We start from the raw sequence: 72,089 nt of genomic DNA, 5'->3' as shown, positions 1-72,089 counted from the left end.
TGGTTAGAGAGAAAAACTGCAATGGGGATGGCACCCACAACTTTACTACTGCAGTAATCAAGATTTCTTGGTTAGAGCTACATGTTTAGTCATTTCTGATAGCTTACCCTGTTAAGAGTATAAAGATCTTTAGATCTACCTTTCTAAAGTATTTTACAAACACTTCTACAAAATGTTGTACTTGGTTAAAGGCTTTACAATTTATAGACTTTATTAGAGTCTTTTACCCTGTTAAAGGTTTCTATTACAACTTAAAATTTCAGTCAAAAATCTTTACAAAATATCTGCAACTTCACATTTGAAATATTATAGAAGACTCTATGTGCTCAATATAAAATTACATTGCTCATAGCATTCCTCAGTAATTGATAAATCAACTCGGTAACCACTTATGTATACTCTGTCCTCATAAACTGTTCTTTGAAACCTTCTCGGTAACTTGTGATTACCTCTGTCAATCTTCTTTCTTCATACTGAACTATGTCATTCCTTTTTGTCTCTTTTCTTGATTGACTTTACATATCATATCATCTCATATACTCAAATCATTATGTTTATATAGATCTCTGAGATGATGATTTGTTCATGTTTCGATCATACAAACATGTTTTATTGAATGAATAAACGTAGAAATTATTTCATTGGATATTCTTCCTCAAAATCATACAAAATCTTTAAATGCAATTTCCTATGTAGTAACAGTTTCATCTTCTCGAATTATGTAACACGTTTCACATGTGTGTCCAGGTTCATTGAATCTGGTAACACGTTTTCACTCGGTTCTCGGTATTCCTTCTTTGATGCTCGGTAAACATATAAACCTTACTCGATAGACATTCTGCATATGTCTCGGTTCACAACTTGGTGCATATCATCTCAATGACTTGTCTTTCTTCTGTAACCGACACCGATGACCTTGGTGTTTATCAACTAGACTTTTCAGTAGTATTAACCGACTAGAGTATATAGAATGAATTTGGGCATAAAACTAATGACAACTTAGTAAATAGCAACAATCTCCCCTTTTGACATTAGTTTGGTATGTTTGACAAAACTCCTTTCAAAGTCATAATAAAAAATCTATATACTTGCAAAATAAACTAAAATGCAAGTATATACAATGTTCAAATACATACTCAAATACATACTCCCCTTATCAATATTTTGTACATAACTTGATGTTCCATGCTCTGCATTTCCATGCTCTTGATGTTACATGCTCCTGATGTTCCATGCTCCCCCTGACAATTTCAACTGTACACTTGGATACTCTGTATACTCAGATATTCATGCTCGGTCATGTGTTCGGTACACTCCCCCTTTTTGACAAACATCAAAACTAGTTACCATTTGGTGGGGGCAACTTATCAAAAATAGATTTATACTTTGTACGAGCTTATGTAAGAGTGTTCTTAAGTGTATCCTTGATACTTTCCATTATTGTAATCTGAGTTGTAATATCAGTTGACAGTGTGATCAAACCATCTAAAGTGCTTCCCTCAACTTGAGTTGACAATTGGGTAGCTCGGTTGATCTGCTCTTGAATTGATGACAAATGGGGAACAAATAATGTTTGAATTGTCATGATATCCATCCTTATTTTATGATCTTCATTCTGAAGTTCTAACTGTTGAGCCATAAGTGTTTGTAGCCTTGAATAAAAATTTTGAAGAGAATTTGGCTCGATAGTCAATTTATTTGAGAGATCAGTGATCTCCTTTTCAATGACTTCAGTCTTATTCTTGATATCTTTGATGAAGAGTGAAAATGTACATAACTTCTGAAATAAATAAATAATATGCTTGAGTTGAGGGGACAACTCAGCAATGAATTCAATAAGCTTTATTTTACCTATAGCAATTGCTTTCTGCACTTCTTCAATCATCTTGGCAGTTAGCTCTTTTTCCTTCAATTTGCTAAGGTATTCTGATGCTTCTACTCCAGATTCCTCCAATTGAGTGAGTAGTTCATCCAGTTGCACATGGATGATAGCATCTTTATTGATGGTAGCTTCAGGTATCATTTCTCTCAATAATGTTTTGACCTTCTGAAGTACTCGGTTCTTCTGTTGAATAGCTATTTGTCTTTCTTGCTCTACTTTGGCTTTACAAAGCTCACCGAATTCTATCAGTGCTTGCCCCTTCAATTTTGTTAGGTCAACATTCGGTAGCACAATAGGTTTTGACATATCTACCTTAAAACTATGGCATTTTTCTTTCTTCTCCTTTGATGATGATGCCTTTGCCGATTGAATGGGTACAATGGCTTTGGAGACTTGTCCTTCCTTGGTATGTTGCTCAGTAGAGGAAACACTTTTGTTGGTTCCTGTAGCCTTTGTTGTATCCTTTGGTGTTTCCTTGATTGGAATTTCAATGGCAATTGTCTTGGTGCTTGAAGGAACTTGTGAAGTTTTCTCGTCGATGGCCTAAGAGGTAGGTTCATCTTGTTTATCCTTTGGAGCCTCTGTGCCTTCATCTGTGTCCTGAGGTTTCTCGGCTGAGACTTGTTGGGAGATTAGAGGATAAGGCTTAATCTATTCCAAAACTGATTCACTGGACACTAGTTTGGCATAGTGCTTCCTTCTATCATCTCTCCTTCCTGTGCTTCAGTGTCTATAACATCCTCATCTATCTGAATAGTGGAAGCAGGATCTTGCTCGGTGATGTCAACTATTTCTTCTTCACCTTTTGGCTCTTCAGTCTGAATCTTGAATATCTTCTTCCATTTCTCTTTGGTTTCATTTTCAACTTCAAGATATAGTCCATTCATCATTTTTAAGGCCCTTTGTTTTACTTGTAAATTTATCTGGTAGTTTTTCAAGTGATCTCTTATTTCATCTACCGACATATCTGGAAAGAGATGTACCAAAACTCTTTCTCTTATTTGCTTCTCCGAGTCCATAGCATATTTCCATCTATTATCAATATGTGAGTATAATGCTTTTGGAAGAAAATCAGTCACTTCCAATGGAACTACTCGGAACTTGAGAAGTGTACTAATTACAGTCTCTTCTATTTGCCTCTTCTCTTCATCTGTTCTAGTATCATGTTTTACCTATCTAAATGACCCAAATCCACCATATGCCTTCAATTTTGCACAAAAATTGTCGACGCTATGTACATCTTCCTTTGTGCTTTTTACAATCTGAAGTTTATTTACATCTTCTGACTCTGTGTCACTTTCCTCTTTATCCAAAATTAGTCTTTTGTTCTTCTTTCTATAAGTTTTTGTAACCCTAGGCATTTCTACATTCTTTTTCTTCTTACTGGGTGACACAACAAATGATCTAGTGTTTAGTCGCTTCACTGGTGGGGTTGATGATACCTTGGTTGCATCTTGTTTCTTTATTTTCAAAATTTTGCCCTTTGGCAACTCGGTGCTCAGTGTAATTGCTGCTTCTTGAGCTTTAGATTCTTCCTCGATTGAAAGTTGATCACTCTTAGTAGGAGTGGAGGTAGAACCTTCTCCAAACTTTTCAGTTAAATCATTGATAATTCTGGTGGCTTTTCTAGCAGCCTTTGGAACAATAATGCTCATTTTTACTTTCTCTTTCACCTCTTTATAGGTGCCATATATTTTCTCGGTAGCATGCCATGGAAGTGCTAAAAAGGCATCTATCTGTTTTTGAGCAATGTCGAAATCTATCTCATAACCCATAGGCGGTAATGATTGAGTCCTTGGTTCTACTGCATTGACATAACAGTAGTCTGTATCCTTGTATTTTTCCACTAGCTGAGGTGGAATCCTGTACCTGCTATGCATCTTTTCCTGGAATTTGTTGAAGTAGTCATCCATTATCATACTAAAATTATCACCTAGCTAATTGATGAAATCATTTATTTGATGGGTGATAGGTCGGTGTAATTCCCAAACAACGTTACCGACCGATGGAAAGAATTTCTTAAAATAGAAGAACATACACACTAAAGTGACCCAAACTTTTAGTGTGTTAGCAGTATTATTCTTCTTCGGTTTCCTTATTGTATTTAGATTTTGAAAAAGATTCTTCAACAACACTTCACATAAATCAATTTGCATACCCTTTTTAACAATTTTATAGGCCAAATCTACATCTACACATGACACACTGTTTTCTCTTGCCGACTGGAAGAAACAATAACCAATAACTCTAATAGAAAAATTAAGTTCTGCATCTGTTAGATTGTTCAACTTAAGACCTCTGCTATCAGACTCAACACCTATTAATGTTATCAATTCCTTGTGTGAAATCATCTTTTGTGCTCGGGCATGGTCAAATATAGGGTATCCAATTATCATGTGAATAATATCCTTGGTGATCTTGAAAGGTTGATCCTCTAGCCACATAAAATCGTCATGTACTCAGCTCAAGATAAATTTGACCCATTGGGGTTTGAAGACTCAAGGATAGGTTAGGGCTTCGGTTAATCTCTTGACTTTGATATGCTCAAACTTGCTATCCAGATTTCCATCGGTGCATAATTTATCATACATATCCTTAATCTCATTATGGCCTAGCTCATCAACTCTGCACTTGGTATAAAATCTAACATCTTCAATCAACAGAACCCTATCCAGAATAAGAGAAAATGCAGTTTTCTCATCGGGTTCGAAAGCCACTTTGGGAGGTAAGGTGTATTTCAGTGTAGTCTTCTCAATGGTTTCTACTACAATGGGTTTCTGAACTTTGGGGGCCATTTCAAACTGAAATTCTACTTACGAAGTAGCTTAGGGTTTCAAATAACCAGAAAACGCTTCCAACTTAGTAAATACTTCACAAATATTCACAACTTGACTTGATCGGTTAACTGCTAAAAATATGACTTTAGATTTTCTAAATACCTTGAATTCGCTCTTGGAAATGTTTGAGAATGCAGTCCCTCCATACCTTTATTGGCTAATTTGAAGTAGATGCACCTAAATCGGTAGGTAAGGTGCTTCCTTCATTAGTTGACACATTTTCCTTCTTTTTCCAAAATTTCCGCAATTTGCTTCTTATCTCCTCAGTATCTCCTCTCGATTGGTCTCTGCAGTCTTTAGCTATGTGTCAAACTTTGTGACAATAAAAACATGCCATTCCTGGATTTCTCCATGATCTCCGGTTGTTCATTCCAAACCTTATCATACAGTTTGCACTTATATGTCCATATCTTCCACAACATTCACACCAAATTCTTGTATTGTAATCCCATGGTACTAAATTATATTGTCAATTGAGATTTGTGTGAGTTCGGTAGCTTCTAGTGTTTGCTCGGTGTGGAGTCCACATATAGTTTTTCTGCTTAAACCAACATTTCTCGGTATTGTGTCCATATCTATTGCAATTTTTGCAAAACACTTTGTATTTTGCCTTCTGATAATTGTTGACAGACTTTGTTCTACATTGCTTGGATGTGTGACCATACTTATTGCAATTGTAACAATAACCATAAAACCTAGAAACATTCGGTTGCTTACCTTTTCTGATCCAGCAAACGTTGGCAGTATATCCTTGTTTTCCATAGTAGTTGCAAATAGGCTTCTTGTCCTTGATGTACTCTTTGTTTCCAGCTTGCTTTGATGATTCTCCTTTCTCGATAGTGTTGATCCCTTTCTCGGTAGAGTTGTTTCCTTTGTAACCGAGTCCTGCATTTTTGTTGGATTTTCTCATATTCAGTTGCCCATCCAACATTCTTGATGCTTCATGGCTTTTCCTCAATGTTTCTTTTGACTTCTTTTCTGCTTCTAGTTCATCGGTCAATCTTGATATTTCAAGTTTCAATGCTTGGTTCTCATTTTCTTTTAGTGTAGCTTCATGATGTGCATAGTCCAATTGATCAGACAGATTATGTTGAACTACAATCATCCTTGATATTTATTCATTCTTTGCAGACACCATTGCTTCTAGTTGTTGTTTTTCTCCTTCTATAATTCGCTTATTATCTTCAGTTGTTCTCAATGCATCAAGATTTTCAGTAATCTATGTGCTAAAATACTCATGTTCCCTTCTCATTGATTTTAGTTGTTCATTAAGTGCTTTGTTCTTTTCTTTTAGTTTTGCAATCATTTCTTCAGATTCTTCTGATATGCTGTTCTTAGATGATGTCTCAATTTGTTCCACCAACTCTTGTGAGTCCTGTAAATCATTAGACAACCTTCTTCTAACTTTCAGTGATCTCTGCATATCTACAATCATTTGATTAGCATGATCCAATTCTTCTTGAAGATTCACAATCCTGCGAGATTGTTTATAGCCTTCCATTGATAGGATCTTTCTCTTTAGGCTATTAGACCCTTTACCAATAATATGGCTCTGATACCAATTGTTAGGTCTTACTTGGAAGGCTAATGTACTGAGAGGGGAGGGGTGAATCAGTACTTCAAAACTTTTCTTGAAAAACAATTTTACTGATAAACACAAACTATGTATTGTTGATCTCAAAGATATGTAATACTGAAACATAATCATATTAATAACATACATCAAAATATCACTCCATAATACAAAGATTTTTGGTCACGCAGAAACTCTTGGTTAGAGAGAAAAAATGCAGTGGGGATGGCACCCACAACTTCACTACTGCAGTAATCAAGATTGCTCGGTTAGAGCTACATGTTTAGCCATTTCTGATAGCTTACCCTGTTGGGAGTATAAAGATCTTTAGATCTACCTTGCTAAAGGATTTTAAAAACACTTCTACAAAATGTTGTACCTAGTTAAAGGCTTTACAATTTATAGACTCTATTAGAGTCTTTTACCCTGTTAAAGGTTTCTATTACAACTTAAAATTTCAGTCAAAAATCTTTACAAAATATTTGCAACTTCACATCTGAAATGTTATAGCAGAGTCTATGTGCTTAATATAAAATTACCTTGCTCATAGCATTCCTCGGCAATTGATAAATCAACTCGGTAACCACTTCTGTATACTTTGTCCTCTTAAAATGTTCTCTGAAACCTTCTCAGTAACTTGTGATTATCTCTGTCAATCTTCTTTCTTCATACTAAACTATGTCATTTCTTTTTGTCTCTTTTCTTGATTGAATTTACATATCATATTATCTCATATACTCAAATCATTCTATTTATATAGATCTCTGAGATGATTATCTATTCATGCTTCGATCATACAAACATGTTTCATTGAATGAATAAACGTAGAAATTATTTCATTGGATATTCTTCCTCAAAACCATACAAAATCTTTAAATGCAATTTCCTATGTAGTAACGGTTTCATCTTCTCAAATTATGTAACACATTTCACATTGTGTCCAGGTTCATTGAATCTGGTAACACATTTTCACTCGGTTCAGATTAACTCGGTATTCCTTCTTTGCTACTCGGTAAACATATAAACCTTACTCAGTCGACATTCTGCATATGTCTCGGTTCACAGCTTGGTGTGTGTCATCTCGGTGACTTGTCTTTCTTCTATAACCGACACTGGTGACCTTGGTGTTTACCGACTAGACTTTTCAGTAGTATTAACCAACTAGAGTATATAGAATGACTTTGGGCATAAAACTAATGACAACTTAGTAAATAGCAACAATCATTGCTTTATATCTTGCATTACATTCACATTTTTCTAAACTTGAGTCAAAAGGTCACTTGCTTGTCCTCATCTTACTTTGTCAACACAATACATACAACAACATTTTTCTATGTGGTCCCTCATCAAGGTCTATCACCTTTGGTTCTCATTTGGTCTTACTTAGAGTCAAGGTCAACTTACCTCATCAAGAGAATGTATCATCTCTTTGGAAGCCACACCTACTCTACCACATACATACTTGGTCTTACACTTTGGACATTGCAAGTACACCTTAGATTCATCTACATTCCATTCAACTCTTGGTCTTCCATACTCTTTTCATTTTCATCTAGTCTCACACATCTTGATCAAGACCTAGTTCATGGTTGAAACCCATTCCCAAAAATATAGGAGAGAAGCTAAAGAGGCTCAAGAGTCTGCAAACATGAGTGGCTACGAGTACGACAATGATATATTTTTTAATTCTGATCATACCACATTACCTGACATGGACATCTATAGAAACACTCAAAATATTGAGAACCTGGATAATACAAACAACAATGATACACACAATGACAATATGGACAACATTTCAGTATATTCAGCAAAAGTGGAAGACTATTATTGATCCCCATTTTAATAGATTAGTTGAGGAAATCATGAGAAGAGAGACAATATTTCTTACAAGTGATGGCACAAAGTGGAGCTAAGATACCTCATGATTTTGACATGTCCCAAATAGTGGAAAATCAACCTATGCAAGAAACTCAACTCAACATGGATCAAAGGAGACCTAATAGTGGAGGTATTAGAGGACCATGGTTCATCCCTGAGTCACCATCATCTTTGTTTCAAAAACCTAAGGTCCCAAATACACATGGTCAAGCTTATGATACTCATGAAAGAGCATCTCATGAAAAACTCTGTCTACGCAGACCATTATGGAAGTCTTATGCAAAAAAATACACTCAATCGCATACCAATGTTAAGGACCAACCTCCAAAGTAATTGGATATCTAGAGGCATGCTCAAAATTTGGACACAAGAAAACCCCATGTCGAATTTGGGGGCACTACACAAGAACAAACTCATGACATGCCTATAGAATATGATATGCATGGACAAAGCAGATATTCCATTCCTCATTATGACTCTATACCAAGTGGTCCCTATATGCAGTATCATTATAGAGCTCCTCTATATGAACATGTTTATGATCAATACCATCCATATATGCAGTATCCTCCTCCTCCACATGGTGACTCAGGCATGGGATATGGTCCAAGAAGTCGATCTCCACCCAAGAACAATTTGGAACAACAAATAAAGGACTTACAAAAGAAAATGGAGGACATTAATTAACCAAAGCCAACTTACACAATGAGAGACATATGTCCCTATCCATTTGACAAAAGCATTCCAATGCCTCCTTTTCCTAATTTCATGACACCTAAGTTTGATAAGTACAGAGGCAAAGGAGACCCTAAGGCACATATCAGATAGTTTTTCACTGCTTGCATTGAGGTAGCAGCAGAAGAAACATACTTGATGAGATTGTTCCCACAAAGCTTAGGTGATCAAGCTATGGAATGGTTCTCCCAATTTCTACCTAGAATTAAGTCATGGGGAGATCTATTAGAAGCTTTTATCCAAAATTTCTCATACAACATAAAGACAGATATATTAGTTACCACTTTGTGCAACACCAAGCAAAAGGATGGGGAGTCATTTTCATCATTTGTACAAAGATGGAGGAATTTAGCCAACAGATGCTCTTGTGAAATTCCACAAAAATAAATGGTAGAGATGTTCACACAGAATGTCAACAGATAAATTGGTTATGACTTGAGAAAAGCTTGTTTGTTCACTTTCAAGGACATCATTGAGAAAGGATTAGCAATAGAGAAGGTCTTAATTGAGCAAGGAGTCATTAAGATATTCAAAGAAAACAAAGAGGACTTTAAAGGAAAAGACAAACCATGATTTTGGAATAAGAACAAGAACACAGTAAATGATGGTGTTGTCGATCCTAACACAATGAGACCCAAAATCATTCTTTCTAGATCAAGTTCTACAAACAACCATGTGAATACTCAAGCAACTTTAAAACCATGAAGGAAATACACCCCATTGGGAGAACCACTTGAATCCTCTTTCAAGAAGCTAGTGGAAAACAAGATAATAACAATACCAGACAATCCTCCATATGAGCCAAAAGTCAAACCAAATTGGTGGAATGATGATGAGTATTGTGAATATCACAAGAGAAAGGGATATAAAACAGGAAATTATCATCAATTGAAGAACATTATACAAGATCTTATTGATAGAGGCGACATTAAGATCGAAGGACATTCATCCAATCAAGAACATGAGATGTTTAAGGAACCATTCCCTAAACATGACAAGGGAAAATCCAAAGCCACAAATGAGAAATTCAACTATACAAAAGCATCCTATAACTATGATTCAACTATTAATCACATTTTGATGGACAGTTATGTCTCTACCACTATCATACAGGACAAAATGCCTAAAAATTCTACCCAAAGACCCAAAGTTGTCCTAAAAGGCATTGGACCTTCTTCTGAATCTACCTCTAAATGTAATGTCACAACTCATCGAGGTAAAGTCACCCTGCAAGGTGCTCCAACTAAAACCACCGCTTCCTCAGCAACCAAACCTAAGTACGATCTAGTAGAACAGTTAGGGGGGACACCCACGCTTATCTCCATCCTTGAACTTTTACGCATATCCCCCGCACATAAAGCCATCCTTGATAAAACTTTGAGACAAACTTATGTCCCCATTGATCTGAACATGGACCAGTTTCAAGCCATGGTGGGATACCTTTCCATTCCACATTCTCTTACATTCATAGATGCTAACGATACCTTCGTAATCCAACCGCATAATGCACCGTTACACATTGAAGCCTTCCTACATAAACATCAAATAAAACAAGTCCTGATAGATGGAGGAGTTGGTCTAAATATATGTACTTTGAACATAATAATACAATTGGGATATTCAGATAAAGTTGTGAATGCCACAAACAAAATTGCCATCAAGGCATATGATGATGAAGAGCGTTCATTCAAAGGCACTGTCACTTTACCTCTCAGAGTAGGGCTAGTTACAAAGGATGTGGTTTGTCAAGTCCTGGACCTTGATCTCACATACAACATATTGCTAGGACGTCCATGGATTCATGAGATGAGAGCAGTCCCATCTACATACCATCAGTGCATTAAGTTTCCTCATAATGGAGTTGAAGTAACAGTTAATGGTGATCCTAATCCCTTTATATACTGCAATAATGTGAGGCCAAAAGCTGAGACAATAATTCCAATTAATGGAGAAGCTATCCCATCTTCTATATATATTGACCCTGAATCATTAAAACCTTCAACATAAAATCAAGGTGAGCTTAAAGGGAAATATCAGGACAAAGGCATGGGTGAATATACTCTAAATCAAACCATGTGCTTGCGGCAAGTTATGAGTTCACCTAAAGAATATGGATGACCACATCCTTCTAAACGGATATCTATCATTACACTAAAATGGGATCCTACTATATTCCAAAAGTGGGGTGAAATGGAAGAAGAAGACTTATACAAAATGATTTACAAAGACCCTGAAGATGGTACACAAGATCACATCAAGATACCGTGTGAAAAATATGGCAAGGGATTCAAGATGCTACAAAAGTTTGGGTGCAATGGTAAAAGTCCTCTTGGCTTAAGAAAAGAATGTATCACTCAACCTTTGCAACCAGAATTGACATTTAAAAATCAGTGCTCAAAAGGGCTTGGTTTCATATCTTCCAGGGTATACACTCGCAAATCAGAAGAAGCATTGCAAATCATTTTTTCCAATGATCAACAAGAGAACCGCTATTCCACCGACTCTAATAAATGGGAATGGGGTTTGGAAAAATCCTCCAATGATTATGAACTCACCGAGACATTCAGAGAATTAGGTGAACCCATAGAAGAGGAGGAATTTTATAGAAAATTCAGAGTTGGTCAAGAAACAACCCCTGAGGATCCCACACAGTCTTTGTTTCTAGGTTCTAGGTCGAAATCACGAAGAATGAGGACACCCGTTTTGGAATGCACTTTTAGTGATGACAATGCGGACTCGTTCACAATCGAGATAGACGAGGAGAGTGCCAGTGATGACCTCGACAAATACCTTGGCATACCTGAATATAACTATATCTTCACCCTTAGTCCCACTGACTTTAAAAATATTGAAGGCCTTCCCCTTGTTCATCACCAACTTATTGACTAGGACCATGAAGGACCTTTACAATCTGACACATTCCAAAATGATGAGGCCTTTATTGACTATTTAGGCATACGAGATGATCTTCCACTTGGGGACCATAAGGCGGGATACACTATAGAACTCAACAACCTTGCATATTTTGGTGAGGGTGTTGGGCCTTCTAGTCGCAAAAATGTAAAAATAAAAACAAATCATGGGCTTTACGGTGAAAACCACATTGTGGCACTATCTGACCCCAAAAAAGTAAGAAGAAAGGATGTATCTAAGGGTGAAAACCTCTCTGAGGCACCTGAAGATGGAAGGCTCGACATTCTCCTGACATCATATGAAGAAAAATCATCCATGTTAGTGGAGGAGACCATCAAAACAAACATCGGTATAGAAGAGATCCCACATAACATATTCCTGGCACAATCTCTAACAGAGAGAGAAAGACCAAAGTTCATAAGTTTCTTCACACAATGACAAATCAATTTTACATGGTCATATGCCAATATGCATGGAATGGATCCAGATTTAGTAATGCATCATTCAACGGTTAAACCAAGGGTGAATTCACAAAGTTGGTTCCCACTTTTGTGAACGAAGGAATTTGGCGAAAGTGGGAACTTCGATTTTCTAGGTGTTCGAGCGAAATAGTGGTATTCGCTCGAACTACCCTTGGGAGTTCGAGTGAACCACGCTGTAGACCTGGGTTCGCTCGAACCGCGGGTGACTTTGTACGGGCCGAAATCAAGCCTATTGGTTCGAGCGAATGGGGGTTCGCTCGAACCATAATGGATTCGAGTGAACCCCATTCGCTCAAAGTATTGTTCATTCGAACCCTCTAATTTGAGGTTTCTCTCAAAAAAATTTAGAATTCTGAAGAATTAATGACTTTAGAGCTCTGGTTCAAAGCACGAATGAAATAATCTTGATAACCCAAAAATATTAGATTGTAGTACTCGGAGCAAGCTTTCCAATGAGTATAATTTTGTTATATTTTGAATTTATTATGTTCTTGTTTTTTTAATTTTATGGAAAATTGGTTTTTCATCGAACATGAACTTCTCTGTTCAACGCATTGGGAAAAATAAGAAGCTAATTCAAAAAAATTCTGAAAAATACATATGCCCCTGGTATTGATGTCTTCTTTCTAACAAGAAAAAAAAAAATGAATTTCGATTTATATAGAACAAGTTATGTGTTCAAACGTAAACCTATGTCTAAATTATGACTAGTCGGACTTCAAAACTTTATAAAATGAAAAATATTGAACATATCACTATAAAACCAAATGCAAGCCCTGGATATTGATGTTACAAACCAAAATTCGAAAGAATTGAGTTTTTATCATTTATAGAAAAAAATTTATACGTTTCGGGAGGCACCTCACTCTTAAAAAATGTAGTTTGTTGTAAAAAACTACTTTTCGAGGGAGATGGAAAATTTTTTAAAAAATCCATCAAAAAAATTTGAAAAAAATGTATATAGAATCTTCAAACAAAATGCTAGAAATCACTAATTTACATCATCTTCAAATTTTTAATAGTTTAAAAGTTATAGTTCTCGGAAGTTGAAGATTATTTTAAAAATGTACATCTCAGTGTCAAAAGTGGCAAAAAAGTGGGAACCATTATTGTGAGTTCACCCCCAAGAGCAAAGCCAGTGAACTAAAATTAAGAAAAATGCATCCACAAATGGCATTATTAGTCAAGGCGGAGCTTGAAAAATTGTTGGATGTCGGATTCATATGACCAATTGATTAACCTAAATGGATCTCCAACTTAGTACCAGTCAGTAAGCCAAATTGCAGCATTAGAATATGTATAGATTTCAAAGACATCAACAAAGCTTGTCCTAAGGATGACTTTCCATTGCCAAACATCAACCTGATCATAGATCTCACAACAAGTCATGCAATGTTATCTTTGATGGATGGATTCTTTGCCTACAATCAAATAAAAAATTGCATCTGAGGACCAACACAAAACAACATTTACTTGTCCTTGGGAAACTTTCTGCTAGAATGTCATGCCCTTTGGGCTAAAAAATGCAAGCGCTACATACCAATGAGCCATGACTACTATCTTTCATGATCTTATGCATGTAACTATAGAAGATTATGTTGATGACCTCTTGGGAAAATCGTTAGACAGAGACACACATTTGGACATCCTTTCAGTCATTTTTGATCAGTTGGAAAAATACAAAGTGAGACTAAATCCCAAGAAATGTGTCTTTGGAGTAACCTCCGAGAAGTTCCTTGGATACATTGTTTCAAAAAGAGGAATTGAAGCCGATCCAATAAAAGTCAAAGCGATCTTAGAAATTCCACCACCAATAAATATCAATCAACTTTGATCTTTATAAGGAAGACTCCAGTCCATACGAATATTCATAGCACAACTTGCGGACAAATGTCATCCTTTTCAGCACTTGCTACCAATAGTATCCATGTCATTGGTCCTAATTCCTAGTTATACAGTTCCATTTTCACATACCTTTGTAACAACACCCTTCCTCCTGACTTATCCAACAACCAATGTCGCACTTTCATTCGCCAATCTTCCTGATATGTCATTTTAGCCGATATCCTATACCATCAAGGTCTAGATGACACTCTCCTTAGATGTTTAGAAAGGGAAGAAGCTCAGATTGTGTTATGCAAAGTTCATGAAGGTATATGTGGTCCACATTCTAGTGGTCCTGCCTTAGCCAAGAAACTCATCAGGACTAGATATTACTGGTCCAATATGGAAAAATATTCATATCAGTTTGTCAAGAAATATAAGCAATGTCAAATTCATGGAGACCTTATTCATGCACCAGCACAAGAACTTCAACCGATTGCCAATGGCCACAAATTCATTATCACTGCCACAAAGTATTTCACAAAATGTATTGAATTCGTGCCTCTTACACAAGTCACTGGAAAACAAATTGCTACATTCATTCTTACCTATATCATTTGTCGGTACGGTATTCCTCTTTCCATTATCACCAAAAACGGAAGTCCCTTGCCTTAATTAAACACCAACAAAATGGGTTTGTTCCTGGAAGACAAATTCTTGATTCCATTATTCCAGTTCATGAGAACATTCACTCTCTTGTTAGAGCTAAGAAGCAGGGTCTCATCCTTAAGCTTGACCTCTCCAAAGCCTATGACAGGGTCGACTGGTCTCTTCTCCATAAAGCTCTCACTTCTTTTGGGTTTGCCCCTAGAGTTGTGGATCTTTTCTCCCAGCTTACTACTTCTGCGTCTTTTGTTGTTCTTGTCAATGGTTCTCCTTCAACTTTTTTCCAAGCCTCGAGAGGCCTTAGGCAAGGAGATCCTATCTCCCCCATCCTTTTCATTATTTTGGCAGAATGCTTTGGTCAAACCATGGAAAATTTGGTGCAGCAAGGGTCCTTTAAGGGCCTCCAACCTTCTTCTGTTGACCTTATTTGTTCACACCAGCAATTTGTTGATGATACAATAATTGTGGGGGAATCAAGTATCTCGGAAGCTAAAGTACTGAAGAGTACCCTGTGTAAATTTGCCTCTGCTACGGGGCAGCTTATTAACTAGGCCAAAAGTGATGTCTTTTTCATTAATACTCCTAAGAGAAGACAACAGAGGATCAGCAGAATTTTGGAGTGTAAGATTGATGACCTTCCTGCTACCTACCTTGGACTCCCCATGGGGATTTCCCCTTCTGACTCCTTCTGGAGTTCTCTAGTTGACAAATTCCACAAAAAACTTGCAGGTTGGAAAGGGGCCCTCTTAAGTCAAGCTGGTAAGCTCCTTCTCCTTAAGGCTACTCTTCAAAGTATTCCTATTTATGCTCTTAGTCTCTTTAGAATTCCAGTCAAGTATGTTGAAGCTATTGAGAAAATTCAAAGAAGAATCCTATGGTTTGGGGTTGAGGAAAAGCAAAGAATGTCCTTGGTGGCATGGGATCAGGTTTGTAGGCCGAAAAGCAAAGGTGGTCTAGGTCTCAGGAGGATTCGTACTTTAAATGAAGCTCTCTTGTCAAAACAAGCTTGGAGATGGTTTCATTCTGATTCTGAATGGTGCAAAATTTGGAGAAGTAAGTATTCTCTCCTGTCTTTTTCTCTCTTCTTTTCTTAATTCGGATTTCAGCATAAATGGATCCCATATTTGGAACCATGTTTCTAAATGTAAAGATGTGATTGCTAAAGGAGTGATATGGAAATTTGGAAATGGCAGAAAAGTTAGATTCTGGGAGGATCCCTAGCTTTTTGATAAACCCCTAATGGACTCCCATGAATGGGCCTCCCATGCCCCTTTCTGTATTGGCTCTTTTGGCTCCTTAGTGGCAAATTACTGGGATGGGAACAATTGGCAGAACATTGATAGTATCCACCCTAGCCTTTCTAAGCTCAAGACCCATTTGTCTGCTATTTGGCTGAATAATGAAGAGGACTCCCTGATTTGGAAGCATGATCCCAAAGGTATTTTAAATTGTGTCTTCGATGTATTGTGTCTTATCCCCCCCCCCCTCTTGTAAATCCTTTCTGGTCTAAAGCTTGGATAAAAGGTCTCACTCCCAAAATCAATTTTTTCTTCTGGACTATTCTCCAAAATAAGATCCTTACTGTTGACAACCTAAAAGCTAGAGGTTTTTCCATTCCAAACAGGTGTGTGTTGTGCTTTCAAGAGGAAGAGTCTATGGACCACCTTGCCCTCCACTGTTCCTTCTCAACCTCTATTTGGCAAAGTTTCCTCAAGAGCTTTAGTTTAGCCTGGGTGTTTCCTAGTAACATCAGAGATTTGTTCTCCTCCTGGCAAATTCAATGGACTAACTCTTTTCTGAGATGTATGTGGTATCTCTCTCTTCCTCACATTTTGTGGGGTCTTTGGAAAGAAAGAAACAACCGAATCTTCAAGGATGTTTCCCTAAATCATGATATTGTTTTCCAAAAAATTCAAAGGGCTATCCAAGAAAATATGGGAATCATGGAGGGGTCTTGTTACTCAAACAACTCCTTGGAGTCAAATATCTTAAGGTCTTGGAATATGAAGATCACTGATGGTCCTAATCTCAGCTATAATAAAAGGCTTGAAGCTAAATGGCAAACCCCTCCCCAAGGCTGGCTCAAAATCAATTTTGATGGTTCAGCCAAAGGGAACCCAAGTCCTTCAGGCTATGGAGCTATTCTTAGAGATCATAGAGGCATTTGCAAAGAGATGATTGCTGTCCCTATTGGTACACAAACCAATCATAAAGCAGAAGCTATGGCAGCTCTTCAAGGCATTATCCTAACCAAAAAATGGAATTGCCCCTATCTTTGGATAGAGGGGGACTCAAATAATATAATAAAGTACCTCAATGGGACTTCAAAACCCTCATGGTCGATTCACAACATAATCATTTCTGCTATTGACATCATTAGAACCTTTAAAAAATGTCATATATCCCATATCTATCGAGAGGCCAACTGTTCTACTGATTGGGCTGCAAATGTGGCGGTTAAGAATGAGACAATTACCATGTGGATGGGTGAGAGCGGAATCCCCGAAGATGTCAAACAAATCATAAGTGATGAACGATATCAAAGTACCCCAAAGACTCTTGATTGACAGGGTAATTATGAAAAGTACTGATGTAAGCACTTCGAGTTATTTCTATAATGAGAAAATCACTCATTATAACATCAATGCCATCAAAACTTGTTTTATAATCAATCATATCATTAAGGCCAACAACTCACACACTTTTTGGGTATTTGTTTTAGCTCTGAAAAGCTCTTTGTTTTACTAGCTCTGCAATTTTCAAAATTTGGCTATGAGAAGCGACACCATGGGCGGAAATAGGAGACGATATGAGCCAAGTAGTTGCAAGGAGTGGAAACAGAAGGATGAGGTGTGGGGTATTTTGCAGAAGGGTGGTCTATTGAACTTCATAGAGAGACTACACGGCCGTGATGGAATGGTAACTAGCCTCTTTTGCAAAAATTGGAAGAAGGGCATGCTAAAAATGGGTGATCAAATGGTGGAAATTGATGAAGATTTAATTGCTAAAGCTACGGGTCTCAACAGGGAAGGCTGCAACTTCTATAGAGATAGGAAGGTCAGCAAGGAAGCCATTGAAAGGTACCCGGTTACTGAGAAAGAGAAAAAAAGACTGGTAAAGTTGAGCAAAACCTATTACCTGCCTAGGGCTTTTGCCAAACCCTGGCGGGAAATTCTCTTTGTATTAATGCAGTATATAACTCTAGATGGTAGGTTTACGAAAGTCTATGGGTATCATTTTGTTCTGTTAAACCATTTTAGGCATAATGATAAGGTGAATTTTCCTTTTTTCTTGCTTTGCTCAATGAATGCCTCCCTAAAAGCCTACAAAGAGAATCCTCTGGGAGATACTGCAATGCACCAAGGTCTTATGGTTCTCATTTATGACCATTTAAAGGCCAATCAAATTAACCGGATGCAGCTCTATGTGGACTCTGAGGAAGATATGTCTGATTCTAGTTTTTTGGAGGAGGAGGAATCCGACAATGACTCCTCGTCTGATAATGAGGATAGCTCTGATGACTTAGAGTATGAGAGTAGTAAGAAGAGGAAATCAAGACCCTCATCTTCTAAGGGCAAAAAACATCAAAGCAAACCCTTGATCAACATTTCTTCGGAAGAAGAGGATTCAGATTATGCTGAGGAGAAGAAGAACCCTAAGGGGTTGCTGAAGAAGAAAAGTAAAAACCAAGCCCAGACCCAGAAGAAGCATAAGAAAAAAGAGGAGACTGGTAAGGAACCAAAAGCTAACAAGCAAGCTAGGACCCTAGAAGCTAAGCACAGCCTGGATAAGGAGACAATAGAAGAGACTCTCAGGGCTGCCGACACTATCTCCACCCTCCATATCCCTAAAGATGAATAGGTAACCCCTAGAAAAGTGACTCCCTCTTCTGGCCCTCCTCTTGAGGCCTTGAATGGTTTTATGAAAACTATTGAATGGCTCATTGATGGTTACAAGAAAGTTGTGGATGAGAATAAAAAACTATGCAACAGAGTCCTGATTCTGGAGACCATTAATATTGGAGAGGGGAATACAATGGCTAACTATATCGAGGACCTAAAAAACACTATTGCTAAAGTGGAAGACATCAGAGATGCTTTTAACCCCAGGTTTGAGAAGATTGAAAAGGAAATGCTGGACAGAAAAAGCCTTGCAGAAACTAGTGAAAAAACACTCTCGGATACAATCACCAAAGTGGAAAAAATTGAGAAGTGCCTTAAGAATATTGCGGAGCAAAGCCTTAGTATTCTAAAAATCTTGGCCAATAATACTCATACCCTCATCAGTAAGCTTGATGACGACAAGGAAATCTAGTAAATTGATCTGGACGCTGAAGGAACAGGGGAAGCTCAAGGCCCCAAAACCCACACCAGAGGCAAGAGGAAGGAAAAGAAAATGAATAAGGATTTGGAAGAGCTGAAAGCTATCAGGGTGACCTATGATGAGTTGGTGATAAAGGCAGAGGATCTGCTAAAGAAAATTGCTATATAGTGTCTCCTCGATTTCTTTGTTGTGTTTTGTTGTTTTGTTGTTCTTTTTGTTCGCTGGTCTTTTGGCTAGTTGCTTTGTATGCGGTCTTTAATTCCTTTTGCTGCTCTTTTTCTTTCTATGATGTAATGGTTTCGGGTCCTTAAAACCTGTTTTTTAATCAATCAGAACAACGGAAGTCCCTTCAAAAATCAAGATGTTCGTGAACTTTGTGATCGCTTCCATATTACCCATCGTTTCTCCACTTCCTATTACCCTCAAGGTAATGGTCAAGTTGAGGTGTCTAATAAAACTATTCTTAAAATCCTAAAAAAGACAGTTGATGACACTGGCCGAAATTGGCTATCCAACTTAATCCCGCACTTTAGGCTTATCGCACAAGTGTTCACACACCTATAGGAGCCACATCTTATTCACTTGTGTATGGCGCAAAATCTATCCTGCCTATTGAGGTTGAGTTACCATCTTTACGAGTCTCTTTGCACAACATTATCAGTGATGAAGACTACAGGGTCTCTTGCTTACAAGAACTAGAACTATTGGATGAACGAAGACAAACTGCTTTTAATCATCTCAAGACTTATCAACAATGAATGAGTCGCAGTTACAATCACAAGGTAAAGCCTCATACATTTGATGTGGATGACCTGGTTCTCAAAGAAAATCCTAAAAATCAGCAAGACAAAGAGAAGAAGGGAAAGTTCGAACCAAATTGGCTTGGTCCTTACATCATTACAACAGTCTATGGATCTGTTGCATATCATCTCTGAACCCCAGAGGGAGAACCTTTGGAGGATCCAATCAATAGCATGCACCTTCGCAGGTCTTACACATAGCTCTTCAGCATATCCTAATTTAAAATTACAAAAAAAATTTAAAAAAATCATAAAAATAAAAAAATCGTTACTTGGTGAAAACCTGGCAAACAGGCACCTTGTGACACAACAAAAAAATTAAAAAATCCAAAAAAAAAGAAGACAAATAAATTCGTCCAATGGTGAAAACCACTTTGGTGGCACCCTGGACAAGTACCATGGTGAAATCAAGGTTATCGGCGCCATGTGTAGAGACATTGCTCCTCCCTCCTTTAGGATTCAATCTCATCCCTTCACTTTGCACACACTCACATCCTATCCATCCATAATAACCTTACTAATTCTCAACATGTCTTGTTATTGATCTACCCAAGATTGGTTAGCCATTCGTAATAATCCTTCCTTTTCACCCCTTTCCATCCATAATAAATCAGCTCCTATTTGTGGCTAAGGCAAATCCTAAGTCTAGTGATGGGTGTGGAACTAAGAGCATCACACATTCTGAGGAGTACAATTTCTTCCAATTTTCTTTAGTCTATACGTGCACAATCAACAATAAAGCAACACTTGCATCGCCAACCCGCAATAAAATTCTGTCTTCTCCACAATAAAGTATCAGTTTCATGGATTCGGTCAGTTTCAGATGAGACACAAACAACAATGGGTTTCAACAAATCAAATATTTCAACAGAATCAGATAACATTATGGTTCAGTGTTATCTCTCCTTTTGTGAATGAAAACATTGTGACCACAATCAAATAGACTTATACAAGTGACAAGAGACACTAAAATTGAGGACTACAATGGATTTTGGTGTCGAGTCTTGGTTTTATTTTGATTTTATCTTTTTGGTGGCATGTCTTTTAGCTTTTCTGAGATGTCTCTGACTAGAGATTTTATCTTTAGGATGTCTTTGACTAGAAAGGTGAGGATGGGGTATCATCACCTATTTTTTCTTTGTTGTATGTGGATTATCTCTTAGTAATGATATGACTTGTCCAAGGATATGAGGACATTGCACATCTAGTGTGAACTGGGGCATTCCTTGTTTACGATTGTCCAATCTCCATGCAAATGGGTACAATGACTTTCTGGGTCGAACATATATCTGGATTGTCATAACTTATTTGCCATAATAAAGCTCGATAATGATAATAGCACAATAATATCTTTCACTTCCATATCTTCTATCTTTCATCCCCCTTTCTTGATTGACCTCCATCATCCTTCCTGAGTCCGTGTAGTATGCTATCACATGACTGAGTATAATGACACACAAAAATATTTGCATTACCACATATTAGCATTTCATATACATATAGATATCAAAATTACACCATATCCTACACACAACACATGTTCTCACATTTTACATTCTCATCATGTAAATGGTTATTTGCATTACCATATTCATCTGCATTTCATACATTTACATTCACATTTGCATAACATATAAAACATAAAAGAACAAAAATATTGCATTTCATCATGTACATATTTGCATCTATATCATAAGCATCACATAGAAGCAACATCACATAGGTACACATGCATATAGTTGCCGCAAAGATGAATCATCTCATATATATATATATATATATATATATATATATATATATATATATATATATATATATATATATATATATATATATATATCTCAAAAATCATAAGTGTCATGATACAATGATGTCAAAATACATATGGCTACAAAATCACCCGAAGGTGTCTACATTTTGCCCCATCACAGAATTGTCAATCCTAGCCCTATCTATTATCCTAGTCATCCCTAGAGGACTGTTTGAGTGTATCCTCTTAGAAGCTTATCCAATCGACAGCGTATGTTTATCACAAAACTGTTGATTCGACCTTGAAGACATAAACGTGCATTCATGACACAAACGTGCTTACATAATTCACAAACATGCCTCTTTCCTTCACAGATGCACTTGCCCTGCATAAATGCATCTGCATTTCACAGACACGCTCACATTTGATATAGACACTTTTAGACTCATAGACGCATTTCTAATTGACACAGGCGTGCCTAACCTACCCAGACGCACCTGACACCAACATAGACACTCCTTCTCATCTTTTGACCCACTTGACAATTGCTAAGACATACCTAATATGCATTTATTGACCTACCTAACATGCATTTATGACAACAATTAATGCAACAAGGTACAAGGAGGTTTTGTGGTACTCACTGGCTCTCCTGCATCTGCTAGCCTTTGATATCGATGAACGCAATCGAATCTGTCCACCAATGCCATCACTTCTGACTTCTCTCTGCTCTCTTTGCACTCTGATCTCTTAGGTGTGTGGATGACAATAAGGATATTTTCCCTCGTAGTCTATCTTATAGACTACCCTAGCCCTAGTCTCCCAAGTCAACCTTCTTTATCTTGTGACTCTATCACTCTATCCTATCTTGTTAGTCCTTTCTAACCTTTCTTTCTTATCGAGAGATTATCTACAATCTTTTCAAGACATTTTCATCCAATCTATCAAGGGGGCATATCATTCCCATCTTGGGGCAACTTTGTATCAATTCATCTTATCTTATTTGAGCCAATGCGACAAGCTGCATTGTCTCAAAGAGGGGCAAAATGTAGACACCTAAAATTGTCCTATCTAATTAAATAAATGTTTTTATTTATTTAATTATTTTAAGCCTAATTATTTTATTAATTGAATAAATCTTTATTTATTTTATTTATTTATTTATCCTCTTCTAGCCTTATTTCTCATTTAAATAAATACATTTATTTATTTAAATTGTCTTTTTCCTAAATTAAATAAATATTTTATTTATTTAATGACCCCACTTCTTCTATTAATTAAATAAATATTTATTTATTTAATTAAATCATTAGTCTTTTATACTTATGACACATGTTGTTCATCTCTTAATTCCTACACTACCTACCCTCTCATTATTTTCTTATTTCCTCTACCTACCCTCTAATCTTAGCCGACCATCTATCTTTTACACCTCTTAACCTTATCCCTCCATTTTCTTACAGTGTCTTCTATATAAGAGGATGCTTCCTTCATTATCAATCCTCCTACACATTCTAATCTCCTAAGAACTCCCAATCATTCTAATCAATCTTATGCAATCAAGCCTTTTTGCGATCAAGCTATCAACCATATTTCTATTCTTTGTTAAGCTCTTGTGCACACATAAAAATCTGAGAGTAAATATATCAAGCTAGATCAATGGAGATAGGAAGAATGGAGATTCAAACCCTAGTAGACATGTTATGGTATAATCTTTGTGATTTTGTTGATTTGCATTGGCTTAGGTAATCTTCATATGTTATGGTGGATCTTTTTCATTGTTAGGCTAGGGTATTGTGGTTGAATTCATTTAGTATTTCAATATTATTGTTTCATTATCCACTTTTCACCATAAATAGTTGAAGAAGAATACATTGATGTTGTCACATGCTTCTCTTGGGTGCTTTGGATGAATAAGACCCTCAAGGACATACAGGTGGACATCTTTGATCCTATTCCCATCCGGTGTGACAACTCAAGTGCCATGAACATATCAAAGAACCTAGTGATGCATTCAAGGACAAAACATATAGCCATCAAGTATCATTTTCTTAGAGAGAAGGTTGAAGGACAAGAAGTCATGATGGGATATGTCCCTATAGGAGAATAAGTGGCAAACATCTTCACCAAACCATTACCGGTAAGCACTTTTGAGTACTTGAGACACAAGTTGGGAGTTGTGTCACCTGCCTCATGCACTTAAGTTTGTAAGGAGATATATGGTTCAGGGGGAGTTCATAGCAGTATCTATATCTCTTGAACCACATGCTAATCACAGGGAGAGTTCAAGATTTTATGTCTCGGTACTGGTTGTAATCACAAAGAGGAGATTTGACTAAGGGGGAGTACTGGTTCAGTTGATTCAAAGGGGGAGAATAAACCAGATAATCAAATACCTTGACCCTTTGTCATTAGGGAGAAATATATTGGTGTGGAGACTTGCAGGTGTGTTGACATCAATGCCAAGGGGGAGATTGTTTGTATTAGGATGTCATTGATGTTAATTGATATGGCATGGTCACTGGTGAATAAGTAGTGGTGACCGGTATGGGTTAAGTAAGTAGTAATATCAACTGGTATGAAGGATGGAGTGTGTAAGTAGACAAAAAAGGTATGTTACTGGTACACATAAAGTGCAACATCTACTAGTAAGCAGGACCATCGATAAGCAAGTAAAGGATAACAGGGATGTGATCACCGGTATATAAAGAGAAGTATAATGCAACTGGTAAATGGAATTAGTAGATGGACTAGTATGTTTGATGGCAGATCAACTTGATCCACCGATAGAGAAGAGGTTAGAAAGTATGAAGGTCCACTGGCAAGGATAGGTTATACCGGAAAGGTGAGTTGATCTGGTACAGTGTCTTGGTTGGCAAATGATGCCAAACCAACATAGCAGTCTGAAGATGATGTCAAACCAACATAGCAAACCCAACAGAGGTGGATGTCAACAAGGATGATAGGTGGACACCAGGTGGTGAGCACGCAGAGGTCGATGAAGTTCTCATCGACATGGTACTTGACGAGTAGGTCGGAATTAATGGAGAGCCCAAAAATCATGGGACAATGGAAGGATGTTGCGGCTCGAGGGAGATAGAGTGGCAAGGTCATTGAACTGATCTTGCAGGATGATCTGATCCTTGTGCTCATTGGCTGAAGGAAATAGTTGAGCCATTGACGGTGTTTGATAGAGAAACACCGAAAAGCATGTTGCAGATGTCTAAAAATAGAAAACGCGCATTGAAAGGTGAGGAGATGGCAGTGCTGATTGATGTGATGCAGATCATCATTCCAAAAAAGAAGATCTGATCAGATTTGATGTAGATTGAATTGGTGGAAGAAAACCCTAGAACACCATTGTTTGAATGTTACCTTTGGTGGGAACATTCAGATATAAATATGTGAACTAAATACTAAAGTGATTGATGTTGAATTCTAATTGTGAGAAGAGTGAGTATCTGAGCTAGCAGAGAGAAGTCAGTTTGAGAAATATCTCCCTAAAAATCAGAGTGTCTAAGTGTTAGCAAGATGAACCGATGAGAGGTTCTAACCAACAGAGACGGAGTAACTGGTGAACTGTTATAGTCTTAATAGTCTAGTGTACCGGTAGGGATTGAAAGGTTAGGAAGGAATCCAAGTGGGCAACGTCTATGCAACACCCATATTGTACCATTGACCATATTTAATAATTAATTAAAAAAATAAACATTTATTATATTTTAACTATTAATTAATTAAAAGACATGATCAATGATACAATATGGGTGTTGGGTAGACAAAGGTATCCAAGTTTGGTACTATGCAGGGTGAGGTTCAGAGAAGGAGAAGAAAGGCAAAGAGTAACTTGTAAGTGATCAAATAGAGCAATTTGATAACCGACAGTGAAAGAACTAGTGAAACAGAGGAGGTTGGTAACCGATAGACATCAGTTGATCAGGTGTTGCAAAACTCATTTGCAACAAGGTGCTATTATTGTATCAAGTTGTATTTCATTGAATTATATCGAGTTGGTTCTTGGTGCAGCGGTTGGTGCCCTAAATCATTGTAATCCATTGTTCTATTATGAGGTTGGATTGGAGCAGTAGACTCCAACAACATTTCTCACCAAGGTTTTTCCCATATTGGGTTTTCCTCGTATATTTGGTGTTGTGAGTTATGCATTTGTGTGTTTTCTTTTTGATATCCTCTCATATCTTATCTGTTTGATTGCTTACTTCTTAGGTTGTTAATTGGTACACAAAGCTTGGTTTAAAAGGTAAAGATTTCTTAGGAACCACTGATTCACCCCTCCTCTCAGTGGTACATTGTGTTCAACAATTTAGCATGTTAAATTTTTCTTATCAAAATTATTTTACACATCCACCAAGCCAATATTTAACAAATTCTAAATCTTTTAAAACTTTATATAAATAAACAAACACACACACACACACACATAAACATAAATGAATAATATAGCACTAATATTTATAATAATTAATTAATAAATAACAACAACATAATAATAAAAAAATAAAAATAAAAATGGAAGGCGACACTGCTCTCCAAAATCAGTTTTATAATAATGGCGGATTGGGGTACAAAAGGAAGAAGCAATCGACGGCCAGTCAAGCAGGCAGTAATGAGGAAATCAGCATTGATTTCTCTGAAGAGATGGAGGAGGATAGATCCTTTTGGGAAAACCAGGTGGTCATTGCAAAAATTATTGGATTAAACTGGTCTAGGAAAACAATTATAGAATGGGTGGAAAAAAACTGGGGCTCAACTCGCGGGTAGTTATCAAATTTATTTCTAAAGGATTCTTCGTTGTCCTATTCAAAGAAGGTTCAACCAGAGACAATATACTTAACCAAAGGAACTAGTTTGTTAATAAGAACACTCTCTACCTGCAACCATGGACGCCAAACTTTAATCCCATCCCATTGGTCCACTACTCTACCCCGGTTTGGTTCAGATTGTATAATCTACCAATCGAATATTGGGGTGATGGATTTTTGGAAAAAGTTGGCAGGACGTTAGGGACCCTTTTGGAGGTTGACGTGGACGACGAAGTAAATCTATGCAAATATACCAGACTGAGAGTAGCAACGGTTAGGCATATTCCAGAAAGCATTACCCTGCTGACGATCAATAGAGAATGGCATCAACAGTTGGAGATTGAAAAAGAGATCCATCAATGTTAGAGATGCTAGAGCAGGATGCATGGAGAGATGGACTGCCAAATGTTTGTTAGGAAGGCTAGAAATTTTTTTAGGAAACCAGCTCAAAACTGGAAATGAAAGTCAGCTTCCCTTGAGAAAATGGTTACGGAGTCATTACAGCCTCTTGCGGCTCAGTCAAAAAGTAAGGGGAAGACTGCAGAATCTGAATCGAAACCTGACAGGAAATCCAGTGAGGCAAAAGGCAATGAGGCCTTACTCAACACGGAAAGGGAAAAAGTCATCTCAGAGAAGGCCCTCATCAATCCAGAACATGTTGAACATCACATAATAGAAATGGATGACAATGGTGGGGAAGATTTGGCTAGTAAGGGGTTTGTTCCTACTTGTATTTTTTCCACTATGGGGAAAGGCCTTTCGAACACAGAATTTGAATATGATAAAGGATCGGATGAGGACTTCTTACAGGAAGATGAGTTGGACAATGTTGACCCACAATGTATTAGCCAATCAGCAAATGTCCTCCTCGGATAATCCAAAGGCTTCAGAGGTAGACGGAGCAATAGGAGATTGAGGGAAGATAGAGCTGAGGAAAAAGGAATCATTAGTGTCATGGATTTTATAAAGAAGACCAAGGGAGATAGACTCTCCCTTGGGGGAAAATGAAAATCAATTCTTGGAATGTCAAGGGCTTATCTACCCCTGACAAAAAATGCTTGGTAAAACGAGCGTTAAATAGAGATCCTTGTGACATTGTCCTTTTACAAGAAACAAAACTATGTCTAGATAAAGCACTCAACTTCTTACAATCTTGTAGGACATGGGAAGGATATTTTCAAGAAGCAAATGGTTCTGCTGGGGGTTTGGGATTCATGTGGAATCCTCAAAATATCAAAGTGTCAAAATTGGAAAAATCAAAATATTGGATTTTTGGAGTTTTTTGTTGTTTGAAGGACAATGTGTCATTCCCTCTCTTTAATGTCTATGGTCCTACTAAAAAAACTGATAAAGCAAAATTATAGAAAGACATCTCGGATAAAATCGGCTCCCTTAACAATGATAAAGTCATAGTAGCAGGAGATTTCAATGCATTGCTGGATTTGGACGACAAAAAAGGTGGCCTGAGAATGAACCCGAAAGTTATGGAGGACTTTAGGGAGTTCGTGGTAGGAAACTCTTTGTTTGATGTAAAGCCTAAGAATGGTCTATTCACATGGACAAATAGGAGAGAAAAATTCTCTAGGATCTCTGAAAGATTGGACAGATTCCTAGTAGGTCCCTGTTGGGCGGTTTCAGAGTTCAACATTGATTCCTGTATTCTCCCTTGGTCTCTTTCTGACCACTTCCCGATTCAGCTGCTCCTTCAAAAGGCAATCAGAAATAACAAAGATAGTTTTATATTTCAAATTATGTGGTGGAGAGATAAGGACTTTCTCTCGAAGCTGGAGATTTGGTGGAAAGAAAGCAATAGTTTTTCAGGAACCCTGAGCTTTCATTTTTTGAAAAGATTGAAAGTGTTAAAAGGAAAAATCAAGGAGTGGAACTATTGTTCCTTCAAGAACATTTTTGTGGAAAAATTAAGAATAGAAAAAGAATTGGAGGATTTGAATAGTAAGGTGATCTTAGAAGGAATGTCAAACGAGGATTTTGTTAGAGAAAAGTTGCTGAAAGAAGAATTGTCAGAGATTCTCCAGAGAGAAGAGGCATATTGGAGAGATAAGGCGTGCAAGAATTGGATTAAAGAAGGGGATTTGAACACAAACTTTTTTCATGCTTCTATAAAATCAAAGAGAGCTTGCAACCGGATTTTTCAAATCTAAGATGACGTGGGAGAGTGGCAGGAGGAGTCGGATATTATAGAAGATTTACCTGTAATTTACTTCAGAAATCTTCTGGGGGCTAATCCAACCAGTGACTCCCAAACCAATTCTTTGTTGGATGTAATAGAAAGTGTGGTGACTAAGGAGGACAATAAACATCTGGCATGCCCTTTCTCTTTGCTCGAAATCAAAAAGGATACCTTCAACAACTCACCGAACAAAGCGCTAGGACCTGACGGATTTGCCTCGGAGTTCTTCCAAAAATGTTGGAGTTTCATGGGAGAGGACATGCTCAGGGTGGCAGAGGAGTTTAGGAAAAAAGGAAAGTTTGTCAGGGAACTCAATCACATGATAATTGCCTTAATCCCGAAAAAACAAACCTGCTCTCAGATGTCGGATTTTTGCCCTATATCTCCATGCAATTCCCTGTACAAAATTATTTCGAAGGCTATGGTAAACAGATTAAAGCCCATCTTGGGTAACCTGATTTCTCTCAAACAACACGGCTTTGTACCTAGTAGAGAGATTGTTGATAGCATCATCATGGCTAGGGAGACCATTCACACTATGCACTCGGAGAAGAAACAAGGTATGATTGTGAAGCTTGATGTAAGTAAAGAATACGATAGATTTTGGTGGTCCTTTTTAATCAATATCCTTCTTAGATTTGGCTTTGATAAAAGTTGGGTGCAATGCATTTTTCACTGCATGACGAGCATCATCTTTTCCATTTTCGTAAATGGCTCGGTGTGTGGATTTTTTCAAGCTACTAATGGGTTAAGACAAGGTGTTCCCCTGTCTCCCTTTCTTTTTGTGTTAATGGCAGAAGTTTTGGGTAAAAGCATCAAAAAGAAAACTCGGGTGGGCCTTTGGCAAGGCATCTCTATTCATGAAAACTTGGATCCTATTTCCCACTCACAATTCACAGACGATACCATCTTATTTGGGGAAGTGTCAGTAAGGGAGGCTAGGATCATGAAAAGAGTGCTTGAGGAGTATGAAATGGGCTCGGGCCAAAGTATTAATTTGTCCAAATCAATGGTGTACTTTACAAACACCAATTGCAAACTCTGATCTAAAATAACAGACATATTGGGCTTCTCTCTAGGAGAGTTCCCTATCACATATCTAGGAGTGCCATTATTTGCAGGTAGAGTCAACAATAATTTGTGGGAGGAGGTTATTCATAAGTGTCGAATGAAAATAGACGCATGGAAAAATAGGTGGCTTTCACAAGCTAGGAGGATTCAAATGATTAAGGCAGTCCTTTCAATGATTCCTATCTATTATATGTCCTGTTACAGATTTCCAGGCCGGGCCTCCACAGCCATAGATGGATTGCTAAAAAAAAATGTGGGAAGGTTATAAACCAGAGAGGAAACTTCCCTTGATCAGTTGGGATACAACCTGTATGATCAAAGAAGAAGGCGGGGCTGGATTAAGAAAAATGAGTTTGCAGAATCTAACATTAGGGGCAAAGATTGCATGGAAGATGTACAGGAACCCTCAAAAGCCCTGGTGTAGAATCATGGCAGCCAAATATCTTGATTCTCAAACCCCGGAGAGGATATGGACGATATCCAACTCAATTAGGGGCTCGCCTATGTGGTGATTCTTGTGGGAAATTCATAGACTCCTCACAGATCATTTGACATGGAAGATAGGGAATGACAAAAAAGCCAAATTTTGGCGGGATTCTTGGAACGAAGATGAGCCTTTGGCAGAGGCTTTCGAGGATCAAGACTGGGTTAATCAAATTGAAGCTTCAGTGGGCCCTTGGGTTGCAAATAATTTCCATTATTGCTCAGCATCAGAATTGGTATGGAAGAAAGTAAGAGAATGGCATCCTCTTAATCATAGACGACTTTATAGCATTCTCCTTAATAAAAAAGTTTTCCCTTCAAATGAGGAGGATAGTCTTATGTGGAGTGCATCCAAATCGGGTGAATACAAAGTCAGCTTGGGATATGAATTACAGAGGAAGAGGGATCAAAGTTGTGATTGGACTTTTATCCTTTGTTGAGGTAAGTGGCCTATACCAAAAGCAAGTGCGTTTATTTGGATTGCACTCCATGGCAAGATCCTTACGGGCAACACACTCAAAACGTTTGGCTTCCTTGGCCCGAGTATATGTATAATGTGTAGATAGACGGAGGAATCAACATATCATCTACTATATTGGTGTCTGGTGGCTAATAGTTCTAATACTTAATATAAGTATAGATCCAATAGCCAACAAGATGAGAGGGGGGGTGAATCATACAAACTTAAAAACATCAGATTCAACCTCAGTAACATATATTTCAGTAATATAACTAAAACTGTTAAACATGCAAACTCAAAATCATATGAACATCATAAACCTGATAACACCAGATTTAAAGTGGAAACCCAAATAGGGAAAAACCACTGTGGGATTTCGGACCCACTAAGAAATATACTCTTCTAGAGTATGCTCGGTTAAAAGAAAATCCTGTTAAAGATTACAAACACATTGCTAGATGTGACCCAGTTAAGGGATTTCCTTCAGATCTGTTAGGATCTTCACCTTGTTAGAACTGACCTTGTTAAAGGATTTCAAACACTCAATCAGAATGTCACCTTGCTAGAGGGTTTTACAAATAAGACTATTAAGTCCACTCAGTTTGTTCCTTGTCATCACTGGATCATCCTTATCTCCTATAATCTGACTTGGTGCATGATGTCTTCTGACATACTTGGCTAATACAAGCTCGGTAGGCTCTGTATGATCTTCTTCATCACTCGATAATTGGATATTCTCTTCATTTCTTCAACAGTCTTCTCGGTAGGACTTCTCGGTTGAACATAGACAAATTCATCATAGTCTTTTGGTTCCTTGGAATTTCCTTCATCATTTCTTTCTGCAAATTCATCAATTTTCACATTTGCACTTTCTACTATTTTGTTAGATTATTTGATCAGACATTTAAATGCTTTTCTTCTACAAGAGTAACCTAGAAACATTCCTTCTTCACTTTTCTGATCAGATTTGCCATTTCTATCATCTTTATGAACATAGCATCTACTTCCAAAGATTTTAAAATAACTTACATTAGGTTTCTTATCATACTAGATTTCATATGGTGTCTTTAAAGTACCTTTCTTCAATTGAACTCAGTTCAAGGTGTAAACTGTTGTGCTTATTGCTTCTCTCCAAAATGTTTGTGGCACCTTCTTTCCAATCATTAGTGTTCTAGCACAATCCACAATAGATCTGTTTCTTCTCTCAACTACTCCATTCTGCTATGGAGTTCTTGGTGCAGAGACTTGTCTTTTAATACCATGATCATTGAAAAATAATTTGAACTCATCAGATGTGAACTCTCCTCCTCTATCTGATCTAAGACATTTCAGTTGTCTTCCGGTTTCATTTTCAACTCTTGCCTTGTACCATTTAAACATTTGAAAAGCTTCTGATTTTTCTTTTAAAAACATTACTGACATCATCCTTGAATAGTCATCCACAAATAGTATGAAATATTTATCACCATAATAACTTTGAACTTTCATAGGACCACAAAGATCAGTGTGCACTAGATCTAAAATTCCTTTAGAAGTGTAAGAATTACTTGTAAAGCTTGATCTTGTCATCTTACCCATCTGGCATCCTCGGCACATAGCATTCTCAGGTTTTTCAAGACTCGGTAGACCTCTTACTTTGTGCTTCTTGCTTATTTTGATCAGATTATCAAAATTGACATGACAAAACCTTTTATGCCATAACCAGGTATCATCTAACTTTGCATGCAAACACTTATTCTGAGTTGAGTCAAGGTGAAATGTGTTACCTTTTGTTTGTGTCCCAGTAGCAGCTACCTTTCCATTTTTGTCATGAACTTTGACAATTCCCTTTTGAAATTCTATTCGGTAACTTGTGTTGTTTAGTTGTGCTACACTCAACAAATTGTATTTCAAACCTTCAACCCAATAAACATCATTGCATCTTGCATTAACAAGAAGTGTTATAGATCCTTTACCTCTTACCAGACATGGTGCATCGTTACCAAATCTAACATAGCCTCCATCGTAATCTTCTAATATAACAAACTTGTGTTTATCTCCTGTCATATGATGTGAGCATCCACTATCTATAATCCAAGAATCATTAGTGTTTATGTGAGATATTAGGGCTTTTTCTTCATACCTTTCTTCATCTGATCCATCCTTGATAGCCACATAAACTACTTCCTCTATATCAGTCTCATTTGATTTATCATCATTGGATTCCTCATCAGCTATTAGGCATGTCTTTCTATCTCTTCTTCTGAAGTCTCGGTGTCCTCTGTAATGATTATCTTTCTGTCTATCATCTCGGTAATCTCTCTTTTCAATAGAATCTTTGTCAGGATAGTTAGGAGCCATATGTCCTATTTTATCACAATTGAAACATTTCAAAGGTAGTTTTCCTTTATACTTACCTTTGCCTCTCGATAACCTTTTGGCTAATAGTGCTTCAAACTCTTCTTGCTTTCTGATTTCCTCATATAATTTGTGTACTGCCTCCATGTTCTTATGAAATCTTTCACTTGCTCCACTGTGATCTCCTTCAGAGTACTTATACTTTCTTTCATTGAAATCATTAGATTCATCAAGATGAAAAGAACTAAATGCAAATTCAACTTTATTTACCGAAGATCCATTGTTATCAAAATTACTTAACTCAAATGCATGTAGCTTACCAATAGTAGCATCTAAAGAAAGTGGCATATTAGGTACAGACCTCAATTCATTGATTGTAGAGACTCAGATTGCATAAGCTGGTAGAAGGGTTCTTAACAACTTACTTGTTATATCCTTTTCTTCAATAGTTCCATCTGCTCCTTTGATTTGATTGACAATCTCCTTTAGTCTTGTACTATACTGAGTTATGTTCTCACCTTCATTCATCCTCATAGATTCAATTTGTCCTCTTAGACTATCTGCTTTTGCTCTTTGAACATGTTCATCTCCTCCATATACTGATATGAGCTTATCCCACATTGCCTTTGCATCATTGCAGCCTTCTAGATCATTAAACTCTGAATCGGTCAGTGCAGATGTTATTTCAATCATTGCTTGAATATGTTCTTGCTTTGCCTTTATCTCTTCCATAGTCAATGGATGGGTGCTTGGTGTGACAAAATCATTCTCCAGATAGTATACCGCATATTCTCCAACTCCTATTAGGTGTAGCTTCATCCTTTTCTGCCATGTAGAGAAACTTGACTTGTTCAGCTTCAGTGCATCCCTCTTATACATCTTTGGATCTTTAACTCAAGTGCCTTTAAAATTTCCTTCCGGAGTCCAAAGCTCTGATACCAATTGATAGTTCTGATACTTAATATAAGTACAGATCCAATAGCCAACAAGATGAGAGGGGGGGGTGAATCATACAAACTTAATCTTCCATAAAAACATCAGATTCAACCTTAGTAACATATATTTCAGTAATATAACTAAAATTGTTAAACATGCAAACTCAAAATCATATGAACATCATAAACCTCATAACACCAGATTTAATGTGGAAACCCAAATAGGGAAAAACCACTGTGGGATTTCCAACCCACTAAGAAATATACTCTTCTAGAGTATGCTCGGTTAAAAGAAAATCCTGTTAAAGATTACAAACACATTGCTAGATGTGACCCAGTTAAGGGATTTCCCTCAGATCTGTTAGGATCTTCACCTTGTTAGAAGTGACCTTATTAAAGGATTTCAAACACTCAATCAGAATGTCACCTTGCTAGAGGGTTTTACAAATAAGACTATTAAGTCCACTCAGTTAAGAGATTTTCTGTCACTTTCACAAAATAACAGTAATAAAATCTGTCTGCAACTTCACATCTAAAATGCTAAAGCAGATTCTTATTTGTTCAATACAATCTAGACATAGAACTAATCATGTCTATCTATTGGGCTTCTATACTCTGTTATTCAAACAGGTCTTCAAGCTTTTGTGCTCGGTAATCATTATGTAGCATCCCTATGCATACACTTGCCCGCATACATTGTTTATCAACAGTTTCCTATTTTATAAACAATTAGGTAACCGCTTAATCTCCTTGATCACATGTCCCATGTGCAATCATAGCCATCAGATCTTCAATCTTGTCCAGGTTCAATGCATCTTTCAATCTAAAAATGTTTTACCCCGCCTTGGAACTTGTATATTAGTCTTGGAACTTGTGCCAGGGTATTGCGGTTCAATCTAAGCTGTAGATCTTCATGCCGACTTTTCATTGCCTTAGATTCATTAACAAACTTCATTCACGGCTCACCAATCATTGATCAGTTCTAGCTCATCAGCTTCCTTCATTAAATAACACATGTAAACATTTAATGCATTCTGTTATAGCTCGGTTACAACTTGGTAACAACTCGGTGAAAACTAAACTTCACTCAGTAGACATTCCGCCTTCATTAACCGATAGCGATAACCTTAGGGTTTACCGACTAGGTTCCTTAGGGTTTACCAACTAGGTTCCTTAGAGTTTATCGACTACATTTTTTGCTTGATAACATAGTATAGTATTAACCTTTATATTTACAACATATGTATGATGTTAAAACAATCTAAACATCATGATCTCATCATTGTCTGACTCAGTACTAGTTGCCCATTGAATACCTTATTCATCCCCTTATTCATCATATTCTTTCCTATGTCTTTTACCGACATCTTTATAATCTTCATATCATACTTCTCAAGATATGGCAACATCATACTGAATTAGAAAATCAATTTCTTGACATCAATGACAAAATAATAATATCAAGACAGTAAACATCTTTAATCAGTTATATCCATAATCATCAACAACCTTCTCAATATCCTTATGAAATGCCAACAATCTTTCATTGTCTATTATAATGCAATATTGCCAATAGTGGCAAGTCGCTGTTGGGAATGGTTGTTAGAGATGATGCAATTCTATACAGCTAGAAACCAAACGCTTAAAGACTTCCTATTGTCATGGTCGACTCAAGGCAGATTTTTGAAATGGAGCCCCTATCTGGATCATCGGCCCCTCCTTGGTAGCTTGGCAAGTGTGGAAAGAACAAAATAGGAGGGTATTTCAAGGAAAAGAATTGGATGTTCATAAGTTAATATCCACGATAAAGCTTGCCATCGAGGAAGTGATCAACACAAAAATTCAGGGAGTTAAATATAAATATATATCGAAATGGGATCTAGAAATGGAAAAGGTTTGGTCCCTCAAACAGAATAGTGACCATAGATTAAAAGATGAGAGAATGAAGCAAAAGGATGTGGTTTGGCAGGCACCTCCTCCAAGGTGGTTAAAATTCAATTTTGAGGGGGCTAGTAAAGGCAACCCGGGTCAAAGTGGTCTAGGAGCAATAGTAAGGGACGAATTCAGAAACATGCTAAAAGTTTTCTCAGGTCCAAGTGGACATACAACAAATAACGTGGCAGAAATTTCAGCATTGGAGGTAGGCTTAAATTAGTGTGTGTCTAGGAGTATGGACAAAATTGTTATAGAGGGAGACTCCCAAATAATTCTAAATGGGATCAGCTCAACTAAATTCTAAAATTGGTGGCTCAATAATTGGTTACCAAGGATAAAAATGCTCTTGGGTTCGCTCAGAGATTATCACATACAACACATGTTTCGAGAAGGAAATAAGGCTACATATGTGTTGGAAAATCTAGGGGTAGAGGAACCCGAGGTCAGAGAATTTGACAGTGTTGATGGGTTGCCCGTGACAATGCGAAACATCATTTTACAAGATAAAGATTCAATCCCTAGACAAGGAATAGGATGGGAGAAAGTGTTTGCCAGCGTTGTCAGTTAAGACGGGTGAACCTAGACAACGCCGTTAGGCTCAAATCAGACCGTTCGATTTTTTTTATTTTTTGAGATGGGAAGGAAATCCATGTCTCATTTGCAACCCGTGACCTGGAAATTCAGAGGAAGGGCGATGGTTAGTACAATGAAATGACTAAGTTCTAAGGAAGAGGCCATTGCAAAATCCTCTTTTGGTAGACTTGAATTGGCCTCAATTTGGGCACTTGATGGGGCAGGTACGCGGAGCATCTATAATAACCAGTTAGCATTTAGCATACCTGTGGCATTTTAATTTCCATTTTCAGATCCAATGGTGCACTATTTCGGGCTCAGCTGTATATGTCAGGAGGAATCACTGGAAGAACAGTGTGATAGGCTCTTCGACATTGATGTGGATGGTCAAGCGGCGATTGTGGAGTTAGTCCAAAATGATTTTAGCGAGGACAGGCACTAGTGTGACGACTTTATATACGAGATGGTGTTGTGCCTTCTAGTGGATGTGATGCCATCCAAGGAAGCGGTGGTGGAAAAAATACCCCAGTTTGTCAGGGAATGTGATGCAGAGGCGATAGGGAGTGCGGTTTTAGAAGTAGAGGAAGAATGGGCAAGCATCCTGGGACCCTATTTCAATCCGGGGTGCTTGTTGTCAGAGAGAGATTTTGGATTTAGAGGATGAAGATCGATTGGTTGTCGTGGAATTATAGAAGAGGAAGGAAAACTTTATGGCGGAGGCTTGGGAAGTTTTATGGGTAGGAGTCAATAACGGATCCTTTACCCCCTTTCGCAGGATGATGGAGGATGAGTTGGGTTGGCTTTCCGATAGTAGTATAGACAAGGTGGTGGATATTGGGATGAGGGTATCCACTATTATCAGCCTGATATAGATGGGAGGTTTTATTTGAATGGGTTGGTCAGTTTAGGGGTATGTTAGAGTTAGTATCCCTATGTATAGTGGGATACCTTTTGTGTTACGGTTTGGGTTAGCTATTTATATAATGAAAACTATGTTAAATTTCTGATATTAATTTAGGGCGCTATCCCCACTAATAGATAGCACTTACCAACAAAAAACAAAAAACAACAACCTAATAATAGATAAAAAATTATACATTAATATTATAATATAATTATAATAATTAAAATAAAATATTATCAAAATCCTAATGTTTATCTATATGAATCTAACCCTAACTTAATCTTAAACCTAATCATATTTGCAAATGAACTTTAACATATTTAACCTAAGCCTAACCTAACACTAACTTTAAACATAGCTCAAACTTGACCATAATCCGAACTTAATTTTTGAATCGTATTCAATATACCATATATTTATTAATATATAAATAACTATATTAATAATATAATAATTAAAATACAATAATATAAGAATCCTAATGATTATCTATAAAAGAAAAATTTTCATAATAAAATAAGATTATTTTTAAATAATAAAAAAAATATAATAGCTAAAATAACAGTATATTATTTATTATAATATTAAAATATAATTTTATATTATATACAATTTAATTTTCTAAAATCAAAATTAAAATCAAATTACAATACATATAATATTTTTATTTATTTTTTATCGGTAATTTTATATTTTTTTAAGATAAAAGATAGTACATGCAAAACCATCATCCACCCAAAACCACCATCTGAACTCTGAACCACCCTATGAAAACCATGTTGATCATCAAACAGAAACACAAAAAACCCTCCCCCATCCCCACTGTAAAAGTAAGTTCAATTACAACATGCCAAAATGGCATAAACTGCTCATCAGAAAAAAGAAACACGAGATAGCTAATCTAAAACAAAATATTTTGTACCAAGGGGTACCATTATTCGCCCTAATTCTTCAGTCATTAGCAACATTATATGAGCACAGAGCATCCTACAACCTATTCAAACCACCCACCACCGCACCCTAGTCGACTTGTCTTGCCAACTTTGCAGAGAGTTGTATGTTGATCGGCCTCCTTCATCGCACCTTGTCCACCATCCTAGCCTCCTCACCCGCATGTCTGATAATTTCATCTAGCTCCATTATCTAAATGTAGACTTCTAGACCCTCCCACTCTCACCTCGCATCATCTCATAATCGAGCTTTGACCTCCTCACGGCGTAGTAGAAACATAATTCATGAGTGTCTATCCCAGAGCTCAACATTGTTCTCTAGAATGCCTTCAAAGACATTGAAGCCCCAAACTGGAACAACCCACTCCAACAAAGACTTCCAAGTTTAACATATATGCACTCAGAATGATCTTCCTCATCACCTTCCTAACCTCCTTGCATGAATGACCCAAGTCCAGTCCCCAAGTCATGATGAGAGAATATATATCAACCCTCGAACGATATCTATGGCCAATTACCACCACCTCCTCACCAAGAACCAATTGAACCGCTTTCAATAACAGAGGTTCCTTTGCCAAAAACATATTCTTGAGCCTCTTCACAAGAATAGGACCCCATAAAGCTGGCATCAACTTCGAAGATTTCAAAGTAAAATTTGCTTCCATGCTAGTGGCCCCTCAAAACCGTCAAGCTCTGCAAAAAAACCGTAATCTTCGCCACCAAACTCGCTCAACAACCACATTGAATGAGAGAAGATACCAATTTTAGCAATAAAGAAGGCACACTCCACAACTACCACCATTTCAAAAAACATTCCGCATTAATTGCCCATAAACACAAACCAGACTCGGCACTTTGGATAAAAATCAGGTCGCAAGTCGCACATATCAAATTTGTAAAATTACTGTACTTGGTAGGTTGTCTTAACTCCATCGCACAATGCTATCATTACTATCACACCACCTCACCTCACCTTTGGAGAGCTCACACGCCATGTTGGACAGGTCGTCAACAATGACATTCCCACTTCATTTGACATGGGAAATACAAAAGTCTTGGAAGAATTTTAATTTTGCACAAATAATATTTATGAACTTATTCAATTTATAGCATGTGTTGTCACCTTTCATAAGAGCATTAATCACCACTTGGGAATCCCCCTCCAAGTGGACTTTCGTAGCCTTCATGTTCACTGCCAAGTCAATAGCTAACAATGTTACTTGAACCTTCGCTTCATTATTAGTTCCATCCTTTAATCTTTTAGCGCCTATGAAGAGAATCTGCCGCTCATCATCACATGTCACACACCCCGCACCTAAAGTGCTCGGATTCACCCTTGAGGCCCCATCAAAGCTAATCTTCACCCAGCTCCTCTCAGGTTTTGACCAACTCACTTCATTAGTATCAGGAAAACTGCACACAAGATTAACCCTAGGAAACCCATGAACGGGTCACAATACATATAATTTTAACCAACAATGCATATATTTATATTATTTCTAAGTTTCAATTATAATTCAAATGAGATTGATTATTTCTATTTTTAAATTATATAAATCAAATTAGTTAATTCAAACAATCAAATATAATTACATAAAATTAAAATCTTATATACTTATCTTATTGCATTTATTACTTTATTAAAACAACAAGTACTGGTCACTACGTGGCATTTGTTGCAATGTATAACAATTTTTTTTTTTAAATATTAATATATATTAAGAATAATTAATTTAGTTGAAAATTCTATTTTATAACACTTTTAATGAGTTTTTAATGAATTTTTTAAATAGTGATAAGAAATTTAAGAATAAATGTAAAAAATAGCTTTAATCATAAATTAAAATTATAAAACTTATTATGACAAAAAATAAACAATGTAAATACAATAAAATTTAAATTTCTTTCGTTCTTTCTTTTTTTGGTAAGTTGTGGACAAGGGTTCTACTCCCATAAAAATTAAAAATCAAATAATAGTACTTGCATTATCCAAATGGGTGTGCCTCCACTTTTCTTCAATCTTCCCTATTCTTTGACAATCTTAAGGACTTATGATGCTTAGCTTTTAAAGGAGGGTTTTTCATTCTCTTCATTTCTATCCAATCCAACTCAATCCTGGATGAAGAATCCATATAAGAAATTTCTTCCTTATTCTAAGTTTCTCCACAACTAGTGTTGATTGTGTAATACCCTAAAAATGGTCATCTAAACCATGGGCCCCTAATCTCGACAACATCACCAAGGTCCTAACCAAAGGAAATCAAATTAATCTTGAGCACACAATTAATTTCTTAAATCATCAATGTCACATGGCAAATTAATCACTCTAAATTAATTAAATAAATATATTTAATTAATTGATCATTTCAAGTAAATCATTTTTAAACAATTATCCTATTTATTTAATTAAATGTCCTAGTATATTTAATTAAATAAATCAATTTGCCATTAAATCATCAAAAAAAGAATTAATTGGAAAAAAGAGTTAAAATTTGAGAAAAGAAATCAAATGAAGATAATCTTGAAAATCAAATTAAAAAAAAAAAAATCTCAAGAAAGCAATTAAAACAATTAAATCTCAAAATTGAATACAATAGAGAATAAATCAGTTTTATTTTATTTTATCTTAATTTTAGTTCAATTTCCTTTAAAACTTGGAAAAGTAGTCAATCACATCAATTCATCTGGATTTTGCTTCCTCTTGGAAAATCTTGACCACTCATCATCATTTGATCTCAGCCGTTGGTTTCTTTCTAAATTTTCTATAAATTCAGGCTCTGATCTCCTAATCAAAGATCCTGGAGAATATATTGTTATCATGATGTTTTTGCTCTAGGTTCATTAAGATTTTATATTGAGAATATTTGCATATTAGTTATGGCATATTTGATTATAACATTTAGCTTAACTATTTATTCATAGCTTTATCATGTAAGCCTAATATTCATTGCATATCTTACATTTATCTAACTTAATCTTGCATCCATTTAGCTCAATTTCGTACTCATATAGATTAAATCCTTCGTATGGGTGTTGTCTAGTAACTGGTATTGCATATAAACATATGAGAGCAAGACTAAACTCGCATCTACTAGAAGGTAATAGGTCGGTTTGTGATGGTTTATTGTTCATTGTTGATTGATTTACTAACCATGCATCTAATGACTTAATTGAAGTGTTGTGTATTCCAGATACATATACGATCCACTTTTCACGCACACATTTTTGGCACCCGCCGTGGGGCTCGAAATTCAATCCTTCGGCCTCAAAATCATTTCTTTATTTTTCAGGTTTCATCCGTACAACCTCTGCGAAAGGTCGTACGAGTATTTATCCTTCATCGTATGATGTTTTGTCGAAACCTATCTTTTATCGTTCAATTCAGTGAGAATACTCGTACGAGTTTCTGCTCTAGATATCTGATTTTGTGTTCTGTCGTTTGGGTCTGTGGGAATACTCATATAGGAAGGTATATATTGTCATACAAATTTTTGTTTTCTCTTTTCAAAAATAATATACTTTTCAGGGTTTTTCGTGAATGAAATTTGGATTTTACTGACGCTGACGCTAACCCTAGTCTGTCTTTTGTCTGTCTGAGATCTCTCATATCAAGCATTTTGTAGGGCCTCGCGGTCTCAATCACGTTTACGTGACTACAACTTGTTTCAATACCTTGTTGGGCTATAGGCCTCAATCATGCTTGCATGACTTCAAGGGGTTATTTCAAATGAAATTCCTGACTAAGAACTATAAGATAGAGGCTATCCAATTCACCTCCGAAAGGGAGATAATCTTTGTGCAAGAGAGATAGTAACTCTCCCAAGACACTTGCCATATCGTGCCCCAATTAGTGTTTGGAGTCAGCTAATACGACATTGAGAATCCATTGCGTGAGACTCAGTGACCGTATTCTGATTAGCTGTTGGGTGTGTATCTAAGTCTACAAGCAAAAATTTTCTTCTCTAAGCCAACTTCCGTAGGGTTAGCATGTTGTGCTTGAAAGTCATTATACATCTTGCATGTTTACTGTGTTTTCATCCCTGAAACTAAAATTTAAATACTGGAATTGGAGAAAACAAACCAAAAGCATCAACAACTTAGTGATCAAAACATCGTCTGTGTCCAAAAATTGGTCTCTGTCAGTTGTCAAAACTTTGTCTGTGTCAAAATCTCGTCTATGTCCAATCCTTTGTCATACGAGTCTGCTGAATTGTTGTCTGGCCACATACGTATTGTCGTACGATTCTTCATTGATCCTATCAATTTTTTGTCTAGCTCTGCTAAAACTTTTGTACCAGTTTGTTGAATCATTGTCTGGACATTATCATGTTGTTGTATGAATAACCATAATACTCAATAGATTGTCGTCTGGAAAGCACTAAACTGTCGTGCGAGTTTAGGCAGCAACTCATACGATACACTGTCTCTATCGTCTGGGAGTTCCTAAATTGTCATTTGGGTCTGAAAACTCTGTCAAAAGAATTCCTAATTTTGTTAGTATAGAATAGTCAAACTTTCCTAAATCATTCTACAGCGAGCATAAAATTGGTCATCATAATCTTGAGCATAAACAATCTTGATAGTGTACCCCTGCCATTGTGTTGCACGATTTTTTCGATCATCTTTCAGCTAGTTCAATCAACTACATATCAAACCTAAGTTACTTAGATCACATCTTATACTGGATAGATCGTTCCTGAAACCAGACTGAATCTTAGTTACTTCTCTCAATCACTACGTTAAACGAACAACTAGCTCCAATTTGATCTTGTCTATTGCATCACATCTAGCTCTCGGTCATATCAGTTATAAATGTCTGTTTAAACCAAAAGTTCTCGCAAGAAAGATGACAAAGGTAAAGGACCATTCTTTTTATCAAAAGAATCCAATCATTGTAAAAGACCCTGTCTCTAATAAACCTTCATCATCAAATATACCAATTTTTTATCATCCCTTATCTCCCACCATTTCCGGAGAAAGGCAAGAAAGACAAGCTGCTAAACACGATACTTATGACAATCTCAGTACCTATGCTAATGACAGTGATTCCTCATCGAGCAATTTTGAATCCTCTGAACCTATGGAAACTGTTATAAATATTTGTCTAAAGGATAAACATTTCCGAAAAATGATGAAGATCATCATGGCTAGAGAAAAGGAAGATTATTTTCTAGAGCTAGAAAAACAAGGCGCTAAACTTCCTATTGATTATAACATTGAAACCCTTATCACTAAAGAGGAAGAGACACCTTTAACACTGGTAAACAAACAATTACAAGCATTGCAAACTGAAATCACATAAATGAAAAACAAGGATAAATCATCAAAGCAATATTCTCTGGACACGATATGCCAGTTTCCATTAGACAAAAACCTTTAGATGCCTCTATTTGCTTCAAGAGTGGAGATTCCTAAGTTTGACAAATATGATGAAAATGCAGACCCTCAAGACCATGTCAAAGAATTTTGTGCTTTATGTATGGAGTTCATGCATGAACAAACATATCTCATGCGCCTTTTCCCGAGGAGTTTAGGAGGACAAGCTATGGAATGGTTTTCAAGCCTACCTATGGGAATTAAAACTTTTGAGGAATTAATCGAATTGTTTTTACAACAATACTCCTATAACATTCATCATCCAGTCACTATGACTGAGCTTTGTAATACCAAATAGAAAATAGGAGAGCCTTTTTTCACTTTTCTTCAACGTTGGAGAAAGATGTTCTCTAGATATTCACGACCTATTCCAGACTCTGAGAAGATGGATATCTTTGTCAATAACTTGATCCCTAAATTTAAATACAATATCCAAAGTGTACCCTTCATTCAAAAAAATGGTAGATAGTGCCCTCCTAATGGATGATGTGCTTATAAAGAAAGGAGATATATCACTTTAGAAAGAAACACAACAAGGTTCTAGTTCCAAAGAAAAGAACAAATACTAGAAATATGACAAAGATAACAACAAAAACATTGTTAATGATGGAGTGGTAGACATTGTTAAAGAAAAATCAAAACCCAAATATTTAATCTGGCTAGCAGCACACAAGCACTCAAAGCAACTAAAACTGCAACAGAAAATCCTCCGAAAAAATCAAAAGAGTGGTTAAAAGAGAAAGCTTGGCTTTCAAAATCTAAATGCGATTTCACTCCTCTAGAAGAATAATATGAATCAGCTTTTAAGACTTATTGGCAAATGATCTGATAACATTTCCAGACAACTCTAGACCATATGATCCAGAAGTTAAATCCAAATGGTGGAGGGAAAATGAATACTATGAATATCATCAAAAGAAGGGTCATACAACAAACAACTACATGAAACTCAAACATGAGATCTAAGACCTCATCGATGCTGGCAAAATTGTTGTTGGAAATCACACAACTAATGTTGATCACAAAGCTTTTAAATATCCCTTACCTGCTTATGAACAAAGTGATTCCTCAAAATACAAGGGAGGTGCCAAAGTCAATTACACCTACACTAACAATGACAATGTGATCAACATGATTGAATCTTCCCAATCTGAGTATTGCAATGTGATCATAATCAAAGATAAACAAAATAAAGCACAAACTACAAATGTTGTGACCCGCGCTCAAAAGAAGGTTACTCTCCAAGGAGCTAGTTCCTCAACTCCTGCTCAAACAACATCAAACCTACCAACTTCTTCAAACAGACAACTAGATACAATCACAGCTAAATCTAAGCAGTTGGCTTCATCATCCTCTCCTGGTTATAGCATTGTCGAACAATTGAAAATAACTAATGCTCAAATCTCCATTTTTGAACTGCTTAAGATCTCTTATGCTCATAGAGATATCCTAGACAAAGCTTTACTCGCTACTAATGTCCCTAAAGATTTAGATGTACACTAGTTTCAATCTATGGTGGGTCACCTGATTTTGCTTCATTACCTCACTTTCTTTGAAGAAGATAACAACTCACTGAATCACCCACATAACCAACCATTACACATCATAGCTATGATCCATAAACATTGAGTCAAACGTGTTTTGATAGATGGAGGCACTGGGTTGAATATTTGTAATTACAATCTACTAACACAACTGGACTTTTCTAAAAATGTCATTGATCCAACAAAGAAAATAACATTCAAAGCTTATGATGAAGAAGAAAGAACCTCTAAAGGTCTGGTACTATTACCGATCAGGGTAGGACCTATGGAAAGAGATGTTATCTTTTAGGTGCTTGACCTTCCTCTTTCATACAACATCTTATTGGGTGGGCCATGGATTCATGAAATGAAAGCAGTACCATCTACATATCATCAGTGCTTGAAATTTCCTTATAATGGAGTTGAAGTCAGTATTCCTGCTGATACAAGCTATACCTGTAATGAATTAACGCAGAGTACTGATACTTTTGTTCCTCATAACAAAGCAACCTCTACAACTAAAAGTTCAACAACTTTGACGAAATATTTAGAAAAGAAATTGAAAATCACAGATACTGACATGGATGGATACAAAATAGAACCTGCACTTTCACTAATGTCTCTTCCTCCATCACCAAGACAGTTGGGAAAACTATTAGAGGTTATGAAGCCACAAACTTCAACTCCAAATGTAATTTAGGATGGTATCTTTGTATAGTCCTCTACTTCCCTTGCAGATGAAATAGAAGAGGATGTTGTTCTCAAATGGCTTTTCAAAGAAGATAGTAAAAACAAAGAAATACGACATTGTAAAATTTCCCAGCACAATATGGTCCAGGCTATAAGATGATTCAACGCATGGGATATTCAGGTACTGGTCCTCTAGACAAGCATCAAGAAGGTATTGTTGAACCTATTCAACTACAAACTAAGTCTACAAATGATAAAGTTGGACTTGGATACAATCTCAGAAAGTCATCAAATCAGAAGCATACTTCTCATCATCAGTCTAAGTGGAGGAAAAAGATACTACCTTCAACATCACAAAAAATCAATACTCAGCAAACTCGGGAAGAGTATGAAAATGAACAAGAAGAATTGGAAATCAAGAGAGAAGAAGCAGCTAGTAATCAAGTTCCAATTGTATCAGCAATAACACTATAAGGAGTAGAAATCCCATAAGACATGAGAGAAAAAATTGAAGGAATTAGAGAGTTGTTTGCACCACTGAACATTTTGGTAACATATACAGGTAGAACGAAAATAGATGATTCAGAAACTAACTTGAATGAGTATGAATGGGGTCTAGATCATCTCTCAGATACATCTACAACAAAAACTCCTGAAGAATCTGTTGATATCATAGATGAAGCACAAGAGATAATATGCTTAAAGCCGCAGAAGGAAATAGAAGAAATCAGACTAAAAAGATAAGAAGACTATGAACAACAGCTGAAAGAAGAAAGAGCACAAGTAAATTCTTCACCTACTATATCTCCCTCTAATGCGATAGAATAAATCAGGTATGGAACTACAAAAGAAGAATAACAGGCTACAGAAGCAGGACCAGTCCATAGTCTAGAAGAAGCTGAATGGAAAAGACGATAGAGACTAACAAAGCCATCAAGGTTATGTCAATAGGTATGTCAAATACAAGTGATCAATGAACCAAATCACGAAGGAACTTGCAACATCAAAGATGTAGATATTGATACTATACATACTTTTACTAAATCACTTGAAGAAGAGCCATAAACTTCATCTTATGACTCTGATCACTCTGACATAAGCTCTATTTATGACAATACCTATTCGACATCAAACTATGACTACTTTGTCATGAATGTCGAGATTCTGCTTGTTGACCCTGTTATTGTCAAACCACGATATGTAGTCCAGTGTCACGAACCCTATTTTTCCATAATTATTTAATTAGGAAAATAATGTTTATTTTTCGCAAATGAAATTGAAATGAAATGAAAAATGGAATTGTTAATGAAATAAGATAGGAGATTGAATGCAGTGAAATGATTTATATACAATTGAATGATCAGTAATATTTTTTATTATAAAATTGGGATCGTCATTGCTAATGAGCAATTAAGTGCAAGTGAATGCAGGAACAGGAGAATGTGAATGAAGGGGAGAACATGGTTCAGGTAGACTTTGCTAGAATAGATGGAATCTCTCACACACCACATTAGGATTTATAATTTGCATCTTGTAAAGATGGATGATTTAAATGACCTTATTTGAGTGTTTGTTTAAATTGGAATGATGAATTTGGAATGAGTAGTAGATTTATTTAAATGTTTATGCATGTGCATTTGTTGCATGATTTGAGTGGTGATTGAATTAAATCCAAGTTGCATGTGTGAATGTGAAATATTGTGTCTTATTTTAAAGTAAGATTATTTTGTTAATGGGTTAGATAAGAATATTGATCATAGGTTTATACCAGCTCCTTTCAAGCAAACTTATTACAAATACTAGCTCCTTTCGAGCACCAAACTAGAAACAACAATTGGAAGACCAAGGGTCACAACTTAGAAATCCACTTTAAACAACAATGGAAGACCAAGAGTCACAACTTAGAATTCTACACAAAGGTGTCCCTCGTGGGAGTTGAACTTGGGTTTCCACATTGAGAACTCAATGCTTTAACCAACTAAGCTCAACCCCTTGGACATATGTATATGAGTTATTGATTCAATCATATATATATATATATATATATATATATATATATATATATATATATATATATATATATATATATATATATATATATATATATATCCAATTATCGTGAAATTTAATTACTTCATGAATTTTATTTATATCTATACATAATCATTTGAGATTATATGTGTGTGTGTGTGATATTTATATATATATACGTATTTGCATATGAGTTCGAATAACAATTCGATCATATACCTTTAAATACATACGTAATTACTATATATGTAAATCTAATGTTGAAATTAAATAATTATTGTTTTAAAAGAAAAGTCATTATTTATATTTTATTATATATATAAATAAAAATAAAATAAAAATAAATGATTTAATGAAAAGTGTAATGGTGGCAGGTAATTTAATGTTAAGTAAAACATTAAGGAGGGTGGTCGATAGTAATATCGACCACTCCCCATATTTATAGGGAGGGGTCAGTATTACTCCCCTTTTTATTAACATCGGCCACGTCTATCAAGTCATGTGGTGGCAAGTTTAATGTTGGTCATAGTCAAACCCACGTAGCTACTAATGGCAAGGAGTGGGGGTTGATTTCAAGCATCGACTACCGCACATAATCTCGTTTATAGCAGAAGGAAGTCGACAAGTGTGTCGACTCTACAAAAATTCTAGCAGTGTTTGAAATTACAACAAACTCTTTGAGTTCGAATAGGAGGGAATTAAACAAAGTACATTATGTTGAGTTTAATGAAAACTATGTTGACTAATTTATATGTGACATATTTGGAAGCCACATATCCGATATGGTGGCAGCTTTTTAATGCAAGACAAAGTCAACAAGTGCATGTTATAAGGGAAGTCAACTTAGGATGAGAGTTAAAAGCCACATGAAATCATCAATAATTATGAAACTTAACAACTTTAGCAGTTTGGTGTCACGAAGTAGATAATGAATACCCTTGCATGGTGAACACATAGGTATTCAAACCTGATCAGGTTTGTTATGTTGCAATTAAACCATGTGTGGTGTCATTTAGAATCAATCCACCACTAGGAGAGATAGCCCGAAAATAGGAAAGAAGGTAGATGACAACACTATCTATAGACCATTGAATTGGAAGAGAAAGTAGAGACATGGATGCAACAAAGAAATAGAGAATGGAAGGTAGAAGAGAATAGGAATTCAATATTTAGGAGAATGACAACTAGGCATAGAGGATTGGTTATGATCATCTCCGATTTAGCGTCGAATTTAAGAGTTAGGCTCTTGAACGAGCATTAGTTTGTTTTATTAGTAGAGAATAGAAGTGAGAGAAGACGATATTGTGAAAAAGAGAGAAATTTTGTAGAATATAGAAAAGATAAGATCTAAGAATGAAGAATGGAAAAATGGAGTAGTAAGTAGAGTAGAGAGAGCTCATGAGATAGAATAGCACAGAGGAGAAAAGCAATGGAATTAGGAGGAATTGTAGATATTTTAAAGTTATCAGTGATCATAACAGACTTGGATCGTATTCCAAAGGTAAGCTATGTTCTAGTATGTTTTGTTGTAGAGATCTTAAAGATAAAAGAATGTTCTATTTTGTTTAGATTTATACAATATTCTAATGAATGAATTAGAATCATGATATGAAACCATTTTCAATTGCTTTAAATTACGATGCAATAATGAAATATATTCTTAAACTTTGTTGATAGTGAAACTTATAGAAATAGACCACCAAACCCTCTAGAAACAAAGTAAGAGGATAGAGTGAGAGAAACTTTGAATTTGAACCACAAAGAAGATGAAATACTAGGATAACGAATTATTAAATATTGAAGCTTATCTTGAATTCGTGAAGAAAAGACTTACACTTCCAAATTTGATCCTTGCATGAAAAGTAAAGATGATTATTAGGTGTCTCATTTGAAAAGCCATATAGATATGCGCTTTATGAATTTTCATCATGTTAGATTGTTGTTATGGAAAATTAGTAAAATCAGTTAGTTGAGTTCTTAAATCATGAAAGTCACATATTAGTATTAAACTAAATATGTTATTCGAGAAAAGAGGTAGATGAACCAAAACACATGGAAAGATAGAGAGCTTAGACGATATAAACATGAAAATTCTAAACCATAAGAAATGGAATGCAAGTTAATGATTACGCTTTTTAAATGTTTTAATAACTGAATAAAAGAATTGTCATGTCTAATTAAATAAATATTTTATTTATTTAATTATCTAAGCTTAATTCTTCTATTAATTAAATAAATCTTTATTTATTTAATTAATTCATTTATCCTCTTCTAGCCTTATTTCTCATTTAAATAAATACATTTATTTATTTAAATTATCCCTTTTTCCTAAATTAAATAAATATCTTATTTATTTAATTGATCTCACTCCTTCTATTAATTAAATAAATCTTTATTTATTTAATTAATTCATTTACCTTTTCTACCCATGACACATGTCATTCATCTCTTAGTTCATACACTACCTACCCCTTTCATTATTTTATTATTTCTTTTACCTACCCTCTAATCATAGCCGACCTTCTTTTACACCTCTCAATCTTATCCCTCCATTTCATATTGTGTCTTCTATATAAGGAGATGCTTCCTTCATTATCAAACCCTAACTACCTAACTACTTGATCAATTGACTACTTGGCATATGTGATCCTACTTGCAACCACATTTCGTTCTTTGTTGAGCTCTTGTACACATAAAATCTGAGAGCAAATATATCAAGCAAGATCAATGGAGATAGGAAGAATGGAGATCCAAACCCTATTGGACATATGATGGTATAATCTTTGTGATTTCATTTGATTTGCATTGTCTTAGGTAATCTTCATATGTTACGGTGGATCTTTGTTGTTGTTAGGCTAGGGTTTTGTGGTTGAATTCATTTAGCCTTTCAATATCGTTATTATTGTTATCCATTTTCACCATATACATTTTGGCACGCCCGGTGGGACTCTTGTCCCTTTTGCATTTAACATCCTTGTTGCAGATTTTGTGTTTTGAAGTTGCAGATCTGACATTTTTGACAGCATTTTGATATTTTCGCCTCTGTGTACTTTCGGATCGCGTTTTTTATTTTCTGTTGCGTCTATGACATCCGAAATCACGTTTATGTCTTCGACAGTATTTTATTTTGCAGATTCTGAAAACCGCGTCTGTGTTCCTCAGTTGCATCTACAGTGTTTTTAGACGCGTCTGTGTCCAGAAGTCGCGTCTGGGTTCTGGAGCTACGTATGTGTCTCACAGAAGCACGTTTGCGTCAGAGAGTCACATCTGTGTCGGAGGTAACCGCGTCTGTGTGCATTGATTTCATTTTTGGAGTTTATTGATTTAGTTTTTGGTCTTGCATTTAATGTTTCAGATCCAGTTTATTTTGAGCTAACATTTTTAGATCTAGCTAACGAAATTGGTGCAGCTTGTCTTGAAAGCAAAATCATTTTGTTGAAGGCCCCTATTTTCACAAAGTCTTTTGGATCTAAAATTTACCTAACTTGTGTGCTTGCAGGAAGGGATGATTATTTCAAACAATCCAAACTACTAATAAATCTTTGTTGTAGGTCCTTGGCAAGGGTTTTTGATTTTTATTGTGTGCTTTGTTTTCAATAGACTAGCAAACACTTCAATTGGTGCACTAAAATTGAATCATTGTCTTTTGTGTCTTAAGCCATAGGCTCTTTTTGTTTAATCTTTAGAGGGCCTGTCTTCCCATGTCGTCATTAGGACTACTAGTGAGAAGAGAACGACCCAAGTGGTAGCAAAAGAAAAGCCATATTCTTCCAAACCACTATAAATAACTGTATTCATGGTGAAAACTATGAATAACTATAGCTAGGAAATCGGAAATCATCAAAGCAAATCAATATTAGTAATCTAGCTCAATCACAAAAGCTCAAATGCAATGATCAATCCTAATTACATTCAATGAAAACATGAAAACAAGACATTCAAGATTGAAAACTAAGCAAACCAAATGTAGACTTGAATGTCTCCTTCATGTGGCTCCATTGTCCTTCTTTCTCCTTCAAATAGCTTTGTTTGTGGATCTCACCTACTAGTGCATAAGCATGATATGAAAGCAAGTAGACAAGATTGCAGCGCAAGAATACTCGAAGTGTGATTGATTCGACCAGGTAGTAGCTTTGATTGAAGAAATTCATCCAATTTATAGACAAATTGGAGAAAAGATCAAATTAGCATGAAGAGATTCGAATGGAAATTGCAAATCAAGAATGTCAATTATGACAAATTATAACAAATTTGCACTTTCTATGCAAGATTGATTGATTGATGATTATGACAAAATTATGACAAATTTCTATGTCAAAATTGATTGATTGTCAATTATGACAAATTTCTATGTCAAAATTGATTGATTGTCAATTATGACAAATTATGACAAATTGAAATGTCATTCCCATGAAATTAGGAGGAAAATAGGAGAGAAATTGAGAAATTAGATGAAATAGAAAATTAGGAAATTAGGAAATAGAAATTGATGAAAATTAGGAAAATAAGAATTAAGTGAATTAATTAACAATTTATTTATTTATTAATTAATTCACAAAGAGGGAATTTAGAAAATGATGAAATTAGAAAAATAAGTGAATTAATTAACAATTTTTCATTCATTAATTAATTCACAAAAAGAGGAGGAATTAATTAGCCAATTAAATAAACATTTAATTGTGACACGAAGACTTAGGATAAATAAATAATTTATTAATCCTAGAGGGGGAAATGACAAACAAGGTTAAATGAATAAAATCATGAAACCCTAAAAGATGAATTAGAAATGCAAGGATGACAATTAGGTCCTGACAAAAGATAATTGACGTTGATTCGATTTGATCATGATTCTGACTTGATAAATGACCAATGCTGATAAGAGATTTGATTAATAAATGTGCCAATTGATGAGGAACAATGACTAATTGATCCAAATTGACATAATTGAGAAAGACAACGATCGATGACAAATTGATCGCAAAATGACAAAATTGACAAGAAGACAAGGATCGATGACAAAATAGATCGCAAAACGACAAGATTGAAAATGTCAACGATTGATGACAAATCGATCACAAGACAACAAGATTGATGACAAATTGATCAAAAGACAAGGATCGACGACAAATCAATCGCAAGATAATAAGATTGAAAATGACAACGATCGATGACAAATCGATCGCAAGATGACAAGATTGATAAAAGGACAAAACCCTAATTAGGATTGACAATGTCCAAAATGATGACAAATGAATACGCACATTGATGCGACAGGATAAGATTGACCAAAATCATGACAAATATTGTTGTCGACAAGACCAAATTCGAGAGCGAGATAAATGAAGAATGCAAAAGAATGACTTGATGCTCGCAAATGATAAAGACCAAGTGTGAATCATAGGAGAAATGTTAATGCGACGCAAAAACCCTAAAATAAGGCAATGCGCAAATGTTAAAGTATGATTCCGCAAGCATTGACCAGTTTTAGACATCTACAATAACGTGTGCTAATTAGTTCATACCGACACTATGTCTCCCCATAAACCCGTTTGATCAAATTTATTTGATCAGTTGTAGGGCGTAACCCCTACCGGCTGGGAGCCTTCTGTATTTACAGAGCTGAAAGTGTCGCATGTATGGCCACACGAGCGGATGCCCTTACTAACACCTTTTTGTTTTAGAAGCCCAAATCCTTCTAGTTGTTGGGGCAGGAGGTCGGACCTCTAGTAGCGGCCCACACACATACGGTTCTTAGTAGAGATACAAAGTTCACCACGGGGAGTTTTAGTGGAGACTGATGCTTGGCTAACCCGAGAAGTGAGCGCCGAGGGTGGAGCCAGTGAGGTCAAGCATCTAAGTATCCGCTCCGAATAGTGTAGCCTTAGGGGTAAAACCTCATGTGGGATCAACAACTATTGTCTTGGCCAACCATAAGAATTGTGCTTGACTTATTTTAAACATTCAAAACATTCAAGACCAAACAACAAAACATTGTGTCTTTTGTGTCTTCAAGTGTATGCAAAACATTTTTACATCAAACAACACACTTTTCTTGGAGTCATTTTGAGTCTAGACACTTGCAAACATTGAGTCTTCATCAACACTGTGTCCTCTTGTCACGAAAAATAGTCAAACAGTTAGATTTGGTCACAACAAAAACGACTTCACAGTTTGGAAAAAATTGCACAAATTTTGCAAAAACGTGTCTATGTCAGACATAATAGAGTTTGTGTTGTATAACCGCGTCTGTGAAGGGCAGAAACACGTCTGTGTTTCCAGAATCAACAGTGCATTTTACAAAAATCTCAGAAATGCGTCTATGTTAAACAGAACCACGTCTATGTCAGGAAATCGCGTCTGTGCAGTATACAGGCGCATCTGTGTTCAGAATTGAAAAACTTGTACAGTCCAGCAAACAAACATAGTCAGTTTCAAAATTCTTGAGCTTCCTAGGTCATTTCTCCAAGGTTTCATTTAGCATTCAACCTGTCTTTGGGTCTCACAAAGTCCATCATTGCTTTACACCTTACATTACATTCACATCTGTCTAAACTTGAGTCAAAAGGTCACTTGCTTGTCCTCATCATACTTTGTCAACACACTACATACAACAACACTTTGCTAAGTGGTCCCTCATCAAGGTCTCTCACCTTTGGGTCTCATTTGGTTTTACTTAGAGTCAAGGGCAACTTACCTCATCAAGAGAAACTATCCTCTCTTTGGAAGTCACACCTACTCTACTACATACATACTTGGTCTTACACTTTGGACATTGCAAGTACACCTCAGATTCATTTACACTCCATCCAACTCTTGGTCTTCCATACTTTTTCCATTTTCATCTAGTCTCACACACCTTGGTCAATACCTAGTTCATGGTTGAAATCCATCTTCAAAAATCTAGGAGAGAAACTAAAGAGGCTCAAGAGTCTGCAAACATGAGTGTCTATGAGTATGACAATGATGTCTTTTTCAATATTGATCATAACACATTACCTGACATGGATGCCTATAGAAACATTCCAAATGTTGAGCACATGAACACTACAAACAACAATGATACACACAATGACAATATGGACAACTTTTCCGTACATTCAGCAGATGTGGAAGAATCCATTATGGACCTCCGCTTCAATCGATTGATTGAGGAAATAATGAGGAGGGATAGACAATACTTCTTACAAATGATGGCACAAAGTGGAGCAAAGATACCTCATGATTTTGACATGTCTCAAATAATGGAACATAGATCTTTGCAACAAACTCACTCCAACATGGATCAAAGAAGGCCTAATAGTGGAGGCAATAGAGGACCACATATGGTACTTGAATCACCATCATCCTTGTTTCAAAAACCAGAGGTCCCATACACACATGGTCAAGCATATGATACTCACCTTCGTAGACCATTATGGAAGTCTTATGCAGAGAAATATGCTCAATCACATATCAATGCTAAGGATCAACCACCAAAGCAATTGGATATTCAAAGGCATGCTCAAAATTTGGACACAAGGAAACCCCGTGTCAAATTTGGGGGCAACACATTAGAACATGACATGCCTGTAGAGTATGGTATACATGGACAAAATAGATATTTCATTCCTCAACATGAATCTATACCAAGTGGTCCATATACGCAGCATCATTATAGACCTCCTCCATATGAACATGTGTATGATCAATATCATCCATATATGCAACATGCTCCTCCAATTGGTGCCTCAAGCATAGGGTATGGTCCAAGAAGTCGATCTCCACCTAAGAGAAATTTGGAGCAACAAATCAGGGACTTACAAAAGAAAATGGAGGACATAAATACACCAAAGCCAACATACACAATGAGAGACATATGTCCTTATCCATTTGACAAGAGCATTCCAATGCCTCCTTTTCCTACACACTTTGTGACACCTAAGTTTGATAAGTACAGAGGCAAAGGGGATCCTAAGGCACACATAAGACAGTTTTTCATAGCTTGCATTGAGATAGTAGCAGAAGAGACATATTTGATGAGATTATTCCCACAGAGCCTAGGTGATCAAGCTATGGAATGGTTCTCCCAACTTCCACCTGGAATTAAGTCATTGGGTGACTTAGCAGAGGCATTTATTCAACATTTCTCCTACAACATAGAGACAGACATATCAGTCACTACTTTGTGCAACACCAAGCAAAAAGAGGGAGAGTCTTTTGCATCATTTTTACAAAGATGGAGAAATCTAGCCTGCAAATGCTCTTGTGAAATTCCACAAAAACAAATGGTAGAAATGTTCACCCAGAATGTTAACAAAGAAATTGGATATGATCTAAGGAAAGCTTGTTTGTCCACCTTCAAGGACGTCATTGAAAAAGGCTTAGTGACAGAAAAGGTCCTAATTGAACAAGGAGTAATTAAGATATTCAAGGAAAACAAAGATGACTTTAAAGGAAAAGACAAGCCAAGATTTTGGAATAAAAACAAGAACACAATCAATGATGGTGTTGTTGATGCCAATACAGTGCGACCCAAATTCATTTTTTCAGCATCAAGTTCTACAAACAATCAAGTGAATACTCAAATAACTTCTAAATCATGAAGTATACTCCATTGGGAGAACCACTCGAGTTAGTCTTCAAGAAGCTAGTGGCAAACAAGGTAATCACAATTCCAGATTTTCCTCCATATGAGCCAAAGGTCAAACCAAATTGGTGGAATGATGATGAATATTGTGAATTTCATAAGAGCAAGGGTCATAAGACAGGAAATTGTCATCGACTGAAGAACATCATACAAGATCTTATTGATAGAGGTGACATTGAGATTGAGGGACACTCATCTAATCAAGAACATGAGATGTTTAAGGAACCATTCCCAAAACATGACAAGGGAAAAGAAAAAGCCACAGACAACCAAACCAACTATACCAGAGCTACCTATAACTATGATTCAACTATCAATCACATTTCGATGGACAATTATGTCTCTACCATTATCATCAAGGACAAAAACCTTGAGAATTCTACCCAGAGACCCAAGATTGTCCTAAAAGGTGTTGGATCTGCTTCTGAACCTACCTCTGAATGTCATGTTACAACCCATTGAGGTAAATTCACTTTACAAGGTGCTCCAGCTAAAAACACTGCTTCCTCATCAACCAAACCTGAGTATGACCTTGTAGAACAGTTAGGGAAGACACCCATGCTCATCTCCATCCTTGATCTCTTACGCATATCCCCCGCACATAAAGCTATTCTTGACAAAATCTTGAGAGACACCGCCGTTCCTACTCATCTGAACGTGGACTAGTTTCAAGCCATGGTGGGGTACCTTTCCATTCCACATTCACAGAAGTCGATGACGCCTCCGTGAGCCAACCACATAATGCACCATTACACATTGAAGCCTTCATACACAAACATTGAATAAAACGAGTCCTGATAGATGGAGGAGCTGGTCTAAACATTTGTACATTGAGCACAATTAAACAATTGGGATATTCTGATAAAGCTGTGAATTCTACAAATAAAATCACCATCAAGGCATATGATGATGAAGAGCATTCATCCAAGGGCACAGTCACCTTACCTCTTAGAGTTGGGCCAGTTATGAAGGATGTGGTTTGTCAAGTCCTAGACCTAGATCTCACTTACAACATATTGCTAGGGCATCCTTGGATTCATGAAATGAGGGTAGTCCCATCTACATATCACCAATGCATTAAGTTTCCTCACAATGGAGTGGAGGTAACAGTTAACGGTGATCCTAATCCGTTCATATACTGCAATAACCTGAGATCAAAAACTGAGACCATCATTCCCAGTAATCGCGAAGCTGTTCCCTCTTCGGCATACATTGATCCTGAGTCATTAAAACCTTCAACATCAAAACAAGGTGAGCTTAAAGGCAAATTTCAGGACAAGGGCATGGGGGAATACACTTTAAATCAGACCATGTACTTACAACAAGTCATGAGTTCACCAAAAGAATATGGAAGACCACATCCTAACAAGCAAGTATCCATCATGGTACTCAAATGGGACCCTACTACCTTTCAAAGATGGGGCGAACTGGAAGAGGAAGACTTGTACAAAATGATTTACAAAGACCTTGAAGATGATACACAAGATCATATCAGTCTACCATGTGAGAAATATGGCAAAGGTTTCAAGATTCTACAAAAATTCGGGTATGATGGAAAAAGCCCTCTTGGGTTACAAAAGGAAGGCATCATTGAACCTTTACAACCTAAATTGACATTCAAAAAGGAATGCTCGAAGGGACTTGGTTTCCTGACTTCCAAGGTCCACACTCAAATGACAGAAGAAGCCTTACAAATCAAAGCTACCAAAATTCAACAAGAGGATCGCTATTCCACATACTCCAATGAATGGAAATGGGGTTCAGATAAATCCTCCAGTGACTACGAGCTCACCAAGACATTCAGAGAGCCAGATGAACCCACAGAAGAAGAGGAATTTTATAAAAGATTTAAAGTTGGTTAAGAAACAACCCATGAGGATTCCACGCAGTCCTTGTCTCAAGGTTCTAGGTTGAAATCACATAGGATGAGAACACCTATCCCAGAATGTGCTACTAGTGATGATAATTTGGATTCATTCATGATCAAGACTGATGAGGAGAGTGCCATCGATGACCTCGATAATTACCTTGACATACCTGAATATAACTGCATCTTCACTCTTAGCCCCGCTAACTTCAAAGACATTAAAGGCCTTCCCCTTGTTCACCACCAACTCATTGACTGGGATCATGAAGGACCTACATAGTTTGACACATTCCAAAACAACGAAGCTTTTATTGATTATCTTGGCATACGAGATGATCTTCCCCCTGGGGACCATAAAGTGGGATACACTATAGAACTCAATAGCGTGGCATATTTTGGTGAGGGCGTCAGACCTTCTAGTCGCAAAAATGTGAAAATAAGAACAAACCAAGGGTCTTATGGCGAAAACCACACTGTGGTGTTGTCTGACCCCAAAAAAGTAAAAAGAAAGGACGTATCTAAGGGCGAAAACCTCTCTGAGGCACCTGAAGATGGAAGGCTCGACATCCTCCTAGCATCATATGAGGAAAAGTCATCCATGTTGGTAGAGGAGACTATCAAAACAAACATTGGTACAGAAGAAGTTCCACACAACATATTCCTGGCCCAATCTTTGACGGAGTCAGAAAGGTCAAAATTCATAAGTTTCTTCAAATAACGACAAATCAACTTTGCGTGGTCATACGCTGATATGCCTAGATTGGATCTGGATTTGGTAATGCATCATTTGCTAGTTAAACTGGGGGCAAAACCAGGGAAACAGAAATTTAGAAAGATGCATCCACAAGTCACATTATTGGTCAAAGCAGAACTTGAGAAATTATTGGATGTTAGATTCATATGCCCAATTGATTATCCTAAATGGATCTCCAACTTAGTGCCTATCAGTAAACCAGATCGCAGCATCAGAATATGTGCAGATTTCAGAGACATCAACAAAGCTTGTCCTAAGGATGACTTCCCATTACCAAATATTGACTTGATTGTAGATCTCACAGCAGGTCATGAAATGTTATCATTGATGGATGGATTCTCTGGTTATAATCAAATAAAGATCGCATCTGAGGATCAACACAAAAAATCATTCACTTGCCCTTGGGGAACTTTCTATTGGAATGTCATGCCTTTTGGGCTAAAAAATGCAGGCACTACATATCAAAGAGCCATGACTACTATCTTTCATGATCTCATGCACGTAACTGTGGAAGATTATGTCAATGACCTCTTGGGCAAATCAATAGACAAAAATACACATTTGGACATACTTTCAGTCATCTTTGATCGGTTGGAAAAATACAAAGTAAGATTAAACCCCAAGAAATGTGTCTTTGGAGTAACCTTCGGGAAGCTCCTAGGATTCATTGTATCAAAAAGAGGAATTGAAGCTGATCTAGCAAAAGTCAAGGCCATCCTAGAGATGTAACCGCCAAGAAATATCAGTCAACTTTGGTCTTTACAAGGGAGACTCCAGTCCATATGAAGATTCATAGCGCAACTTGCAGATAAGTGTAATCCTTTTCAGCACTTGCTACATAAAAACATCAAATTCAAATGGGATGATAACTATCAACAGGCTTTTCAGACACTCAAAGATTATCTTTTGAATCCACCAGTTATGATGCCACCAGTTCCAGATCAGCCCCTGTTACTATACATATCAGCTACTCCAACAGCACTGGGGGCACTCTTAGCACAACAAATTGTTGAGGGCAAAGAAAAAGTAGTATACTATATCAATCACACATTGGTGGGATATGAGCTAAAATACACACCAATTGAGCATGCCTGTCTCACTGTGGTCTTTGCTTCACAGAAATTATGACATTACATGCTCACTCATAAGACTAAGTTGGTTGCAAGAATCGATCCATTGAAATACCTTCTCAATAAAGTAACACTTACTGGGCGACTAGCCAAATGGGTAATGATCCTGAGTGAATTTGACATCGAGTATGTAGATAGAAAAGCAATAAAAGGACAAGCCATCACAGATCAATTAGCAGATGCTCCCATGATTGACAATGTTCCTCTAAGTTCAGAATTTCCAGATGAATCCATTTTAACAGTGTCACATGCAAAGCCATGGCAACTGTACTTTGACGGCTCATATACACAGCATGGGGTAGGAGCTGGCATCCTCTTTATAACTCCTCAAGGGGATTCCATACCAAAATCATACCGCTTATCATTTCATTGCACTAATAATATAGCAGAATATGAGGCATTGACAACTGGATTACGGATTGCAGTTTAGTGGAAGATCCAGGAACTTCGTGTTTTTGGGGACTCTCAACTTGTAATCCATCAAGCAACTGATGATTACCAAACAAAGGATGAAAAATTAATGCCTTACAAAAAAATGGTGGATGACCTGAAACAACATTTCACAAAGATAGACTTTGAGCAGATACCAAGAGAGAAGAATCAAGCCGCAGATGCCATGGCTACAATTGCTTCACTGATCGATCTACCTCCAAATGAGACCCGCTATGAGTTCTTGGTGGATAAGGTTTTGGTTCCTTCATATGAAATCATTCCTACTGAGATGGTATGTGTCGTCAGTCTTGAGTCCCAGTTATATGGTTCCATCTTCACATACCTTCGTGACAATCCCCTACCTCCTGATTTATCCAACAACCAACGTCGCACTTTCATTCGCCAATCTTCTCGATACATCATTTTAGCTGATATCCTATACCGGCTTGGTTTAGATGGCACTCTTCTTAGATGTTTAGAAAGCGACGAAGCTCATATTGCATTACGTGAAGTACATGAAGGGATATGTGGTCCACATGCTAGTGGTCCTACCTTAGCTAAGAAACTCATCAGGACTGGATATTACTGGCCCAATATGGAAAAAGACTCATATCAGTTTGTCAAGAAATTTAAGCAATGTCAAATTCATGGAGACCTCATCCATGTGCCAGCACAAGAACTTCAACCAATTGCGTCTCCTTGGCCCTTTTGTCAGTGGGGACTCAATCTCATAGGCAAGATTCACCCTCCTTCTTCCAATGGTCATAAATTCATTATCACTACCACAGAGTATTTCACAAAATGGATTGAAGCCGTACCTCTTACACAAGTCACTGGAAAATAGATTGTTACGTTCATCCTCAACTATATCATTTGCCGATACGGTATTCTTGTTTCCATTATCACTGATAACGGGCGTCCCTTCAAAAATCAGGATGTTCGTGAACTCTGTGACCGCTTCCATATCTCCCATCATTTCTCCATGCCATATTACCCCCAAGGTAATGGTCAAGCTGAGGTGTCTAATAAGACAATCCTTAAAATCCTAAAAAAGACAGTCGACGACGCTGGCTGTAATTGGCATATTCAACTTAATCCTACACTTTGGGCATACCGCACAAGTGTCCGCACACCTATAGGAGCTACACCCTATTCACTTGTCTACGACACTGAAGCCATCTTGCCTATTGAGGTCGAGCTACCCTCTTTACGAGTCTCTTTGCAAAACATTATCAGTGATGAAGACTATAGGGTCTCTCGCTTACAAGAACTTGAACTACTGGATGAACGAAGACAAACTGCTTTTAATCATCTCAAGGCTTACCAACAACGAATGAGTCACAGCTACAATCACAAGGTCAAGCCTTGCACATTTGAGGTAGGTGATTTGGTTCTTAGAGAAAACCCCAAAAATCAACAAGACAGAGAGAAGAAGGGCAAGTTCAAATCAAATTGGCTTGGTCCTTACATCATTACAACAGCATATGGATATGGGGCATATCAGCTCTCAACTACAGAAGGTGAACCTTTGGAGGATCCTATCAATAGCATGCACCTTCGTAGGTTCTACACATAGCTCTTTGGAATATCCTGATTCAAAAAATACAAAAAAATTCAAAAATTTCAAAAATACAAAAAAATTATAAAACAAAAAAATTGTTACTTGGTGAAAACTTGGCAAACAGGCGCCTTGTGACACAGAAAACATTGAAAAATCAAAAAAAGTAAAGAGAAATAATTTCATCCAACAGTGAAAACCACTTCAGTGGTGCCCTGGGCAAGTACCATGGTGAAAACTGTGTCACCAGCGCCATGTGTAGAGACATTGCTCCTCCCTCCTTCAAGATTCACTTTCATCCTTTCACGTTGCACACACTCACAACCTATTTGTTCATAATAACTTACCCATTCCCATTATGGCTTGTTATTGATCTACCTAAGATTGGTTTGTCATCCATAATAACCTTCCTTTTCACCCTTTCCATCCATAATAAATCAGATCCTATCTGTGGCTAAGGCTAATCCTACGTCTAGTGATGGGTGTGGAACTGAGAGCATCACATGTTTCGAGGAGTACAGTTTCTTCCAGTTTTCTTCAGTCTATACGAGCACAATCCGCAATAAAGCAACAGTTGCATCGCCAATCCGAAATAAAGTTTCATCTTCTCTGCAATAAAGTATCAGTTTCATGGATTCAGTCAGTTTCAGATAAGACACAACAACAACAATGGGCTTCAACAAATCAAATCTTTCAACAGACTTAGACAACATATGGTTTTGTGCTATCTATCCTTTTTGTGAAAGTAAACATTGTGACCACAATCAAATAAGACTTATACAAGTGACAAGAGACACTAAATTTGAGGACTACAATGGATGTTGGTGTCGAGTCTTGGTTTTCTTTTTGATTTTATCTTTTGGTGACATGTCTTTTAGCTTTTTCAGGATGTCTCTGACTAGAGATTTTATCTCCAGGATGTCTTTGACTAGAAAGGCGGGGATGGAGTATCGTCACCTATTTATATTTGTTGTCTGTGGATTGTCTTTTAGTAATGCTATGACTTGTCCAAGGATATGAGGACACTGTAAGTCTAGTGTGAACTGGGGCATTCCTTGTTTGTGACTGTCTTATCTCCATGCAAACAGGTACAATGACTTTCTGGGTCAAACATATGCCTCGATTGTCATAACCTACTTGCCATAATAAAGCTCAATGATGATAACGCACAAGAAGCTCTTTCACTTTCATATCTTCTGTCTTCCATCCCCCTTTCTTGATTGATCTCCATCGTCCTTCTCGAGTCTGCGTAGCCTTCTATTACATGACTGAGTATAATGACACACCAAAAACATTTGCATTTCATATAGTTGCACCTGCATTACCACATATAAGCATTTCATACATACATATAGATATCACAACTGCATCACATCCTGCACACAACACTTGTTAGCACAATTTACATTTGCATTATCATATTCATCTGCATTACATACATTCACATTTGCATCATGCATACACATATAAAACATAAAAGAACAGAAATATGGCATTTCATCATGAACATATTTGCATCCATATCATAAGCATCACATAGAAACATACATCATCGAAATACATAGAAGCATCACATAGGTACACATGCATATAGCTGCCGCAAAAGATGAATCATCTCATATATATAATCAAAAGTGTCATGATACAATGATGTCAAAATCATATGGCTACAATCACCCGCAGGTGTCTACATCATCATACAAAATGGTACAATACTGATACATAGGGAGCCCTCTATGGCTATGATGAACTCCCTCCCTCGGAGCCACCTGGCCTCGATAGAATCTGAGCCCCCGAAGGACCCACCCCATGATCATCCCTCCTGTCCCCTCTATCTGGTGGTGGTGGAGGACCCATAACCCCACCGCTAGATGCCTATCACCTCTAGATCCCTCTCGTAGTTGTCGTTGTCTGCGATGTTCTATGGAAGCTCCTCGCCCGCTGATCAGCTGGCACTGCACCATAATAGAGATCCCGCCAGTAGGCAATCTCCTCCCCTGCCCGCAGGACATAGGCGTATCCAGCCCCTGTGGCCTCTGCCGCCTGCCTTCCAGCCCTCAATGATGTCTTAGCCTCTATGTAGTGTTGAATGGCCTGGTCCCACTCCTGCTTAGTATCTCTGAGCCGCCTCTTGAGTCTATCCCTCTCCCTCTCCAGGTCCTGGATCTCATCTGCCTATCCCTGGCAGATCTCCCTCAGCTCAGTCAGCTCATCCTCCTCTGCCTTAGCCCCCTGTGGCTCCCCCTGTATGAGTGCCTGCCCCTGTGCCTGTGTCTGTACTAGTGGCTGTACCTGTACTTGTCCCTATACTTGTCCCTGTCCCTGCACCTATTTGGGACCCTGTGCTACTGGCACCTGTAGTGGTAATCCACCAAAACCCCTCACCGCCCGAGCCTGTCTGTCCTCTCCACCCTCCCTCTGTGGTGCCACCCTCCTCTCTCCAACTGCCCCCCTCCTCCTCCGTCGGCCTCTCTCCCCATCATCTCCATCATCATCACCATCCCCACCACCATCTCCATCTAGTATTTCTCCTAGATCTGTCAGTTGTGGGAATGGATGCTCGGCCCAATATGTTGTGTACTCTGCATCCATGCCGGCATCCTCAATCTCTAGCCATATGTCTCAGGGTAAGGGCATCATCTCCACTAGCTGTGTAACAGCCTAATCATATGATGGTAGTGGCCCAAACTATGCATGATCCCTAACTGTCCGTGCATACATGCTTGAACCCTGTGGCATCCGCTGGATCCGGCCAAACTGCCTACCCACCCTATCAACTAGCTGCCTCTCCAGTACATAGGGCATCTGCCCAATCAGATACCTGCTCCAGAAGGTGTAGGGAAGCTCTACTACATCATCCTCCCACTGCTCACATCCCAGGTACGGCCTCCATATAACCATATCAATATCATCTATAACCCGCCACTAGTGCTCTAACCTACCAATCCATGGTTGCGAGGTGATCATGTCGTACAAATGCACGAAACTGCGTCCATGACCTCTGCCCCTGAAGTGTATCGGTCGCATCACCGGTAGATGCTCATAGGCCCACACCTGTAACAATGTGACCTCGCAACCCAATCCCACTGACCCATGGTACACAAACTGATGTAGCTCATAATATAGGTGTGCCAACATGCACAGTCCCCAGGCATATCTGGTGTGCTGTGTCACCAGTGTCTCCAATGTACCTCCCCAGCCCATAGCCAACCCTCGTGTCGCTCTATCCGAACACAAGAATCCACTGATCGCTCCTCCTACCACTGCCGGTAGTGCCAATCCTGTCTATGTCATGGTATCCCATGCCACATGCCCTACCCTCATCTCCAGTCCTGGGTCCTGGAACACTTGTCTAAGGGCCTCCCTGTCTCCATCTCGATCGTACGGAATCATAAAGTGTTGCTTCTATTTTAGTGACACTCATTGTTCATCACAAAGTGTTGCTTCTATCCTAGTGGTACTCCCTGTTCATCACAAAATACTACATGTTTGGCACTCCCTGTTCATCACAAAGTGCTGCTCACATTTGCACTCACTGTTCTTTACAAAGTGCCTCGATCTATCTTATCCTAGGGTCTCTGCTCGAGTGAATCCTCTTGAGTAGTTTCCTAATTGGCAACGTATGTTCTATCATAGAATTGTCAATCCTAGCTCTATTTGTTATCCTAGTCTTCCCTAGAGGACCTGCTTGAGTGTATCCTCTCAGCAGCTTATCCAATCGACAGCGTATGTTCATCACAAAACTACTGATTTGACCTAGAAGACACAAATTCACATTTTTGGACACAAATGCGCTTTCCTGACATAAACACGCTTAGAGACTGCATAAACGCGCCTGAAGCACACAGACGTGCCTATGCTCTGCATAGACGTGCCTAGATGACACAAACGTGCCTTCCAATCATAGACATGCCTGCACAGTGCAGACGCAGCACAAACACGCCTGGCACAAACACATACGTGCCTAGCGAGCACAGACACGCCTGGACATTTTTGACATTTTTTGGACCCTAACCTAGAGTGCATTTATTACCCTATCTAGCATGCATTAATGACAACAATAAATGCATCAAAGTACAAGGAGGTTTTACGGTACTTACCGGCTCTCCTGTCTCTGCTGGCCTCTGGAGTTGGCGAACGCGATCGAATCTATGAACAAATGCCATCGTTGCTGACTGTTGCTGCTCTATTTTCGCTCTGCACTCTGCTCTCATGGATGTGTGGATGACAATGAGGATGTATTTTCCCTCGTGGTCTATTTTATAGACTACCCTAGCCCTAGCCCTCGTCTCCTGAGGCAGTCTTCATTATCCCGTGACTCTGTCACTTTATCCGGTCAATCCATTCTATCTCGTCTTTCTTATCAAGAGATTGTCTGTGATCTTTTCAGACATTTTTTCATCCAATCTCTCGAGGGGGCATATCATTCCCATCTTGGGGCAACTCTGTATCAGTTCATCTTATCTTCTTTGAAACAACGCGACAAGCCGCATTGTCTCAAAGAGGGGCAAAATGTAGACACCCAAAATTGTCATGTCTAATTAAATAAATATTTTATTTATTTAATTATCTAAGCTTAATTCTTCTATTAATTAAATAAATCTTTATTTATTTAATTAATTCATTTATCCTCTTCTAGCCTTATTTCTCATTTAAATAAATACATTTATTTATTTAAATTAGCCATTTTTCCTAAATTAAATAAATATCTTATTTATTTAATTGATCTCACTCCTTCTATTAATTAAATAAATCTTTATTTATTTAATTAATTCATTTACCTTTTCTACCCATGACACATGTCATTCATCTCTTAATTCATACACTACCTACCTCTTTCATTATTTTATTATTTCTTTTACCTACCCTCTAATCATAGCCGACCTCCTTTTACACCTCTCAATCTTATCCCTCCATTTCATATTGTGTCTTCTATATAAGGAGATGCTTCCTTCATTATCAAACCCTAACTACCTAACTACTTGATCAATTGACTACTTGGCATATGTGATCCTACTTGCAACCACATTTCGTTCTTTGTTGAGCTCTTGTGCACATAAAATCTGAGAGCAAATATATCAAGCAAGATCAATGGAGATAGGAAGAATGAAGATCCAAACCCTATTGGACATGTGATGGTATAATCTTTGTGATTTCATTTGATTTGCATTGTCTTAGGTAATCTTCATATGTTATGGTGGATCTTTGTTGTTGTTAGGCTAGGGTTTTGTGGTTGAATTCATTTAGCCTTTCAATATCGTTATTATTGTTATCCATTTTCACCATATACAATGATTATTAGGTGTCTCATTTGAAAAGCCATATAGATATGCGCTTTATGAATTTTCATCATGTTAGATTGTTGTTATGGAAAATTAGTAAAACCAGTTAGTTGAGTTCTTAAATCATGAAAGTCACATATTAGTATTAAACTAAATATGTTATTCGAGAAAAGAGGTAGATGAACCAAAACACATGGAAAGATAGAGAGCTTAGACGATATAAACATGAAAATTCTAAACCATAAGAAATGGAATGCAAGTTAATGATTACGCTTTTTAAATGTTTTAATAACTGAATAAAAGAATGTGTACTCATTTTTAATCAATTTTTATGTAAAGATACATACATGTGTTACACCTTCTTAATATTTAATTATTGTCTTTAAAAGTACTAGAAAGATTGAAGCGAAAGATTGTTTTCATTTCAGATATATATTTGTTTATCCATGAAAATTGCTTCCTGTTAGATAGGATTGGTTGTAACAAAAGATCGATTCTTTCTATTTCTATTCAACGAAAGATTGCCTTCTTTAACATTATTTTTTATCTTGCAAGAAATAGGAAGCTAGAATTGAAAAGCGAAAGATTGTCTTTTGTGTATATTTATTCTAGAATTATATGAACAAAACTAGATAGGTTTGTGTTTGTGGAAAGTTACCTTCTAGGACGGGTGTCGAATGTGGAATTATAGAGAGAATAGTTTGCTTTTCCAAACTATCTTTTATTGCTATGCATGGCATTATACTCGGTCGAGTAACTTATTGACCATTGAAATAGATGGATTTATTAATGCTCTCTACCACATCCTTGATTGATCTTTCTTATTTCTTAATGGAATTAGAAAATTGAAAATGCATGTATCATCTAGGCATGCACCCGATTCCATCTTGTCTATCAAATTATTCTTGCTAAGCAATTCATGCAGGGTCGGGTATTCTTGATTGACTAAGAATTCCAAGGAAGCGTAAGCTTCAAGGTTCGGTGGAAAAAGCACTTGAATCTTGTTCTTGTCTCCATTCTAAAGATTGAATTGAAGATAGCTTGGGTTGCAAATCAAAGGACGCATCTCACCCTTTACTTTTTATTCTTTTGTTATTGAACTTAAGGCAACTTGAAAAGCCTAAGTATTGTATGATTGAGATACTACTTATATCGATTTATTGAATGAAGAATCTTTATCTTTTATAGAAATTTTTCATGTTTATTACGATATAAATGGAATGATCAAATGAAGCTATGGAAGGAAAAGTGGAATGAAATAGATTTATTAAAGGAATTATGAGTATTTCAGCTATTATTGAAGTTAGCATGATTTACGTCTTTACATCCAGTCTAAAGTAGAGGATGATGCTAGTGGTAGGTCTGTTGGGTTAGGTCCCCTAAATATTAATGCGCACTTCGATAATCATGTTGTAACTCTTCTTGGTCTCAAGCCACTTACGCAAGGTAGTCTTCTGGAACTCGACTTATCAGTCTGAAGTTATGATGATACTACCATGAACTCCCTTGAACCTGTCAAAAATTTATCCTTGGTTAATTAACAGTACTCCTCAAGACCAACCTTTGAGGATACCTACCTTCTCCAATGACTATACATTAGCCTTCTATCTTAATATAGTTGAACCAATGGACTCTTCCACCAGTGAACAAAGTGGGAACATGACAACAACAAATGTTAAGTATCTTAGTCACAAAAATAAAATAAAAAAGAAAAATAAGAGATCTAAAGGAAAAAACCACACCGTGGCGGTGTCAGAATAAAAAATAGTGAAAATAAAGGACGTGCCTAATGATGAAAACCTCTCTGAGGCACCTGAAGGTGAGATACTTGACATTTTGCCTGATCACTTTCAAGAGAGATCATCAATGCTAATTGAACCTACACAGCCAGTAAATATTGGAACAAAAGAAGCTCATCACACCATACATGTAGCTCAATCCTTGTCAGCTGAAGAACTAAAAGAATTTGTTGATTTCTTCAAGGAAAAGAAGATCAATTTTGCATGGACATATGCTGATATGTCAGGTCTGGATCCTGACTTAATCATGCATCATCTCTCTATTACTCTTGGAGTTAAACCTGTTAAGCAAAAACTCCAAAAAATGCATCCTCGCGTTGCATTGCTTGTTAAGGATGAGCTAGAAAAATTGCTAAAAGTTCGATTCATCAGAGCAATTGATTATGCTAAATGGATATCTAATATTGTACCTATTTCTAAACCCAACAAATCAATCTGTGTTTACACTAATTTCAAAGATTTAAATAAAGCCTATCCGAAGGATAATTTTCCACTACCCAATATAGACATGATCATAGACATGATTGTTGGCTATGAAATGTACTCTTTAATGGATGGTTTTTCAGGATACAATCATATCAAAATTGCACCCGAGGATCAAGAGAAAACAACATTCACCTGTGCATAGGGAACCTTCTGCTGGAATGTAATTCCCTTTGGTTTAAAGAATGTAGGTGCTACTTATCAAAGAGCCATAACAACGATTTTTCATGACATGATGCACAAAAACATGGAGGATTATGTCAATGAAACTCTAGTTAAGTCCATGGAAATATAAATACATCTATCTGAACTAGGTCCAATATTAGATAGAATGGAAAAATTCAAGTTCAAATTAAATCCTAAGAAATGTGCATTTGGAGTTACATCTGGTAAGCTCCTAGGATATATTATTTCAGTGAAAGGAATTAAAGTGGATCTAGAAAAAGTTAAGGCTATCATGGAAATTCCACCTCCAAAGAATATTAGTCAAATGAGAAGTTTACAAAGACGCCTCCAATCAATAAGATGCTTTATTTATCAGCTAGAAGATAAGGCTCAACCATTCACAAAAGAATTATGAAAAGGAGTCAAATACAACTGGGATGAAAATTGTGAACAACATCTAAAACAAATCAAGGACTATCTTTCAAACCCACCTATATTGATGCCACCAATTCAAGGTAAACCATTGATTCTATACATATCAACTATAGATACATCACTGGGGGCACTTCTGGCACAATAGGATGAGAATAAAAAGGAAAGAGTTATATATTATATTAGCAGGACCTTGGTGTCCTATGAGATGAACTATACTATAATAGAAAATTTTTATTTGGAATTAGTCTTTGCATCACAGAAATCAAGACACTACATGTTAGCATATTCTATCAAGCTAGTGGCTAAGATTGATCCGCTCAAATACCTTCTTAGCAAAGCAACACTTACAGGAAGATTGGCTAAATGGGTCATGGTTCTTATAGAATTTGATATTGAATATGTAGAACACAAAGCCATCAAAGGATAGGTCATTGCAGATCAGCTTGTTGAGGCTCTGCTTGAAGACAATCAACCTTTGCACATAGAACTTCTGGATGAATCCATCATGCACCTTACTCAACAATCATGGAAAATGTTCTTTGATGGGTCTTTCACTCAACATGGTTTTAGTGCTGGAATACTTTTTATTACTCCTAAAAAATATTCAATCCCAAAGGCTTACAAGATTCTCTTCCCTTGCACAAACAACATTGCAGAATATGAAGCTTTGGTAAATGGGATCAAGCTAGCTATCGAATGAAAGGTTGTTGAATTACACATCTATGGAGATTCTCAGCTAATCATCAACCAAATCAATGATAAATATCAGACCCCAGATGAGAAACTGATGCCTTATAAGAGAATGGTTAATGATCTCAAGAAATACTTTACCTTCGTATCATTTCAATAGATTCCTAGATCAACAAATAGAGCAATAGATGCTATGGCTACCTTGGCATCTATACCATAGCTACAAGAATCTAACTTCCACTTTGAGTTCATTTTGGAAGAGTTACATTATCCTGCCTATGATTCTCCTGAGTCCCAGATGGTCTGTTCTATTATTGGACATGACTCATCTCACTACAACCACATTTACTCTTACTTGTGTGACCAAATTATTCCTACTAATCTTACCCGTAATAAGAAAAGGAACCTAATCTGAAATGCTTCACGGTATGTCATCATCGCTAACGATCTATTTAGGTGAGGCTTGGATAGTACTTTTCTTAGGTTTCTAGAAACTGAAGAGTCCCAACGTGCATTATTTGAAGTCCATGAAGGTATTTGTGGATCTCATTCAAAAGATCTAACTTTAGCTCAAAAACTACTAAGGGTTGGCTACTATTGGCCAAATATGGAGAAAGATGCTATAAAATTTTCTAAAACTTGTGAGAAGTGTCAAGTACATGGAAATCGCATACATGCTCTAACAAGGGATCTAATACCTTTCATCACACATTATCCTTTTCAAAAATGGGTCTTTGACCTCATTGGCCAAATATATCCTGCATAATCTAATAGACACAAGTTTATTATAACTGTCACTGAGTACTTCACTAAGTGGGTAGGAGCGGTTCCGCTAATCAAAGCAATCGGTAAACAAGTAGCTCTGTTCATCCTTAACTATATCATCTGGAGGTATGGGATACCTTCTTCCATTGTGACTGAAA

This window comes from Cryptomeria japonica, chromosome 8 (assembly GCF_030272615.1).
Source record: "Cryptomeria japonica chromosome 8, Sugi_1.0, whole genome shotgun sequence".
NCBI lineage: Eukaryota > Viridiplantae > Streptophyta > Pinopsida > Cupressales > Cupressaceae > Cryptomeria > Cryptomeria japonica.
Note: the sequence above shows the minus strand (reverse complement) of the source record.